Genomic DNA, 72,089 nt, shown 5'->3' with positions numbered 1-72,089 from the left:
AAAAAACCCACGGTTTATACCTAAAACCAAAAAAAACGGCGGCGGCGGGATTCCGGCGAGCGGCGGCGGCGGCATCGGCGCGGGGCAGCGGCGCGGCAAGGCGGCGGCGGGGCGAGGCGACAGCGGCGCGGCTGCTTGCGGCGGCGGCGGCGAGCGGCGCGGGCGGCGGCTGCGGCAGCGCTGGGAGGCGGTGTGGGAGAGGCGGTGGCGGGGTGGGGTATTTAAGGAGGGGGTATTCGGACGGCTTGGGGAAGGGGCTGGCGGCGGCGGCTCGACTCGGGACTCCGTCCCTAAGTCGGAGCGGGAGGCGGTGCGGGGCGATAGGCCGGCCCGGCTCGGCTGGGCCGTTGGCCCAGTCGGGCGAGTGTTTTTTTTAATAAAATTCCGCCGAAAAGGAAAAATCCTAAATAAATATAAAAAAACTCAAAAAATGCCAAAAACTATTTTCACATTCTAAATAAAATATTTAGAACGTAGTGAACAATTTCTTGGCCTAAAAATGCAATTTTGAAAAATGCATATTTTTCTAATTCAAATAAAATAGCAATAAAAATCCAAATAAAATTATTATTTGATTTTAACATTTTTCCTCCAATATTTCTTTTATTTTTGGAGAAGTCATATTATCTCCTCTCTTTTATTTTGATATTTGGAGAGAAAAAATATTAAAACCAAAATGATCCTCTTTTCAAATTTGAGAAAAAATCAAATATGAAAAAGAATGAAATCCCCAACTCTCTCTGTGGGTCCTTGAGTTGCTTAGAATTTCTAGGATCACAGCCAAAATGTAATTAAAATATGATATGCATATGATGACCTATGTATAACATTCCAAATTGAAAATTTGGGATGTTACAGGAACCATGGAGACATGACCGAGACACCTCTCCGGCCAATAACCAATAGCGGGATCAGGATACCCATATTGGGTCCCACATGTTCCATGATGATCTCATCGGATGAACCACGATGTCGGGGATTCAATCAATCTCGTATACAATTCCCTTTGTCCATCGGTATGTTACTTGCCCGAGATTCGATCGTCGGTGTCCCCATACCTCGTTCAATCTCGTTACCGGCAAGTCTCTTTACTCGTTCCGTAATGCATGATCCCGTGGATAACTCCTTAGTCACATTGTGCTCATTATGATGATATATTACCGAGTGGGCCCAGAGATACCTCTCCGTCATACGGAGTGACAAATCCCAGTCTCGATCCGTGCCAACCCAACAGACACTTTCGGAGATACCTGTAGTGCACCTTTATAGCCACCCAGTTACGTTGTGACGTTTGATACACCCAAAGCACTCCTACGGTATCCGGGAGTTGCACAATCTCATGGTCTAAGGAAATGATACTTGACATTAGAAAAGGTCTAGCAAACGAACTACACGATCTTTTTCTATGCTTAGGATTGGGTCTTGTCCATCACATCATTCTCCTAATGATGTGATCCCGTTATCAACGACATCCAATGTCCATGGTCAGGAAACCATAACCATCTATTGATCAACAAGCTAGTCAACTAGAGGCTTACTTCTACCTCTTGAGCACTACGTTGGTTTTCCCTTGAAGAGGAAAGGGTGATGCAGCAAAGTAGCATAAATATTTCCCTCAGTTTTTGAGAACCAAGGTATCAATCCGGTAGGAGACTACACGCAAGTTGCCTCGTACCTACACAAACAAATAAGAACCTTGCAACCAACGCGATAAAGGGGTTGCCAATCCCTTCACGGCCACTTGCAAAAGTGAGATCTGATAGAGATAATAAGATAAATATTTTTGGTATTTTTTATGATATAGATTGAAAGTAAAGATTGCAAAGTAAAATAGATTGGAAACTTATATGATGGAGAATAGACCCGGGGGCCATAGGTTTCACTAGTGGCTTCTCTCAAGATAGCATAAGTATTACGGTGGGTGAACAAATTATTGTAGAGCAATTGATAGAAAAGTGCATAGTTATGAGAATATCTAAGCATGATCATGTATATAGGCATCACGTCCGCGACAAGTAGACCGAAATGATTCTGCATCTACTACTATTACTCCACACATCGACCGCTATCCAGCATGCATCTAGAGTATTAAGTTCATAAGAACTGAGTAACGCATTAGGCAAGATGACATGATGTAGAGGGATAATCTCAAGCAATATGATATAAACCCCATCTTTTTATCCTCGATGGCAACAATACAATACGTGCCTTGCCGCCCCTGCAGTCACTGGGAAAGGACACCGCAAGATTGAACCCAAAGCTAAGCACTTCTCCCATTGCAAGAAAGATCAATCTAGTAGGCCAAACCAAACTGATAATTCGAAGAGACTTGCAAAGATAACAAATCATACATAAAAGAATTCAGAGGAGATTCAAATATTGTTCATAGATAATCTTGATCATAATCCCACAATTCATCGGATCTCGACAAACACACCGCAAAAAGAATTACATCGAATAGATCTCCAAGAAGATCGAGGAGAACTTTGTATTGAGATCCAAAGAGAGAGAAGAAGCCATCTAGGTAATAACTATGGACCCGAAGGTCTGTGGTAAACTACTCACACATCATCGGGGAGGCTATGGTGTTGATGTAGAAGCCTTCCGTGATCGATTCCCCCTCCGGCGAAGCGCCGGAAAAGGCCCCAAGATGGGATCTCACAGGTACAGAAGGTTGCAGCAGTGGAAATAGGATTTCGTGGTGCTCCTGGATGTTTGTGGGGTATATGGATATATATAGGAGGAAGAAGTAGGTCGGTGGAGCTGCGAGGGGCCCACGAGGGTGGGGGGCGCGCCCAGGGGGCAGGCGCGCCTCCCTGCCTCGTGGCCTCCTCGCTTCTTTCTTGACGTCCACTCCAAGTCCCCTGGATCACGTTTGTTCCAAAAATCACTCTCCCGAAGGTTTCATTCTGTTTGGATTCCGTTTGATATTCCTTTTCTACGAAACACTGAAATAGGCAAAAAAACAGCAATTTGCACTGGGCCTTCGGTTAGTAGGTTAGTCCCAAAAATAATATAAAAGTGCATAATAAAGCCCATTAAACATCCAAAACAGATAATATAATAGCAAAACTATCAAAAATTATAGATACGTTGGAGACGTATCATGCATCCCCAAGCTTAATTCCTGCTCGTCCTCGAGTAGGTAAAAGATAAAGACAGAATTTTTGATGTGGAATGCTACCTAGCATATTTTTCAATGTAATTTTCTTTATTGTGGCATGAATGTTCAGATCCGAAAGATTCAAGATAAAAGTTTAATGTTGACATAAAAATAATAATACTTCAAGCATACTAACTAAGCAATCATGTCTTCTCAAAATAACATGGACAAAGAAAGTTCATCCCTACAAAATCATATAGTTTGGTCATGCTCCATTTTCGTCACACAAGAATGCTCTCATCATGCACAACCCCGATGACAAGCCAAGCAATTGTTTCATACTTTAGTAATCTCAAACTTTTTTCAACTTTCACGAAATACATGAGCGTGAGCCATGGATATAGCACTATGAGTGGAATAGAATATAATGATGGGGGTTATGTGGAGAAGACAAAAAAAAGGAGAAAGTCTCACATTGACGCGGCTAATCAACGGGCTAGGGAGATGCCCATCAATTGATGTCAATGCAAGGAGTAGGGATTGCCATGCAACGGATGCACTAGAGCTATAAATGTATGAAAACTCAACAAAAGAAACTAATTGGGTGTGCATCCAACTTGCTTGCTCACGAAGACCTGGGGCATTTGAGGAAGCCCATTGTTGGAGTATACAAGCCAAGTTCTATAATGAAAAATTCCCACTAGTATATGAAAGTGACAAAACAAGAGACTCTCTATCATAAAGATCATGGTGCTACTTTGAAGCACAAGAGTGGAAAAAAAAGATAGTAGTATTGTCCCTTTTTATTTCTTTTCTTTTTTTGGGGCCTTTCTTTTTTTGGCCTTTCTCTTTTTTTTTTGGGACAATGCTCTATTAATGATGATCATCGCACTTCTATTTATTTACAACTCAATGATTACAACTCGATACTAGAACAAAATATGACTCTATATGAATGCCTCCGGCGGTGTACCGGGATGGGCAATGAATTAAGAGTGACATGTATGATAAATTATACATGGTGGCTTTGCCACATATACGATGTCAACTACATGATCATGCAAGGCAATATGACAATGACGAACCGTGTCATAATAAATGAAACGGTGGAAAGTTGCATGCCAATATATCTCGGAATGGCTATGGAAATGCCATAATAGGTAGGTATGGTGGCTGTTTTGAGGAAAATATAAGGAGGTTTATGTGTGATAGAGCGTATCGTATCACAGGGTTTGGATGTACCGGCTAAGTTTGCACCAACTCTCAAGTTGAGAAAGGGCAATGCACGGTACTGAAGAGGCTAACAATGATGGAAACGTGAGAGTGCGTATAATCCATGGACTCAACATTAGTCATAAAGAACTCACATACTTATTGAAAAAATCCACAAGTCATCAAAAACCAAGCACTACGCGCATGCTCCTAGGGGGATAGATTGGTAGGAAAAGACCATCGCTCGTCCCCGACCGCCACTCATAAGGATGACAATCAAAGAGCACCTCAGGTTTCAAATTTGTCACACAACGTTTACCATACGTGCATGCTACGGGACTTGTAAACTTCAACACAAGTATTTCTTCAATTCACAACTACTCAACTAGCACGACTCTAATATTACCATCTTCATATCTCAAAACAATCATCAAGTATCAAACTTCTCATAGTATTCAATGCACTTTTTATGAAAGTTTTTATTATACCGATCTTGGATGCCTATCATATTAGTTCTAATTTTATAGCCAAAGAAAACTACCATGCTGTTCTAAAGGACTCTCAAAATAATATAAGTGAAGCATGAGAGATCAATAATTTCTATAAAATAAAACTACCACCGTGCTCTAAAAGATATAAGTGAAGCACTAGAGCAAAATTATATAGCTCAAAAGATATAAGTGAAGCACATAGAGTATTCTAATAAATTCCGATTCATGTGTGTCTCTCCAAAAAGGTGTGTACAGCAAGGATGATTGTGTTAAACTAAAAAGCAAAGACTCAAATCATACAAGACGCTCCAAGCAAAACACATATCATGTGGTGAATAAAAATATAGCATCAAGTAAAGTTACCGATGAATGAAGACGAAAGAGGGGATGCCTTCCGGGGAATCCCCAAGCTTAGGCTTTTGGTTGTCCTTGAATTTTACCTTGGGGTGCCTTGGGAATCCCCAAGCTTAGGCTCTTGCCACTCCTTATTCTATAATCCATCAAATCTTTACCCAAAACTTGAAAACTTCACAACACAAAACTCAACAGAAAATCTCATGAGCTCCGTTAGTGCAAGAAAACAAACCACCACTTTAAGGTACTGTAATGAACTCATTCTTTATTTATATTGGTGTTAAACCTACTGTATTATAACTTCTCTATGGTTCATACCTCCCGATACTAGCCATAGATTCATCAAAATAAGCAAACAAAACACGAAAAACAGAATCTGTCAAAAACAGAACAGTCTGTAGTAATCTGTATCAAACGTATACTTCTGGAACTCCAAAAATTCTGAAATAAATTGCTGGACGTGAGCAATTTGTCTATTAATCATATGCAAAAAGAATCAACCTAAAAGCGCTCTCCAGTAAAAACGGCAGATAATCTCGTGAGCGCAAAAGCTTCTGTTTTTTACAGCAAGATCATAAAGACTTCACCCAAGTCTTCCCAAAGGTTCTACTTGGCACAAACACTAATTAAAACATAAAAACACATCTTAACAGAAGCTAGAGGAATTATTTATTACTAAACAGAACCAAAAAGCAAGAAACAAAAATAAAATTGGGTTGCCTCCCAACAAGCGCTATCGTTTAACGCCCCTACCTAGGCATAAAGGCAAGAATAGATCTAGGTATTATCATCTTTGGGTTTTAATTTTTTAGCGGAGTCATGCTCAAATCCTGGAGGTTCTTTACGTTTCCCTTCATATTCGGAAATGTTTAGATCTAAAGAATCCAACCACTTATTACAAAGGGTAATCAACATATTCATGCGGTGAAGATTTCCGCTAACACTCTTAAGAGGTTCAAGAGACTTTTGTAAAATTTTCGTTACTACGCAAATTTTCTCAAAAACTTGTGTCTCTTCCTGGGTATGATGTGGCCCCTTTTGTTGAGGTAGTGTTCCCACTATTCCCTCTATGATTTCATGCGCGATACTGGGATCAATTTCAATAAAATTTCCTTTGGCAACGCAATCCAAGAGTTGTCTATGGGACATATTTAGTCCAACGTAAAAATTGCGAAGTAAAATTCTAAAACTCACCTCTAAGTTGCAATTACGATAAGATTCCGTCATCCTATACCAAGCATCTTTTAAGTTTTCTCCTTGTCTTTGTTTGAAGTGAAGAATTTCAAACTCGGGAGACAAAGGAGCAGATAAAGGATTGGCCATGACAGCAAACGATCTAACACACGGATACACAAGAAGCAAGCGAAAAAGAGGCAAACAGAAAAAGAGGGCGAATAAAATGGCAAAGGTGAAGTGGGGGAGAGGAAAACGAGAGGCAAATGGCAAATAATGTAATGCGAGGGATAAGAGTTTGTGATGGGTACTTGGTATGTCTTGACTTGACTTGACTTGGCGTAGATCTCCCCGGCAACGGCGCTAGAAATCCTTCTTGCTACCTCTTAAGCACTGCGTTGGTTTTCACTTGAAGAGGAAAGGGTGATGCAGCAAAGTAGCGTAAGTATTTCCCTCAGTTTTTGAGAACCAAGGTATCAATCCAGTAGGAGACTACACGCAAGTCGCCTCGTACCTACACAAACAAATAAGAACCTTGCAACCAACGCGATAATGGGGTTGTCAACCCCTTCACGGCCACTTGCAAAAGTGAGATCTGATAGAGATAATAAGATAAATATATTTGGTATTTTTTATGATATAGATTGAAAGTAAAGATTGCAAAGTAAAATAGATTGGAAACTTATATGATGGAGAATAGACCCGGGGGCCATAGGTTTCATTAGTGGCTTCTCTCAAGATAGCATAAGTATTACGGTGGGTGAAAAAATTACTGTCGAGCAATTGATAGAAAAGTGCATAGTTATGAGAATATCTAGGCATGATCATGTATATAGGCATCACGTCTGCGACAAGTAGACCGAAACGATTCTGCATCTACTACTATTACTCCACACATCGACCGCTATCCAGCATGCATCTAGAGTATTAAGTTCATAAGAACAGAGTAATGCATTAGGCAAGATGACATGATGTAGAGGGATAAACTCAAGCAATATGATATCAACCCCATCTTTTTATCCTCGATGGCAACAATACAATACATGCCTTGCTGCCCCTGCTGTCACTGGGAAAGGACACCGCAAGATTGAACCCAAAGCTAAGCACTTCTCCCATTGCAAGAAAGATCAATCTAGTAGGCCAAACCAAACTGATAATTCGAATAGACTTGCAAAGATAACAAATCATACATAAAAGAATTCAGAGGAGATTCAAATATTGTTCATAGATAATCTTGATCATAAACCCACAATTCATCGGATCTCGACAAACACACCGCAAAAAGAATTACATCGAATAGATCTCCAAGAAGATCGAGGAGAACTTTGTATTGAGATCCAAAGAGAGAGAAGAATCCATCTAGCTAATAACTATGGACCCGAAGGTCTGTGGTAAACTACTCACACATCATCGGGGAGGCTATGGTGTTGATGTAGAAGCCCTCCGTGATCGATTCCCCCTCCGGCGGAGCGCCGAAAAAGGCCCCAAGATGGGATCTCACGGTATAGAAGGTTGCGGCGGTGGAAATAGGGTTTCGTGGTGCTCCTGGACGTTTTTGGGGTATATGGATATATATAGGAGGAAGAAGTAGGTCGGTGGAGCTGCAAGGGGCCCACGGGGGTGGGGGCGCACCCAGGGGGGCAGGCGCGCCTCCCTGCCTCGTGGCCTCCTTGCTTCTTTTTTTACGTCCACTCCAAGTCCCCTGGATCACGTTTGTTCCAAAAATCACTCTCCCGAGGGTTTCATTCCGTTTGGATTCCGTTTGATATTCCTTTTCTACGAAACACTGAAATAGGCAAAAAAACAGCAATTTGCACTGGGCCTTCGGTTAGTAGGTTAGTCCCAAAAATAATATAAAAGTGTATAATAAAGCCCATTAAACATCCAAAACAGATAATATAATAGCATGGAACAATCAAAAATTATAGATACGTTGGAGACGTATCACTTACTAGGGACATGTTATGGTCTATGTATTCACACATGTATTACGGTTTCCGGTTAATACAATTATAGCATGAACAATAGACAATTATCATGAAGAAGGAAATATAATAATAACCATTTTATTATTGCCTCTAGGGCATATTTCCAACAGTGTCCCACTTGCACTAGAGTCAATAATCTAGTTCACATCGCCATGTGATTAACACTCACGGTTCACATCGCCATGTGACTAACACCCAAAGAGTTTACTAGAGTCAATACTCTAGTTCACATCGCCATGTGATTAACACCCAATGAGTTATAGGGTTTGATCATGTTATGCTTACGAGAGAGGTTTTAGTCAACGGGTCTGCAACATTCAGATCCGTGTGTTCTTCGCAAATCTCTATTTCATATTGTAGATGTTGCTACTACGGTCCACTTGGAGCTATTCCAAATGGTTGCTCCACTATATGTATCCGGTTTGCTACTCAGAGTCATCCGGATAGGTGTTAAAGCTTGCATCGACGTAACCCTTTACGCCGAACTCTTCATCACCTCCATAATCGAGAAACATTTCCTTATTCCCAAGGACAATTTTGACCGCTGTCCAATGATCCACTCTTGGATCACTCTTATACCCCCTTGCCGGACACGTGGCAAGGCACATCATGGTACACAGCATGGCATATCGTATAGAGCCTATGGCTAAGGCATAGGGCATGACCTTCGTCCTTTCTCTTTCTTCTACCGTGGTCGAGCTTTAACTTCACACCTTACAACTCAGGCAAGAACTCCTTCTTTGACTGGTCCATCTTGAACTCCTTCAAGATCATGTCAAGGTATGTGCTCTATGAAAGTCTTATCAGGCGTCTTGATCTATCTCTATCGATCTTGATACCCAATATGTAAGCAGTTTTACCCAGGTCTTCCTTTGAAAGACTCCATTCAAACAACCCTTTATGCTTTCCATAAATTCTACATCATTTCCGATCAACAATATGTCATCCATATATACTTATCAAAAATGTTATAGTGCTCCCACTCACTTTCTTGCAAATACAAGTTTCTTGCAAACTTTGTATAAACCCAAAAGCTTTGATCACTTCATCAAAGCATATGATACAACTCTGAGATGCTTGCTCCAGTCCATAGAAGGATCGCTGGAGTTTGCGTACCTTTTAGCATCCTTAGGATTGACAAAACCTTCTGGTTGTATCACATACAGCCTTTCCTCATGGAAACCATCAAGGAAACTTTGTTTTGACATCCATCTGCCTGATTTCGTAGATCAAAATGCAGCAATTGCTAACATAATTCTAACAAACTTTAGCATCGCTACGATTGAGAGAGTCTCATCACAGTCAACTCCTTGAACTTGTCGGAAACTTCATTGAGACAAGTCGAGCTTCATAAATGGTGAAATTACCATCAGCGTCTGTCTTCTTCTTAAAGATACATTTATTCTCAATGGCTTGCCGATCATCGGGCAAGTCCACCAAAGTCCATACTTTGTTCTCATACATGGATCCTATCTCGGATTTCATGGCTTCCAGCCATTTATTGGAATCCAGGCCCACCATCGCTTCTCCATAGCTCATAGGTTCATCGTTGTCCAACAACATGACCTTTAAGACAGGGTTACCACTCAGAAGTTGTACACACCCTTGTCGACCTATGAGGTTCGATAGTAACTTGATTTGAAGCTCCATGATCATCATCATTAGCTTTCTCTTCAACTGAGGTACGTGCCACAGAAACATCTTTTTGTGCTGCGCTTACTCTCTGGTTGAAGTAAAGGTTCAACAACCTCATCAAGTTCTATCATCCTCCCACTCAATTCTTTCGAGAGAAACTCTTTCTCAAGAAAGGACCTGTTCCTAGCGACAAACACTTTGCCCTCAGATCTGAGATAGAAGGTATACCCAATCGTCTTGTTTGGGTATTCTATCAAGACACAATTTTCCGCTGTGGGTTTGAGCTTTTCTGGCCGAAGCCTATCGACATAAGCATCGTAGCCCCAAACCTTAAGAAACAACAACTTAGGTTTCTTGCCAAACCATAGTTCATACGGTGTCATCTCCACAGACTTAGATGGTGCCCTATTTAAAGTGAATGTAATTGTCTCTAATGCATAACCCCAAAATGATAGCGGTAGATCGGTAAGAGACATCATAGATCGCAAGCGATTACGACGTTCGGACACACCATTACGCTATGGTGTTCCGGGTGGCGTCAACTGTGAAACGATTCCACCTTGTCTTTAGTGATTGCCAAACTCATAACTCAGATACTCTCCCCTTGATCAGATCATAAGAACTTGATCTTCTTGTTATGATGATTCTCAACTTCACTCTGAAATTGCTTGAACTTTTCAAACGTTTCAGACTTATGCTTCATTAAGTAAATATACCCATATCTACTCAATTCATCGGTGAAGGTGAGAAAATAACGATATCCACCGCACACGTCAACACTCATCGGATCACACACATCAGCATGTATGATTTCCAACAAGTCACTTGCCCGTTCCATTGTTCCAGAAAAAGGGGTTTTAGTCATCTTGCCAATGAGGCATGGCTCGCATGTGTCAAGTGATTCAAAATCAAGTGACTCCAAAAGTCCATCGGCATGGAGGTTCTTCATGCGTTGTACACCAATATGACCTAAGCGGCAGTGCCACAAGAAAGTGGTACTATCATTATCAACTCTACATCTTTTCGCATCAATGTTATGAACATGTGTATCACTACGACCGAGATTCAATAAACCATTCACATTGGGTGCATGACCATAGAAGGTGTTACTCATGTAAACAGAATAACCATTATTCTTTGACTTAAATGAATAACTGTATTGCAATAAACATGATCTAATCATGTTCATGCTCAACGCAGACACCAATGCAAATAACATTTATCTAGGTTCAACACTAATCCCAAAGGTAGAGGGAGCATGCGATGGTGATCACATCAACCTTGGAAACACTTCCAACACGCATCATCACCTCACCCTTAGCTAGTCTCCATTTCTTCTGTAGCTTTTGTTCCGAGTTACCAATATCAGCAACTGAACCGGTATCTAATACCCATGTGCTACTAGGAGTACTAGTAAGGTACACATCAATAACACATATATCAAATATACTTTTGTTGAAGTTGTCATCCTTCTTATCTACCAAGTATTTGAGGCAGTTCCGCTACTAGTGACCGTTCCCCTAATAGAAGCACTTCGTCTCGGGTTTTGGGTTCATGGGATTCTTCACTGGAGCAGTAACTGGCTTGCCATTCATGAAGTTTCCCTTCTTGCCCTTGCCCTTCTTTGAAACCAGTGGTCTTGTTAACCATCAACAGTTGATGCTCCTTCTTGACTTCTACCTTTACGGCCGTAAGCACGACGAACAGCTCCGGGATCAACTTCCCTTGCATGTTATAGTTCATCACGAAGCTCTAGTTAGCTTGGTGATAGTGACTGGAGAACTCTGTCAATCACTTCTCTTATCTGGAAGATTAACTCCCACTTGATTCAAGCGATTGAAGTACCCAGACATTCTGAGCACATGCTCACTGGCTGAGCTATTCTCCTCCATCTTGTAGGCAAAGATCTTGTCAGAGGTCTCAAACCTCTCAACACGAGCATGAGCCTAAAATACCAATTTCAGCTCTTGGAACATCTTATATGTTCCATGGCGTTCAAAACGCTTTTGGAGCCCCGACTCTAAGCCGCAAAGCATGGTGCACTAAACTATCAGGTAGTCATCAGAACGTGTCTGCCAGATGTTCACAACATCCACGGACGACGCCAAAGGGCTTGGCACACCGAGCGGTGCATCAAGGATAGAATCCTTCTGTGTAGCAGTGAGGACAATCCTCAGACTACGGCCCTAGTCCGCACAATTGCTTACAATATCTTTCAACTTAGTCTTTCTCTCGGAACGTATTAAAACAAGGAGCTAAAGTGCGAGCTATTAATCCACAACATAATTTGTAAAGACAATTTAGACTAGGTTCATGATAATTAAGTTCATCTAATCAAATTATTTAATGAACTCCCACTTAGATAAACATCCCTCTAGTCATCTAAGTGATACATGATCCGAATCGACTAGGCCGTGTCCGATCATCACGTGAGATGGACTAGTCATCAACGGTGAACATCTCCATGTTGATCGTATCTACTATACGACTCATGTTCGACCTTTCGGTCTCTCGTGTTCCGAGGCCATGTCTGTACACGCTAGGCTCGTCAAGTCAACCTAAGTGTTTTGCATGCGTAAATCTGGCTTACACCCGTTGTATGCGAACGTTAGAATCTATCACACCCGATCATCATGTGGTGCTTCGAAACAACGAACCTTCGCAACGGTGCACAGTTAGGGGGAACACATCTCTTGAAATTTTAGTGAGGGGTCATCTTATTTATGCTACCGTCGTTCTAAGAAAATAAGATGTAAACATGACAAACATCACATGCAAATCATAAAGTGACATGATATGGCCAATATCATCTTGCGCCTTTTGATCTCCATCTTCGAGGCGCAACATGATCACCTTCGTCACCGGCATGACACCATGATCTCCATCATCATGATCTCCATCATCGTGTCTTCATGAAGTTGTCTCGCCAACTATTACTTCTACTACTATGGCTAACGGTTAGCAACAAGGTAAAGTAATTACATGGCATTTTCAATGACATGCGGGTCATACAATAAATTAAGACAACACCTATGGCTCCTGCCGGTTGTCATTCTCATCGACATGCAAGTCATGATTCCTATTACAAGAACATGATCAATCTCATACATCACATATATCATTCATCACATCCTTTTGGCCATATCACATCACATAGCATACCCTGCAAAAACAAGTTAGACGTCCTCTAATTGTTGTTATGACTGCTATGTGTTTCTAGCAAGAACGTTTCTTACCTACGCAAAAGCCACAACGGTGATATGCCAATTGCTATTTACCCTTCATAAGGAACCTCTTCATCGAATCCGATCCGACTAAAGTGGGAGAGACAGACACCCGCTAGTGTGACACCCCCGATTCAATCGTACACTAATCATACACGCAAATGTGTACGATCAAGATCAGGGACTCACGGGAAGATATCACAACACAACTCTAAAAGTAAAATAAGTCATACAAGCATCATAATACAAGCCAGGGGCCTCGAGGGCTCGAATACAAGTGCTCGATCATAGACAAGTCAGCGGAAGCAACAATATCTGAGTACAGATATCAGTAAACAAGTTTGCCTTAAGAAGGCTAGCACAAACTAGGATATAGATCGAAAGAGACGTAGGCCTCCTGCCTGGGATCCTCCTAAACTACTCCTGGTCGTCGTCAGCGGCCTGCACGTAGTAGTAGGCACCTCCGGTGTAGTAGGAGTCGTCATCGACGGTAGCGTCTGGCTCCTGGGCTCCAGCATCTGGTTGCGAAAACCAGGTAGAAGGGAAAGGGGGAAAAGAGGGAGAAAAGCAACCGTGAGTACTCATCCAAAGTACTCGCAAACAAGGAGCTACACTACATATGCATGGGTATATGTGTAAAGGGCCATATCGGTGGACTGAACTGCAGAATGCCAGAATAAGAGGGGGATAGCTAATCCTGTCGAAGACTACGCTTCAGGCCACCTCCATCTTGCAGCATGTAGAAGAGAGTAGATGGTAAGTTCACCAAGTAGCATCGCATAGCATAAACCTACCCGGCGATCCCCTCCTCGTCGCCCTGTTAGAGAGCGATCACCGGGTATATCTGGCACTTGGATGGGTGTGTTTTATTAAGTATCCGGTTCTAGTTGTCATAAGGTCAAGGTACAACTCCGGGTCGTCCTTTTACCGAGGGACACGGCTATTCGAATAGATAAACTTCCCTGCAGGGGTGCACCACATAACCCAACACGCTCGATCCCATTTGGCCGGACACACTTTCCTGGGTCATGCCCGGCCTCGGAAGATCAACACGTCGCAGCCCCACCTAGGCTCAACAGAGAGGTCAGCACGCCGGTCTAAATCCTATGCGCGCAGGGGTCTGGGCCCATCGCCCATTGCACACATGCACGTTGCGTACGCGGCCGGAAGCAGACCTAGCCCCCTTAATACAAGCGCGAGCTTACGGTCCAATGCGGCGCGCGCCACTCAGTCGCTGACGTCAAAAAGAGCTTCGGCTGATACCACGACGCCGAGTGCCCATAACTGTTCCCGCGTAGTTGGTTAGTGCGTACAGACCAAATGGCCAGACTCAGATCAAATACCAAGATCTTGTTAAGCGTGTTAAGTATCAGTGAACGCCGACCAGGGCCAGGCCCACCTCTCTCCTAGGTGGTCTCAACCTGCCCTGTCGCTCCGCCACAAAGTAACAGATGGGGGCCGTCAGGAACCCAGGCCCACCTCTACCGGGATGGAGCCACCTGTCCTTTCAGCCCCCTCATCAGAATCACTTGTGGGTACTCAACGAGCTGACCTGACTTTAGTCACCACATGTGTCATGTATATAAAGTATATAGGATATACCCATGATCACCTCCCGAAGTGATCACGGCCAAGTAGTATAGCATGGCAGACGGACAAGAGTGTAGGGCCACTGATGGAACACTAGCATCCTATACTAAGCAGTAGGTTAGCAGGTAAGGGTAACAACTGTAGCAACAATGAGAGGCTATGCAACAGAATAGGATTAACCGAAAGCAGTAACATGCTACACTACTCTAATGCAAGCAGTATAGAGAAGAATAGGCGATATCTGGTGATCAAGGGGGGGGGGCTTGCCTGGTTGCTCTCGCAAGGAGGGGTCGTCAACAATGTAGTCGATCGGGCACCAACAACGGCGTCAGTCTCGTAGTCTACCGGAGAAAAGAGGGGGAAGAAACAATAAATACGGAGCAAACAAAGCATCACAAAACATAACACCAGTCCAGTAGTATAGCATGCCAGGGGTGATCTAACGCAGGGATAGGTGATACCGGCGAAGGGGGGAAACTTCCGGGAAAGTATTCCCGGTGTTTCGCGTTTTCGGACAGATGAACCGGAGGGGGAATGTTGCGTGTTCGCTATGCTAGGGATGTATGGCGGACGAACGGGCTACGTACTTGGATTCGTCTCGTCGTTCTGAGCAACTTTCATGTACAAAGTTTTTCCATCTGAGCTACGGTTTATTTTATATGAATTTTCAAAGTTTTAATGAATTTCTGAAATTATATAAATTCGAAATAAAATGGGTAAAATGCTACGGGTACACAGAGAGTTTACCCAGAAGTTCACCTATGAGGCTGACTGGTGGGGTCCAGTTGACTGCCCAGTCAGCAGTCAACATTGACCAATTGCCTAGTCAATGAGCCTGCTAGGACCCACATGTCATACACTGAATGTCTAACAATATTTAAATTAACCTAATTAAGTGTAATTAGGAAGCGGGCCCGAGCTGTCACTGACTCAGTTAATTAAATGATTAATCTTAATCTAAACTAAACGCTACAGTGTTCGGGTCCCACGTGTCAATCAATAGGTTAGCCAAAACAGAGGGGATTAGGCCCCCCACTTATCCCCTAATTAACTAGGGGGCCACCGAGTCAACGACGGCCACCAGGGGCCTGGATCGATGGCCCTCGCAGCTGTGCGCGCGGCCATGGCCAGCCGTGGCCGGTCGGAGCAGTAGCTAGGGGCGGAAGAGCGGGCCGGCAGGGGAGAGGGGAGCAGGCGGGCGTGGCCAGGGAGCACTAGGCGGAGACGGGCGCGAGGCGCGGTTGGCGGCAGCGGCGACAACAGCAGCAGAGGCAGCGGCGCAGCAGAAAGCAACAGCGGGAGGAGGCCGAGCGGCCTGAGCGCGGGTGGGCGCACATGGGGGGAAGCGGGCGGGCGCGGCCCAGCGCACGCGGCGACGCAGTACACGCAGGGGCGAGCGTGGAGTGGTGCGGTCGGGCGCCGGCCGGGGGGCGAAGCCAGACGGTGGGCGAGCGCGGGCAGAGCGGCGATAACTAGCAGTAGCACGCAGCACCGCGCAGCCAGGACTTGCGCGGGAGCGCATGCAATGACAGGGCGACCACAAGCTCCCCAAGAGCTCGAACGTGGTGGTGAGGTGACCTACGACGAGAATCGACATGGGAAAGGAGCGGGAAAAGAAGGCGGCCTCACAGCGGGTCTCACGTAGGTCTCCGTGATGCAGGAGAAGCCGAGGTGGTGCAGATCGACGGTGGGGGCGCTTGGCGACCGTAGACGAAGTCGACGACGTGAGGTGACGCCGACGCGGCTCCTTGCCCTCGATCCAGTGGTGATGATGAAGAAGTCGAAGGCAACGGAGCCCGTGGACATGCCGGCTTGACGCGGGGAGGCTGGTGGCTACGCGGACGGCAAACCAACGACGACGGCAGGGGCGGCCATGGCGGGGAAGGAGAAGCAGCGTGAGGGAAAGGGGAAAAGGAAACTAGGGTTTCATCCACGGGGTCGAGGGGCGCCCGAGGTGGGGGTCTTATCCATCGAGGGGGGCGGTGGATGGCCAGCGCGTGGCCAGGCGCGGCCATGGCCATGGGATGCCTGCCACGAACCCCCTGCCTCCCTGTAGCAGGAAGGAGATGAGTGGGGAGGTGGGCTGGCCTTCTCCCAGGCCACATGGGCCCCTTTTTCTTTCGTATCTCTTTTTGTAGTTTCCTTGCTGTTTTATTTATTGTAATATGTTTTGCATTACATTTTAATACAAAATGAATTTTGTTAAATATGAGACTTGTCACAAAAATACTTTGTAATATCTTGGACTGTCACAAAAGTGGGGGGGCAATTTGATACCTGTAGAATTTATGGTGGAAGTTAAATGAGATAAAAGGGGTTGCTTGGGTTGCCCTTATCCATCACGGGGGCCACGGGATGGCCGACACATGAGCACCACCGGCCATGGCGCCGGGGGATGAACGCCACGATCCCCACCATGAACAGGAGGTGGGGGATAATGGTGATGGTGGGCTGGGCCGGTTTCTGTAGCTCGGAGGACCTGAGTGCACAGTGATGTTTTCTGCCTTCTCCTCTTATTTTCTATTTCTTTTCTTAGCTACTACTTTTTTTAAATGAGGCACTAAATGATATTTGTTCTACATGGTACTGCACATATAATTCAATTACAATATTTTGGGTGCTATGCACAAAGTTTCAAGTCATTTCGAAAAGCATAACTATTTGTTTATTTTTAAATGTTTAATTTAGATGTTGTTTGTTCCTGTTTTAATTATCTTAGAGGCCTATAAACATTACCAAAAATGTTGGTTGATGTTTGCTTAATAAAACCGTGAATATTTACAATCTTTTGAACATTTTTAAATCGCGTGTTTTATGTAATTATAATTTGACTTTATTTGAATTTTAATTTGAACTCAGTTTGAAACAAGTGAGGTTTAGCCAAATTTTAATTATGATGACCTGGCATCATTAGTAGGGGTTTAGTGTAGCTTAATTATCCGGGCGTCACAATTCTCCTTCACTATAAGAAATCTCGTCCCGAGATTTAAGAGGTGGAGTAAGTGGGAAAGTTCTGGTTACGAAATTCTAACGAGTCTTCTCGGTCTTGGTTGCACTTCTCGAAGAGGTCGATCCATTACATTGATGTCTTCATTTCTCTGCTTCAGGTCATCACGATGAAGTTGTCGTCCTTTCTTCAACATCTTCATCGTACTTACGAAAGGGTAAGAAGGGAAAACTCTATAAGGACGGATTCCAACAAGATCGAGCATCAGACGGTTACTCAGGGGAAGAAGCATAAGTATCTCTCGAATTGAAACTTAAGATGATATTGAGAGCCAAGTAATAAGGTACCATGAGAAGTTTCAAGTGGATAGGCAATCGTTCGATGCCTAATCAGAAGGTGAGAGGGTTTTAGGACAACGGGAATAAGTATTGCGTCTGATACCAGAATAGATCACTAGGAAGGTGGTCCGTGAATTACATACGAGGCCATGCGCTATGAACAACTTTGCGAACAGGGGGTGTACAGGAGAGTCAGGTTTCGATCCTTTGGAACTGTGGGTTATGGGCCCACCATGTGGGTTAAAAGTAGGAAGGGCGATGACGTCTTGCATGATCATGTAAGCAAGGCATGTCCGAGATTAGCCTGTCAGTTATATGTCAGTAACAATGTTGGTACCAAGGGCGAGGGACGAAGAGAACCGTTTTCCTGCTCGTTGAAACGAGGCGGGCCAATAGGCAAAGTTCTCGTCCATCAGTGGTTACCGGAATGTCATCAACAATAGTAACAGGGTCTTACTGACAGCGTTGTCCACCGAGGTGTTTACATAAGCAGGAGAATATTACTGCTCAGATCATATAGATCACAAGAAAGGTTAAACCAAATTATGGAAAGAAAAAAAATGATTATCAGAAATTTCAGGGGTATATCCTTCCCAATGATAAGCAGAGCATGATATCCGTGATAGGATATAATGTAGAAAACCCTTTAGATAAGGGGAGAGTAATTTCATGACAATACCCATACAACGGTGTTTTGGATAATTGTTAAAGAAAAGATAGCATTTTGCTTCAAATGTTCTTATTGAAGCTCGGAGTAACACAGACATGCTTTGAGATAGCTTTGACAAGGTCTTCAAGCAAAGGTAAGACCTTGGATACACAAAGGATCCATCAGGAAAAACTTATTAAACAAGTCATTCAATTTTCTCATGGAAGAATGGTTAACCTTGTTAAAAAGGAAACTATAACACTAGGTCCTCCGGCCAGGTGTGCTAGGCATGACATCACCTTACCGAGTCATAAGAGGACCAATGTTATAACTCTTGAAAGTATGTTCCAACCATCATATCTAACCGAGATTCAGATTTGATTGGTGTCAGGATACCTCAGACTCGGGATGCCTGAGAAGAAAAAGGTGCGACAAATTGACGAGAAGACATTATAAGATTCTCGGGAAATGAACTATGGAAGCGAGTTCCGAAACAAGTGTTCATGAGTAAACCAAGGAGAGGATGACGAGGGGCTGATGGACTCAGCAACAATTCATCAGAATTTCAAAGGATGGATTTCCACAATTATGTGAACAAGGAGATAACATTTGTCAGATCAATGATATAATGAGATATGCTCGAGGAAAACATACCCAATTAAACATCAGTTGAAAGGTGCACCCGAAATATGGGCTTATGTAGCATGACCGATGTTAGAATGGTGATTCGATAGCCAATGGTATAAGAATGAAATGTCGACCATTAACTTCAAAGCAATAGGGTTGCTAGAATTTTGAAGTCGCACAGCATAGTTCAATTGTCGGTTTTCCGGTTAGAAACAACACGGGGACCAAGGAATGATCGGAGATGGCAGGAAGTATCACTTGTACCAAGAATGCATAAGAGGTGGTGAAATTCTCACGACATTATTGACATAAAAGATGGTAATACTCCAAGGTAAAGAAGAACAATTGCTGGATAGCATGGTTCTCAAGGTATAACACGAAACACGAACAAGTTTGTGTTGGACGGAAGGCAATAAAGTGGTCGATGATAATACAAATCATCGAGGGCAAGGATGGTATTTCTCTTCATGCATTCAATTGATATCCTAGAAGAGCTCAAAATGTTGATGATGATCACGACACAATTGTCGAGAGATTTCACGAAGAAGCAATCGAACAGCGACGACATCAAGAAAAAACAATGGTGAAGCGTAGGGTCATTGGACCACGGATACGACACACACTCGGAATCAAGCTTGATGTTCAAGGTGAAATGATAAGACGAGGAAGATCGATTGTAAGATTAGCTCACCGTCGAAAATTTGTGCTCCGGGAAGATGGACTCGTAGCACAGTTAAAATTTAGCACGATAATGATATAGTCAATCAGGCTAGGAATGACGTGATCGAGTACAAACTCGCAAGTAAAGAAGATTACTAAGAGTTGTTTAATCGCGACGCGGACTCGATTCAGTTATCGATGTCCTTGAGTGTTTAATAACTCGAAGCCCGTGAAAATTGTAATCAGTGAGAATGTAGTACTTGATGAAGAACTCATAAGAAGTTATGCAGTTCCAAGATAATCACGAGATACCAGGGGGGTAATACTCGACGACGAATCAAGGTAGAGGTTGGACTGGGGTATTGCTCTGCAAAAGACAAGTGCTTAAACTTCCACGAGAAATGGTATTTAAAGGAGAACATGGTTGGAACCACGATTGCAAAAGGCCAGATCCCAGATATAAGATGAACTTATGCCAAGGGAATAACTAATTTTAAAGGAAGCTTCGATGAGAAGATCTACATCGTGTCCATGGGCATGAACACAAAGTTCAAGGTCGACTCCCACTTCTCCAATGCATATCCTTTCATTTATTTCTCGCGTTTGATGAAGTTGTAGTGTTGAAATTTTATATGGAAAAATACCAGAAGAGTATGACTCGTGAAAACTTTCGAGTTCACACATATTAAGGAAGGCATAGGTTCAAGCCATCGGGGCTTCTTAGAACATATACCACAAACTTCAGAAGTAAATAACACAAGCTCAAAAGTAGAGCATGGTTGACAAAGCATAAGATACAATTTACCAAAGGCATTATATACCCATGGAAAGGCTCACAAGGTTATTGAATATGAAGGACGATGTCGGATGAAATCCAACAATGGATCGGGCGATCCACAACGAAGCTGATGTGAGTATCAGTACTCAATCAAAGGAAGAAATAATGCAAGGGCGTCAGATGAACATCTGAATAATTCGATGCTTAGATAACAAAGGAATTATGATTTCCAAAACGAAGGATCAGAAGCAGACGCTCTGATCAATGATGGATAAACTAAATAGACCCGATGCACAATCGACGACAAATAGTTTGGTCGAGAACCAGCTCATGTTCAAAATGACGTCTGAGCCGGAAAGATAATTTAGAAGGGTCGATTGATGATTGTGTGCATTTGCACACATCTAGAATCAATAGGATCAAAATGATAGTGTCAAAAGATACTAATAAATATTGCTAGTGATATGGGAGCATCCATAATGTAAGCATACAAGTATTTGTAGAGCAATAGTTCGAAGAGGATGCTCAGAAGGTCGGATAGTATTTCGGAGTATCTTATGAAGCATACGAACAACTAGGGATGAATGTAAGAATGACAACTGCATGTAGTTATCCATAAGGGTTGACGGTGGAAGGGGAATTGCAAACGCGATGAACACAAGTTCTCGGGTTAACAGCGGAGAGTGTCTTCAGGATCCTCACGTGCAGCAGACGATCATCAGTAATAAGGGGCTCTCCGGTGAAAGTGATAATGAGATCCTAATGTTAGAATTAGCAAAATTCATTTAACCCGAATAGGAAAGAGATCAGAGTCCCAGAGTAAGGGTCGAGGAGTAAAAGATCCTAGTACCACCCAATGGCGACGTGGGCCCGTAAGACACACAGCCATGTTAGTAAAAGTTTTTCAATGACTAGACTCGACTTCGGCCAAGGAGTTTGGAAGGGGGATTCCTAGAGGCAGTTGGCTCCGATACCAACTTGTGACGCCCCCGATTCAATCGTACACTAATCATACACGTAAATGTGTACGATCAAGATCAGGGACTCACGGGAAGATATCACAACACAACTCTAAAAGTAAAATAAGTCATACAAGCATCATAATACAAGCCAAGGGCCTCGAGGGCTCGAATACAAGTGCTCGATCATAGACGAGTCAGCGGAAGCAAAAATATTTGAGTACAGATATTAGTAAACAAGTTTTCCTTAAGAAGGCTAGCACAAACTGGGATACAGATCGAAAGAGACGCAGGCCTCCTGCCTGGGATCCTCCTAAACTACTCCTGGTCGTCGTCAGCGGCCTGCACGTAGTAGTAGGCACCTCCGGTGTAGTAGGAGTCATCGTCGACGGTGGTGTCTTGCTCCTGGGCTCCAGCATCTGGTTGCGACAACCAAGTAGAAGGGAAAGGGGGAAAAGAGGGAGAAAAGCAACCGTGAGTACTCATCCAAAGTACTCGCAAGCAAGGAGCTACACTACATATGCATGGGTATATGTGTAAAGGGCCATATCGGTGGACTGAACTGCAGAATGCCAGAATAAGAGGGGGATAGCTAATCCTGTCGAAGACTACACTTCAGGCCACCTCCATCTTGCAGCATGTAGAAGAGAGTAGATGGTAAGTTCACCAAGTAGCATCGCATAGCATAAACCTACCCGGCGATCCCCTCCTCGTCGCCCTATTAGAGAGCGATCACCGGGTATATCTGGCACTTGGAAGGGTGTGTTTTATTAAGTATCCGGTTCTAGTTGTCATAAGGTCAAGGTCCAACTCTGGGTCGTCCTTTTACCGAGGGACATGGCTATTCGAATGGATAAACTTCCCTGCAGGGGTGCACCACATAACCCAACACGCTCGATCCCATTTGGCCGGACACACTTTCCTGGGTCATGCCCGGCCTCGGAAGATCAACACGTCGCAGCCCCACCTAGGCTCAACAGAGAGGTCAGCACGCCAGTCTAAATCCTATGCGTGCAGGGGTCTGGGCCCACTGCCCATTGCACACCTGCATGTTGCGTACGCGGCCGGAAGCAGACCTAGCCCCCTTAATACAAGCGCGAGCTTACAGTCCAATGCGGCGCGCGCCACTCAGTCGCTGACGTCAAAAAGAGCTTCGGCTGATACCACGACGCCGAGTGCCCATAACTGTTGCCGCGTAGTTGGTTAGTGCGTATAGACCAAATGGCCAGACTCAGATCAAATACCAAGATCTCATTAAGCGTGTTAAGTATCCGTGAACGCCGACCAGGGCCAGGCCCACCTCTCTCCTAGGTGGTCTCAACCTGCCCTGTCGCTCCGCCACAAAGTAACAGTCGGGGGCCGTCAGGAACCCAGGCCCACCTCTACCGGGATGGAGCCACCTGTCCTTTCAGCCCCCTCATCAGAATCACTTGCGGGTACTCAATGAGCTGACCCGACTTTAGTCACCACATGTGTCATGTATATAAAGTATATAGTATATACCCGTGATCACCTCCCGAAGTGATCACGGCCCAGTAGTATAGCATGGCAGACGGACAAGAGTGTAGGGCCACTGATGGAACACTAGCATCCTATACTAAGCAGTAGGATAGCAGGTAAGGGTAACAACTGTAGCAACAATGAGAGGCAATGCAACAGAATAGGATTAACCGAAAGCAGTAACATGCTACACTACTCTAATGCAAGCAGTATAGAGAAGAATAGGTGATATCTGGTGATCAAGGGGGGCTTGCCTGGTTGCTCTGGCAAGGAGGGGTCGTCAACAACGTAGTCGATCGGGCACCAGCAACGGCGTCAGTCTCGTAGTCTACCGGAGAGAAGAGGGGGGAAGAAACAATAAATACGGAGCAAAAAAAGCATCACAAAACATAACGAGGTAATACGCGGTGCCAGGGGTGATCTAACGCAGGGATAGGTCATACCGGCGAAGGGGGGAAACATCCGGGAAAGTATTCCCGGTGTTTCGCGTTTTTGGACAGATGAACCGGAGGGGGAAAGTTGCGTGTTCGCTATGCTAGGGATGTGTGGCGGACGAACGGGCTACGTATTTGGATTCGTCTCGTCGTTCTGAGCAACTTTCATGTACAAAGTTTTTCCATCTGAGCTACGGTTTATTTTATATGAATTTTTGAAGTTTTAATGAATGTGTGGAATTATATAAATTCGAAATAAAATGGGTAAAATGCTACGGGTACACAGAGAGTGTACCCAGAAGTTCACCTATGAGGCTGACTGGTGGGGTCCAGTTGACTGCCCAGTCAGAAGTCAACATTGACCAGTTGACTAGTCAATGAGCCTGCTGGGACCCACATGTCATACACTGAATGTCTAACAGTATTTAAATTAACCTAATTAAGTGTAATTAGGAGCGGGCCCGAGCTGTCAGTGACTCAGTTAATTAATTGATTAATCTTAATCTAAACTAAACGCTATAGTGTTCGGGTCCCACGTGTCAGTCAATGGGTTAGCCAAAACAGAGGGGTTTAGGCCCCCCACTTATCCCCTAATTAACTAGGGGGCCACCGAGTCAACGACGGCCAACAGGGGCCTGGATCGATGGCCCTTGCGGCTGTGCGCGCGGCCATGGCCAGCCGTGGCCGGTCGGAGCAGTAGCTAGGGGCGGAAGAGCGGGCCGGCAGGGGAGAGGGGAGCAGGCGGGCGTGGCCAGGGAGCACTAGGCGGAGACGGGCGCGGGGCGCGGTTGGCGGCAGCGGCGACAACAGCAGCAGAGGCAGCGGCGCAGCAGAAAGCAACAGCGGGAGGAGGCCGAGCGGCCTGAGCGCGGGTGGGCGCACATGGGGCGAAGCAGGCGGGCGCGGCCCAGCGCGCGCGGCGACGCAGTACACGCAGGGGCGAGAGTGGAGTGGTGCGGTCGGGCGCCGGCCGGGGGCGAAGCCAAACGGTGGGCGAGCGCGGGCAGAGTGGCGATAACTAGCAGTAGCACGCAGCACCGCGCATGCGGGAGGGGAAGGGGAGGCATCCAGAGGGTAGCCAGGACATATTGCGCGAGAGCCCATGCAACGACAGGGCGACCACGAGCTCCCTGAGAGTTCGAACGTGGTGGTGAGGCGACCTACGACGGGAATCGACATGGGAAAGGAGCAGGAAAAAGAAGGCGGCCTCACAGCGGGTCTCACGGAGGTCTCCGTGATGCGGGAGAGGCCGAGGTGGTGCAGATCGACGGTGGGGGCGCTTGGCGACCGTAGATGAAGACGACGACGTGAGGTGACGCCGACGCGGCTCCTCGCCGTCGATCTAGTGGTGATGATGAAGAAGTCGAAGGCGACGGAGCCCGTGGACATGCCGGCTTGACGCGGGGAGGCTGGTGGCTACGCGGACGGCAAACCAACGACGACGGCAGGGGCAGCCATGGTGGGGAAGGAGAAGCAGCGTGAGGGAAAGGGGAAAAGGAAACTAGGGTTTCATCCACGGGGTCGAGGGGCGTCCGAGGGGGGGTCTTATCCATCAAGGGGGCCGGTGGATGGCCAGCGCGTGGCCAGGCACGGCCATGGCCATGGGATGCCTGCCCCGAACCCCCTGCCTCCCTGTAGCAGGAAGGAGATGAGTGGGGAGGTGGGCTGGCCTTCTCCCAGGCCACATGGGCCCCTTTTTCTTTCGTATCTTTTTTTTGTAGTTTCCTTACTGTTTTCTTTATTGTAATATGTTTTGCATTACATTTTAATACAGAATGAATTTTGTTAAATATGAGACTTGTCACAAAAATACTTTGCAATATCTTGGACTGTCACAAAAGTGGGGGGGGTCAATTTGATACCTGTAGAATTTATGGTAGAAGTTAAATGAGATAAAAGGGGTTGCTTGGGTTGCCCTTATCCATCACGGGGGCCACGAGATGGCCGACACGTGAGCACCACCGGCCATGGCGCCAGGGGATGAACGCCACGATCCCCACCATGAACAGGAGGTGGGGGATAATGGTGATGGTGGGCTGGGCCGGTTTCTGTAGCTCGGAGGACCTGAGTGCACAGTGATGTTTTCTGCCTTCTCCTCTTATTTTCTGTTTCTTTTCTTAGCTACTACTTTGTTTTTAAATGAGGCACTAAATGATATTTGTTCTACATGGTATTGCACATAAAATTCAATTACAATATTTTGGGTGCTATGCACAAAGTTTCAAGTCATTTCGAAAAGCATAAGTATTTGTTTATTTTTAAATGTTTAATTTAGATGTTGTTTGTTCCTGTTTTAATTATCTTAGAGGCCTATAAACATTACCAAAAATGTTGGTAGATGTTTGGTTAATAAAACCGTGAATATTTACAACCTTTTGAACATTATTAAATCGCGTGTTTTATGTAATTATAATTTGACTTGTTATTTGAATTTTAATTTGAACTCAGTTTGAAACAAGTGAGGTTTAGCCAAATTTTAATTATGATGACCTGGCATCATTAGTAGGGGTTTAGTGTAGCTTAATTATCCGGGCGTCACAGCTAGCCACCTTATGCATCAAGTGCATGTCAGTCGGTGGAACCAGTCTCACGTAAGCATACGTGTAAGGTCGGTCCGGGCCGCTTTAACCCACAATGCCGCCGAATCAAGATAAGACTAGTAACGGCAAGCAAATTGACCAAATCATCGCCCACAACTACTTTGTGTTCTACTTGTGCATAGAATCTACGCATAGACCTAGCTCTGATATCACTGTTGGGGAACGTAGTAATAATTCAAAAATTTCCTACGTGTCACCAAGATCAATCTAGGAGATGCTAGCAACGAGAGAGAGGGAGTGCATCTTCATACCCTTGAAGATTGCTAAGCGGAAGCGTTACAAGAACGCGGTTGATGGAGTCGTACTCGCGGCGATTCGAATCGCAAAAGATCCGATCTAGCGCCGAACGGACGGCGCCTCCGCGTTCAACACACGTACAGCCTGGGGACGCCTCCTCCTTCTTGATCTAGCAAGGGGAGAGGAGAAGTTGAGGGAGAACTCCAGTAGCATGATGGCATGGTGGCGATGGAGCTCGTGGTTCTCCGGCGGAGATTCGCTAAGCACTACGGAGGAGGAGTTGGAGGAGGAGAGGGCTGCGCCAGGGGAAGGGGTCATCGCTGCCCTCCCACCCCCTCACTATATATAGTGGGAAGGGGAGAGGGAGAGGCGCCCTAGGGTTTCACCAAGGGGGCGGTGGCCAGGGCAGATTGGATCTCTATAGGAAAACCCTAGGGAGACTTGCCCCCCAAGCCAAGCCAGGTGGAGGCTTGCCTCCAAGTCAGGTGGAGGCGCCTCACCTCCCCAAGCAACGTGGGAAAGGGTGCGGGGGTGCACAACCCCTTAGTGGGCTGGTTTGCCCCCTCCCCTTGGCCCATGAGGCCCTGCAACACTTGCCGGGGCCCCCGAAACACCTTTCGGTCATGCTGGCCATAGCCTGGTACCCCCGGAACACTTCCGGACTCCAATACCCTTCGTCCAATATACTGATCTTTACCTCCAGACCATTCCGGAACTCCTCGTGATGTCCGGGATCTCATCCGGGACTCCGAACTACCTTCGGTAACCACATAAAATTTCCCATAACAACTCTAGCATCACCGAACCTTAAGTGTGTAGACCCTACGGGTTCGGGAACCATGCAGACATGACCGAGACACCTCTCCGGCCAATAACCAATAGCAGGATCTGGATACCCATATTGGCTCCACATGTTCCACGATGATCTCATTGGATGAACCATGATGTCGGGGATTCAATCAATCCCGTATATAATTCCCTTTGTCCATCGGTATGTTACTTGCCCGAGATTCGATCATCGGTATCCCCATACCTCGTTCAATCTCGTTACCGGCAAGTCTCTTTACTCGTTTCGTAATGCATGATCCCGTGGCTAACTCCTTAGTCACATTGAGCTCATTATGATGATGCATTACCGAGTGGGCCCAGAGATACCTCTCCGTCATACGGAGTGACAAATCCCAGTCTCGATTCGTGCCAACCCAACAGACACTTTCGGAGATACCTGTAGTGCACCTTTATAGCCACCCAGTTACGTTGTGACGTTTGATACACCCAAAGCACTCCTACGGTATCCGGGAGTTGCACAATCTCATGGTCTAAGGAAATGATACTTGACATTAGAAAAGCTCTAGCAAACGAACTACACGATCTTTTGCTATGCTTAGGATTGGGTCTTGTCCATCACATCATTCTCCTAATGATGTGATCCCATTATCAACGACATCCAATGTCCATGGTCAGGAAACCCTAACCATCTATTGATCGACGAGCTAGTCAACTAGAGGCTTACTAGGGACATGTTGTGGTCTATGTACTCACACATGTATTACGGTTTCCGGTTAATACAATTATAGCATGAACAATATACAATTATCATGAACAAGGAAATATAATAGTAACCATTTTATTATTGCCTCTAGGCATATTTCCAACAGCTGCTGCACGCGCGGCTATGCCGGTGGGGGATGCGGGGGCACCCTCGACCGTGGCAGCACAGCCCGACCAGAGCGCGGTAGCAGCAGGGGCTGCTGCTGCCTCCCTCCCTCGTCTGCAGTCTAAGACGAGGCGGGTGGCTAAAGCGGTGACCTCGCGAGGGATCCGCCTCCGCAGTCGCATTATTTAAATGCGGTTCCTCTTTTGGAACATCCGAGGCTTCGTCCATGCTGGGAGGCGGACCCAGCTTAAGGAGTACATGCCAATGAGGGCATTGATGCGGTAGGCATCCAGGAAACCATTAAGGTCGAATTCCGTCACCACGAGCTGCTTGTGATTGATCCCCTGGAACGATTTGTGTGGCATTGGTCCCGGCCCGCGGGCACTCGGGTGGCATGCTTCTGGGCCTAAACATTTCTTGATTCGAGGTGTTTGGTACCTCTTGAGCATGCGTTGGTTTTCCTTGAAGAGGAAAGGGTGGTGCAGCAAAGTAGCGTAAGTATTTCCCTCGGTTTTTGAGAACCAAGGTATCAATCCAGTAGGAGACTACACACAAATCGCCCAGTACCTGCACAAACAATCAAGAACCTTGCAACCAACGCGATAAAGGGGTTGTCAATCCCTTCACGGCCACTTGCAAAAGTGAGATCTGATAAAGATAGTAAGAAAAATATTTTTGGTATTTTTGTTGTATAGATTGAAAAGTAAAGATTGCAAAATAAATAGTAAACTAGAATTATAGATCAAAAACTTATATGATGTAAAGTAGACCCTGGGGCCATAGGTTTCACTAGTGGCTTCTCTAATGATAGCATATATTACGGTGGGTGAACAAATTACTGCCGAGCAATTGATAGAAAAGCGCATAGTTATGAGAATATCTAGGCATGATCATGAACATAGGCATCACATCCGTGTCAAGTAGACCGAAACGATTCTGCATCTACTACTATTACTCCACACATTGACCGCTATCCAGCATGCATCTAGAGTATTAAGTTCATAAGAACAGAGTAACGCATTAAGCAAGATGACATGATGTAGAGGGATAAACTGAAGCAATATGATATAAACCCCATCTTTTTATCCTCGATGGCAACAATACAATACGTGTCGGTTCCCTTTTTGTCACTGGGATCGAGCACCGCAAGATTGAGCCCAAAGCTAAGCACTTCTCCCATTGCAAGAAAGATAAATCTAGTAGGCCAAACTAAACCGATAATTCGAAGAGATTTGCAAACATATCAAATCATGCATATAAGAATTCAGAGAAGAATCAAATATTGTTCATAGATAATCTTGATCATAAACCCACAATTCATCGGATCTCGACAAACACACCGCAAAAAGTATTACATTGAATAGATCTCCAAGAACATCGAGGATAACTTTGTATTGAGAACCAAAGAGAGAGAAGAAGCCATCTAGCTAATAACTATGGACCCGAAGGTCCGTTGTAAACTACTCACACATCATCGGAGAGGCTATGGTGTTGATGTAGAAGCCCTCCATGATCGAATCCCCCTCCAGCAGATCGCCGGAAAAGGCCCAAGATGGGATCTCACGGGTAAAGAAGGTTGCGGCGGTGGAAAAGTGGTTTCGTGGCTCCCTTGGATGTTTTTAGGGTATAAGAGTATATATAGGCGAAAGAAGTAGGTCGGTGGAGCTACGAGAGGCCCACGAGGGTGGGGGCGCGCCTACCCCCCTGGGCGCGCCCTCCTGCCTCGTGGCTGCCTCGTTGCGTCTCTGACTTCCACTCCAAGTCTCCTGGATTGCGTTTGTTCCAAGAAAGATCCTCGCGAAGGTTTCGTTCCGTTTAGATTCCGTTTGATATTCCTTTTCTGCGGAACACTGAAATAGGCAAAAGACATCAACTGGCACTGGGCCTCCGGTTAATAGGTTAGTCCCAAAAATAATATAAAGGAGCATAATAAAGCCCATTAAACATCCAAAACAGATAATATAATAGCATGGAACAATCAAAAATTATAGATACGTTGGAGACGTATCAGTGTTGTCCTGGGAGACAAGCACCTTTTTTATTTCAGCCCACGTTAGGCATAGGGCGTCGTTACGGGAGTGGGTGGTGTTCGTAGTCTACGGCCCTATTGACCACTTGCGCTCGCTCGAGTTTTTGGACGAGCTCCACGCAAGGGTGGGTCTCTCGGCTGCCCTCAATCTCCCTCTCGTGATGGGGGGAGACTTTAACTTGATCCACTCGGGAGCGGACAAGAACAACGCGAACATAAACTGGAATAGAGTCTCCATGTTTAATAACGCGATTGCTGCCATGGCACTTAGGGAAGTGGCCAGAACTGGGGCGCGGTACACTTGGAACAACAAGCAGCTTTCGCTGGTGCGATCAGTGCTTGATCGGGTGTTCCTTACTGTCGAATGGGAGATGTTGTTTCCCATCTGCTCGTTGGTAGCTGAAAACCATATTGGGTCGGATCACGTGCCTCTGGTCTTGTCCACTGGGGAGGACAGGATCAAGCGAAGCCCCCGTTTCTTCTTCGAAATAGCCTTGTTCGAAATCCCGGATTTCGACCAGGTGTTTAGGCGAAAGTGGGATGCATGTATCAACAGACTTGGTCCCTAATGGGGGCCCATGGAGCTTTGGGTCGCGTCTGGGGCGGGCCTCCGCGCCTCTCAAAGGCTGGGGGGCAACCAAGGCCGCGAAGACAAACTCCAGTGGGCCCATTTGGTCCAGGAGCTCGCGGCTTTGGATGCTCAGGCCGATGCCCGCCCATTCTCTGAGCAAGAGTGGGCACACCGCTACGACCTGGAGGGGCAGGAGGAGGCGCTTCTTCGGTGTGAAGAAGAGTATTGGCGGAGGAGAGGGGGGCTCAAATGGACCCTGAAAGGTGATGCAGACACGAAATATTTCCACGCCTACGCGAATGGTCGCCGCCGCAAGTGTGCTATCCTTCGACTTCAATCGGAGCAGGGGCTTCTGTTGCGTCAAGGTGACATCATGCACCGTGTATATTAGTTCTAAATCCAACTGATGGGCACGTGCGAACCCCCACTGGCTCGCCTACGCACGGGCCTGTGGGGTCCGTCAGGTAGGGTGTCAGATGCTGAAAATGAGGTGTTAGGCCTCGCTTTCACTCCTCAGGAAATCGACGCAGCCGTCCACGGCATGAAGTCAGACACGGGCCCCGGCCTGGATGGCTGGCCGGTGGCCATGTTCAAGCACTTCTGGTCTCTCCTTCAGGGTCAGATCTTCGGGGTATGCAATGGTTTTATGCGTGGAGAAGTGGATATCTCTCACTTGAACTTCGAGATCCTCTCCCTCATCCCTAAAGTGCAGGGCGCGAATAATATTAGGCAATTTAGACCCATTGCGCTGATCAACGTGTCTTTTAAAATTTGTTCTAAAGATTGCTCTACGCGCCTGACTCCCATTGCCCATCGCATTATTAGTAGGAATCAGTCCGTGTTCATCCGAGGGCGTAACATTTTGGAGGGGCCTCTCGCCTTGCTCGAGATTGTCCACTCGCTCAAATGCACGCGACAGCCCATGATTCTTCTTAAACTCGATTTCGAAAAAGCGTACGATCATGTAAAATGGGATTTCCTTAGGCAGGTCCTCTTGGGAAGAGGCTTCTCGCTCGTATGGGTCCACCGCATGCTTCAGCTGGTCTCGGGGGGCCAAACGGCAATTGCGGTCAACGGCGAAGTGGGGCACTACTTTCGCAATAAGCGGGGGCTGCGTCAGGGAGACCCAGCTTCTCTGTTGATGTTCAACTTTGTGGCCGATGCCCTGGCTGCAATGCTGGACAGAGCTCGGACGGCTGGCCACCTAAGGGGGTTGCCAACCATTTGGTTCCGGGCGGGGTTTCCCATCTACAGTACGCAGACAGTACGCTGCTGCTGTTCGAGCCCGACAAACATAGCATAACTATGGTCGAAGCTATCTTGTTGTGCTTCGAGCTCATGTCTGGCCTAAAAATCAACTTCCACAAATGCGAAGTGATTTCCATGGGGATGGGGCCAGATGAGAGTCAGGAAGTGGCAGATCTGCTCAACTACAAAAGGGGCACTCTCCCATTTCAATACCTCGGTCTACCTATAGGGGATCGGGCCCCTACCATTCTGGGCTGGGCCCCCTCTGCAATACGGTAGCTGGCCGGGTTGGGCCATGGCGAGGGAGATTCATGTCGTCGGGAGCACGACTAATTCTAACCAACTCTAGTCTTTCCTCGCTTCCCATGTTTACCATGGGATTGTTTTTGCTTGCCGACGGTGTGCACTCCAAGCTCGACACACCGCGGTCCCGCTTCTTCTGGGAAGGAGCCAGCCCCAAACGGAAGTATCACCTTGTCAAATGGACGGCCGTGTGCCATCCCAAGTCCCAGGGGGGTTGGGGGTGATGAACTCCAAGCTGATGAACGTGGCATTGATGTGCAAATGGATCTGGAAGTTGTCCCAAGGGGAAACTGGGCTCTGGGCAGACCTCCTCAAAGCCAAGTACTTCCCGACGGGTAATTTTTTTGCGGCCACGGGGAGGGGATCTCCCTTTTGGAACTCCATCCAGGAGCTTAAACCAGTCTTCGCCATGGGGGCGAAGTTTCAGGTTAATGATGGCTGCTCAGCGCGATTCTGGACAGACCTCTGGATTGGCGACGAGCCTCTCTGGTCCAGATTTAGAGAGTTGTTTAATATAGCGCTCGAACCACGCATCTTTGTGGCTCAAGCTATGGTTGAGTCCCTGCCGGTGTTATTGTTCCGTCGTGAACTCACTGGCCCGGAGGCGACAAGTTTGGGAAACTTGTTGACTCTTCTTGAGGGGGCAGTGTTATCCCAAGGCCCGAACGTGGTGACGTGGTTCCTCAACACCTCCGGCAAGTTCTCCGTAAACTCCCTTTACCGAGCTCTCGTTAGGGGCACCCACCAGCAAGTAGCCTCCGGGCTATGGAAAGCTAGGTTACCCCTCAAAATCAAGGTCTTCTTTTGGCAAATGTGTCGGGACAAACTCCCCACTTCCGTGAACATTGCCAAACGCAATGGGCCGTCTAACGGGTCTTGTGCGGTTTGTGGGTATCCCGAAACCGCTAACCACATGTTCTTCCAGTGCCACTTGGCCCGGTTTGCGTGGAGCGCGGTCCACGAGGCCGCTGGCCGGGATTGGGATCCTAGGTCTTGTTCCGAGCTGTGCGCTCTACTGTCATCGGTCACTGGTACCGCTATACGTGTCATGTGGTGCTACGTGGGGGCGTTACTTGTTGGAAATATGAGCAATTTACCAAATGATTTTATTAACAGAAATACTAGATAAAGCACGACTAGTATAGCAGTGATAAAACAAGTCATGCGATTTGACAAAGAGAAGGTAAACAGCAACTTCATATATGAACTGTAACTAAACACATCTGGAGCAGACAGTATAGCAAGTTGCATATATGAAACAGAGTCTAACATATCTAGGGCAAACACTAGAACAAGAAACTGTAACAGGGCCTCTAATAGAAAGAGGAAGTACACGTACGGGACAGCAGCAGCAGAAGCGCTGGACTTGGGGTCGGTGTCCTCGCCAGCCATGTCGTCGAGGAGGTTGTCGACGTCGGGGAAGAAGTCGTCGTCGGGGAAGTAGTCGTCCGAGTCCAGGGCGTCTGTGACGAAGAAGTCAGTAGTCGCGCAAAGCGCTCCCCAAAAAACCTTATCACCCTTCTCCCGTACAGGACTCAAAGAGGTGCGGTTTCAGAGGCCTACTGTCCCGACCTGCGGTGCACGCCACAAGCAGGGATGGGGAAGAACTTAGCAGCAGCGCAGTGCTCAGGAACTTATGGCGAGAGGAGGAAGAGCTTCTTCTGGTGTGTCTCTCTGGAGAGGAGCGACCTCTTTATATAGGCACAGGAGAAGGAGGCGAACAGGCTGCGACGGGAGGTGAAGCGAACAGACTTCAGCCGAAGAGGCGAGCCGTTCGGATTCAGTGTCCACTACAGAAAAACGTTTCAGCTCCCGCGTGACCTTTCGTATACCCGTCGTGCGTGGCAAAAATTTAGACATCGGCTCATTCCCACAACCCGCGGCGCGGCGCGTCGAGGCGAGGCGAGGCGCGGCAGAGGAGGAGCGTGCGTGGATGTCCCTCTTGTTCTCATGCTCATACAAGTGGGGAAAGAACCTCCCTTATAAAGAGGTCCAACTCCCTCTAAACTAGCAATGTGGGACTAAACTTTAGTTCCACCTCTTGCCTTGCACGAATGGGCTGTATGGGCCTATAGGATTTATTAGGAATTTCTGAAACTGCTATTGGGCTAGGCCCAAAATAGACAAAATTCCAGCATTACTTTGGGCACTTTGCCGCATTAGGAACAAACTTACTATCGAGGGAGTCTTCCCCTCCCATCCTGCTGATGTAATCTTCAAATGTGTCATCTTTTTGCAGCAGTTGGTGCCGTTGGGAAGACGTCAAGACGCTAATCTACTGCAGCTCGCTCTTGCCCGTGTTCGTCGGGTCTAAGCTCTGGCAAGAGCTTCTGCGCCGCCTCCCTAGGGATTTGTGGCACCTTTTGGCACCTTAGCTGCGAGCCTGCGTGCTCTGTTCTAACCATCCTCGCCGTGTAACCCAAAACTTGCTTCCCTCGCCTTGCTTGATTTTTTGAGGGTTTCGGACGTGTTGTAAGACTTTATTCGCGTGTATACTATCTGTTGTGGGCTTTATTCAGTTAAATCCGGACGCTCTTAGCGTCTTTGTTTAAAAAAATAAGGCAGTCGGCTGATCGTGGAGCCGAGTTTGCATGCGAGGGGGGCGAGGGGATCACAGCCGAGCCAGGAGGGATTGCTGTGGAGGATTGGAGCACGCCGTGTCCGACTACGACTCCGAATTAATCACGGGTCGATTCGTGTACTGCCTCCGTGTCCGACTATGACAACGATCCAACCCCTCTGTATGTATATTATAAAGCGAACTCATCAGCATATGGAGGCTCGTCGAGGCATAGATCGATCTGCAATGAACCCAACCGCCGGTATGTTCCCCAGGTTTCCGCCGCCGCCGCCGATGCCTTTCTACTACACGTCCCCAATGCAGCCGCCGCCGTTCTACTTCCATGCAGCAGTTCCCGTGCCGTCGTCCGCGGTGCCGGTGCGCTCTGTGTGGGCGTGGAACTTCAGGGAGGAATCTGACAAGCTCTGCCACTTGGCCTGGAACGCCCGGTACGTCGCCGTCGACGTGCACTACCCGGGCCTCGTCCACCACGCGGACCGGAACCATAACATACTCACCGTGGAGGAGCGCTACGCCGTCCTGAAGGCCAACGTCGACGCCCTGAAGCCGCTCCAGGTGGGCATCGCGCTCCGCGACGGCCACGGCCGGCACCTCGGCGCGTGGGAGTTCAACCTCCGCGACTTCTGCGCCGTGTCGGACCCGCACGACGAGAACTCCCTCGCGTACCTCGCCGGCCGCGGCCTCGACGTGGACAGGCTCCGCGTCCGCGGCCTCAGCGCCCAGATGCTCAGGGAGAAGCTGCTGCGTTCCGGCCTGTTCGACCCTCGGTGTGCGCGATCGTGGATCACCTACGCCGGGGCGTACCACGTTGCGTACCTCCTAAAGATCGTCACCGGCGGCGCCCCGCTGCCGCAGGACATGGCCGGGTTCGTCAACGCCGTGCGGCGTTACTTCGGCGACCAGGTCTACGACGTCGCGAGGATGGCGGCCGACGCCGACTGCCCGGCCATGCCCCTGGGGCTGGAGCGCATCGCCGATCACCTCGGCTTCCGTCCGCCGTTGGGGAGCCCTCGCCTCGCGGCTGCCGCCGGCGTGCACGCGCTGCAGGTCTTCATGCGGCTCAAGTACAGAGAGTTGGGCGGCGACGTGGAGAGACACAGAGGTCTGCTTCAAGGCCTGCACTAGCACTAGCTAGGTCGTCCACAATCTAAATTCCTGCATCGGAAAGCGGTACTTCTGATCGAGTCTTTGAAACAAGGATTGGTCCCTCAAAAAAAAGGAAAAAAAAGAAAAAGAGGATTGGACTCTCTCTCTCAAAAAAAAAAGGATTGATAATTTGGTACTGCAAGTTTCATAGGTCAAAGTATTTGATTTTTTTAGTAAAATTTCATAGTAATGCTGCCCATGTAACCATATTGATAATAATAAGTTATACTCCCTCTACGTGTCAGGGTTTTAGTCATAAAACCATGACACTTATTCTTTAACAGAGGGAGTATATATAAAGGATTAGTAATTTGGTAATGCAGTTTTATAGGTCAAAGTATTTGATTATTTTACTAAAGTTTCATCGTAATGTTGCCCATGCATGTAACCATATTAATAAGAAGTTACAAAAAGATATCCAATTTTCTTGCTACAGTGCCTACCAGCGTTCTGTTAGCAACCTTTGCACCTATATTGTTGAGGAGTTATAGTAGCGTACGAACAGGCATCTCCAATGTTTTTTTAACACAGTACAAACACAAGCGCTCATATAGACGTGCATACACTCATCCCTATAAACGCATACACATACCCTATCTCTATGAGCACCTCCGAAAGACTGAGCCGGCATATCATCTTGAAATTTACGAAGTCGCCATAGGCACCTCGTCGTCGACGGGAACGTCTCCTCCCACTGAATGAGCATCGCTGAAAATGCTGAAATAAATCCAGGAATAAATGCGAGCACCAGGACTTGAACCCTGGTAGGTTGGGGATACCACCGTCCCTCTAACCATCCAACCACAGGTTGGTTCGCGGGCATCTCCAATGTTGATCGGTAAACCGGACACCGCAGCTGTCCGCGGACCAGTCCAGGGACTTTGATGTGGGATGCAACCATCTAAAGCTATGCACATACATTTCAAGCTGGGTTTCAATAAACTGAAGCACATTCATTATATTTTGGACAACATTTATTTACGGAAACACTAACGCCCACACGTGTGGGCGTTTGCATCTCGTCCACACGCGCTAATCACCGTTGATTTGCAGTGCACGAATCTTACAGGAATCAGCCGGCATCTCCCGTGCCACGTAGGCATAGTGAGGCGTGCGGGTCGTAGAGCGTTCGCCCGAACGTGTGGCACTTGACGCTTTCGCCCGGACGAGTTATCCGTTCCCCTCCCCACTGCCTTCTCTCCTCGTCACTCTCGCCACTCCCCACTGCAATCTCCCCACTCCCCACTGCAATCTCCCCACTCCCCACTTCGCCGAGGTTGGTGGGGGAGGCCGGTTCCCGTTGCCGTTTCCAGAGACGACGGCGGCAGGGAGCGCCGAGCTGGAGAGCTGGTTGGGCGCGCGCAGCGGCAGGCCGGGAGTCGACACCTCGCCGTCCGCCTCCACGTCGTCGAGGTTGGAGGGGAAGGCCGGGGACCAGCTGGCCGTCGTTGACGACGGCCATATTCTTGGTGCCCTGGCCTGCTGCCCATGTCGACCTCTCATCTGCAGCTCCGCCGATCTGCATCACGCGCCAGATCCGATGGCCATTGAACGGCAGCTCGCGCGCCTCCGCCTCTGTCTATAGGTACTCGCCGGCCTCTGCTCCCCCGCTCTGAAGCAACGCCACCATCACCCCTCCATCCTTGGATTCTTACTCACCAGTCGGCAATCCTGTGTTGAAGAACGTAGTAATTTCAAAATTTTCCCACGCACACGCAAGATCATGGTGATGCATAGCAACGAGAGGGGAGAGTGTGTCCACGTACCCTCGTAGACCGAAAGCGGAAGCGTTAGCACAACGCGGTTGATGTAGTCGTACGTCTTCACAATCCGACCGATCAAGTACCGAACGTACGACACCTCCGAGTTCAGCACACGTTCAACTCGATGACGTCCCTCGAACTCCGATCCAGCCGAGCTTTGAGGGAGAGTTCCGTCAGCACGACGGCGTGCTGACGATGATGATGTTCTACCGACACAGGGCTTCGCCTAAGCACTGCTACGATATGACCGAGGTGGATCATGGTGGAGGGGGGCACCGCACACGGCTAAAAGATCCAAGGGATCAATTGTTGTGTCTATGGGGTGCCCCCCTCCTCCGTATATAAAGGGGGAGGAGGAGAGGGCCGGCCAAGGGGAGGAGGCGCGCCCAAGGGGGGCAATCCTACTCCAAGTAGGACTCCCCCCTCTTTCCTAGTCCAAGTAGGAGAGGGGAAGGAAGGGAAGGAGAAGGAAGGAGAGGGTGGAAAAGGAGGAAAGAGGGCTGGCCCCCTAGTCCAATTCGGTTTGGGCTAGGGGGGCCGCCCGCCCTGCCTCCTCTCTTCCACCACTTGGCCAATGAGGCCCATTGCTTCTTCCTCGTATTCCCGTAACTCCGGTACCCCTGAAAATACTCGAATCACTCGGAACCTTTCCGATCTCCGAATATAGTCGTCCAATATATCGATCTTTACGTCTCGACCATTTTGAGACTCCTCGTCATGTCCCCGATCTCATCCGGGACTCCGAACTACCTTCGCTACATCAAAACACATAAACTCATAATATAACCGTCATCGAACTTTAAGCGTGCGGACCCTACGGGTTCGAGAACTATGTAGACATGACCGAGACACATCTCCGGTCAATAACCAATAGCGGAACCTGGATGCTCATATTGGCTCCCACATATTCTACGAAGATCTTTATCGGTCAAACCGCATAACAACATACGTTGTTCCCTTTGTCATCGGTATGTTACTTGCCCGAGATTCGATCGTCGGTATCTCAATACCTAGTTCAATCTCGTTACAGGCAAGTCTCTTTACTCGTTCCGTAATACATCATCCCGCAACTAACTCATTAGTTGCAATGCTTGCAAGACTTAAGTGATGTGCATTACCGAGTGGGCCCAGAGATACCTCTCCGACAATCGGAGTGACAAATCCTAATCTCGAAATGCGCCAACCCAACAAGTACCTTTGGAGACACCTCTAGAGCACCTTTATAATCACCCAGTTACTTTGTGACGTTTGGTAGCACATAAAGTGTTCCTCCGGTAAACGGGAGTTGCATAATCTCATAGTCATAGGAACATGTATAAGTCATGAAGAAAGCAATAGCAACATACTAAACGATCAAGTGCTAAGCTAACGGAATGGGTCAAGTCAATCACATCATTCTCCTAATGATGTGATCCCGTTAATCAAATGACAACTCATGTCCATGGCTAGGAAACTCAACCATCTTCAATTAACGAGCTAGTCAAGTAGAGGCATACTAGTGACACTCTGTTTGTCTATGTATTCACACATGTATTATGTTTCCAGTTAATACAATTCTAGCATGAATAATAAACATTTATCATGAAATAAGGAAATAAACAATAACTTTATTATTGCCTCTAGGGCATATTTCCTTCAGTCTCCCACTTGCACTAGAGTCAATAATCTAGATCACATCGCCATGTGATTTAACATCAATAGTTCACATCATCATGTGATTAACACCCATAGTTCACATCGTCATGTGACCAACACCCAAAGGGTTTACTAGAGTCAATAATCTAGTTCGCATCGCTATGTGATTAACACCCAAAGAGTACTAAGGTGTGATCATGTTTTGCTTGTGAGAGAAGTTTAGTCAACGGGTCTGCCACATTCAGATCTGTATGTATTTTGCAAATTTTTATGTCAACAATGCTCTGCACGGAGCTACTCTAGCTAATTGCTCCCACTTTCAATATGTATCTAGATCGAGACTTAGAGTCATCCAGATCGGTGTCAAAGCTTGCATCGACGTAACTCTTTGCGACGAACCTTTTGTCACCTCCATAATCGAGAAACATATCATTATTCCACTAAGGATAATTTTGACCGCTGTCCGGTGATCTACTTCTAGATCACTATTGTACTCCCTTGCCAAAATCAGTGTAGGGTATACAATAGATCTGGTACACAGCATGACATACTTTATAGAACCTATGGCTGAGGCATAGGGAATGACTTTCATTCTCTTTCTATCTTCTGCCGTGGTCGGGCTTTGAGTCTTACTCAATTTCACACCTTGTAACACAGGCAAGAACTCTTTCTTTGACTGTTCCATTTTGAACTACTTCAAAATCTTGTCAAGGTATGTACTCATTGAAAAAACTTATCAAGCGTCTTGATCTATCTCTATAGATCTTGATGCTCAATATGTAAGCAGCTTCACCGAGGTCTTTCTTTGAAAAACTCCTTTCAAACACTCCTTTATGCTTTGCAAAATAATTCTACATTATTTCCGATCAACAATATGTCATTCACATATACTTATCAGAAATGTTGTAGTGCTCCCACTCACTTTCTTGTAAATACAGGCTTCACCGCAAGTCTGTATAAAACTATATGCTTTGATCAACTTATCAAAGCGTATATTCCAACTCCGAGATGCTTGCACCAGTCTATAGATGGATCGCTGGAGCTTGCATATTTTGTTAGCACCTTTAGGATTGACAAAACCTTCTGGTTGCATCATATACAACTCTTCTTCCAGAAATCCATTCAGGAATATAGTCTTTACATCCATTTGCCAAATTTCATAATCATAAAATGCGGCAATTGCTAACATGATTTGGACGGACTTAAGCATCGCTACGGGTGAGAAGGTCTCATCGTAGTCAACACCTTGAACTTTGTCAAAAACCTTTTTCGACAAGTCTAGCTTTGTAGATAGTAACACTACTATCAGCGTCCGTCTTCCTCTTGAAGATCCATTTATTTTCTATGGCTTGCCGATCATCGGGCAAGTCAACCAAAGTCGATACTTTGTTCTCATACATGGATCCTATCTCAGATTTCATGGCCTCAAACCATTTCGTGGAATCTGGGCTCATCATCGCTTCCTCATAGTTCGTAGGTTCGTCATGGTCTAGTAACATGACCTCCAGAACCGGATTACCGTACAACTCTGGTGCGGATCTTACTCTGGTTGACCTACGAGGTTCGGTAGTAACTTGATCTGAAGTTTCATGATCATCATCATTAACTTCCTCACTAATTCGTGTAGGCATCACTGGAACTGATTTCAGTGTTGAGCTACTTTTCAATTCGAGAGAAGGTACAATTACCTCATCAAGTTCTACTTTCCTCCCACTCACTTCTTTCGAGAGAAACTCCTTCTCTAGAAAGGATCCATTCTTAGCAACGAATGCCTTGCCTTTGGATATGTGATAGAAGGTGTACCCAACTGTCTCATTTGGGTATCCTATGAAGACATATTTCTCCGATTTGGGTTTGAGCTTATCAGGATGAAACTTTTTCACATAAGCATCGCAACCCCAAACTTTAAGAAACGACATCTTTGGTTTCTTGCCAAACCACAGTTCATATGGTGTCGTCTCAACGGATTTAGATGGTGCCCTAATTAACGTGAATGCAGCTGTCTCTAATGCATAACCCCAAAACGATAGTGGTAAATCGGTAAGAGACATCATAGATTGCACCATACCTAATAAAGTACAGTTACAATGTTCGGACACACCATTACGCTGTGGTGTTCCAGGTGGCGTGAGTTGCGAAACTATTCCGCATTGTTTCAAATGAAGACCAAACTCGTAACTCAAATATTCTTTTCCACGATCAGATCATAGAAACTTTATTTTCTTGTTACAATGATTTTCCACTTCACTCTGAAATTATATGAACTTTTCAAATGTTTCAGACTTATGTTTCATCAAGTAGATATACCCATATCTGCTAGAATCGTCTGTTAACGTCAGAAAATAATGATACCCGCTGTGAGCCTCAATATTCATCGGACCACATACATCAGTATGTATGATTTCCAACAAATCTGTTGCTTGCTCCATTGTTCCGGAGAATGGCGTTTTAGTCATCTTGCCCAAGAGGCATGGTTCGCAAGCATCAAGTGATTCATAATCAAGTGATTCCAAAAGCCCATCAGCATGGAGTTTCTTCATGCGCTTTACACCAATATGACCTAAACGGCAGTGCCACAAATAAGTTGCACTATCATTATTAACTTTGCATCTTTTGGCTTCAATATTATGAATATGTGTATCACTACGATCGAGATCCAACAAACCATTTTCGTTGGTGTGTATGACCATAGAAGGTTCTATTCATGTAAACAGAACAACAATTATTCTCTAACTTAAATGAATAACCGTATTGCAATAAACATGATCGAATCATATTTATGCTCAACGCAAACACCAAATAACACTTATTTAGGTTCAACACTAATACCGCAAGTATAGGGAGTGTGCGATGATGATCATATCAATCTTGGAACTACTTCCAACACACATCGTCACCTCGCCCTTAACTAGTTTTTGTTCATTCTGCAACTCCCGTTTCGAGTTACTACTCTTAGCAACTGAACCAGTATCAAATACTAAGGGGTTGCTATAAACACTAGTAAAGTACACATCAATAACATGTATATCAAATATACCTTTGTTCACTTTGCCATCCTTCTTATCCGCCAAATATTTGGGGTAGTTCCGCCTCAAGTGACTAGTCCCTTTGCAGTAGAAGCACTCAGTTTCAGGTTTAGGTCTAGACTTGGGCTTCTTTACTTGAGCAGCAACTTGCTTGTCGTTCTTCTTGAAGTTCCCCTTCTTCCCTTTACCCTTTTCTTGAAACTAGTGGTCTTGTTAATCATCAACACTTGATGCTTTTCTTGATTTCTACCTTCGTCGATTTCAGCATCGCGAAGAGCTCAGGAATTACTTTCGTCATCCCTTGCATATTTATAGTTCATCACGAAGTTCTAGTAACTTGGTGATAGTGACTAGAGAACTTTGTCAATTACTATCTTATCTAGAAGATTAACTCCCACTTGATTCAAGCAATTGTAGTACTCAGACAATCTGAGCACATGCTCACTGGTTGAGCTATTCTCCTCCATCTTATAGGCAAGTACTGTCAGAGGTCTCATACCTCTCGACACGGGCATGAGTATGAAATACCAATTTCAACTCTTGGAACATCTTCTATGCTCCGTGACGTTCAAAACATTTTTGAAGTCCCGATTCTAAGCCGTTAAGCATGGTGCACTAAACTATCAAGTAGTCATCATATTGAGCTAGCCAAACGTTCATAACATCTGCATCTGCTCCTGCAATAGGTATGTCACCTAGCGGTGCATCAAGGACATAATTCTTCTGTGCAGCAATAAGGATAATCCTCAGATCACGGATCCAATCCGCATCATTGCTACTAACATCTTTCAACTTAGTTTTCTCTAGGAACATATCAAAAATAAAACAGGAGAGCTAAACGTGAGCTATTGATCTACAACATAGATATGCTAATACTACCAGGACTAAGTTCATGATAAATTATAAGTTCAATTAATCATATTACTAAAGAACTCCCACTTAGATAGACATCCCTCTAATCATCTAAGTGATCACATGATCCAAATCAAATAAACCATAACCGATCATCACGTGAATGGAGTAGTTTTCAATGGTGAACATCATTATGTTGATCATATCTACTATATGATTCACGCTCGACCTTTCGATCTCAGTGTTCCGAGGCCATATCTGCATATGCTAGGCTCGCCAAGTTTAACCTGAGTATTCTGCGTGTGCAAAACTGGCTTCCACCCGTTGTAGATGGACGTAGAGCTTATCACACCCGAGCATCACGTGGTGTCTGGGCACGACGAACTTTGGCAACGGTGCATACTCAGGGAGAACACTTTTATCTTGAAATTTAGTGAGAGATCATCTTATAATGCTACCGTCAATCAAAGCAAAAAAAGATGCATAAAAGATAAACATCACATGCAATCAATATAAGTGATATGATATGGCCATCATCATCTTGTGCTTGTGATCTCCATCTCCGAAGCACCGTCATGATCACCATCGTCACGGGCGCGACACCTTGATCTCCATCGTAGCATCGTTGTCGTCTCGCCAACTATTGCTTCTACGACTATCGCTACCGCTTAGTGATAAAGTAAAGCAATTACAGGGCGATTGCATTGCATACAATAAAGCGACAACCATATGACTCCTGCCAGTTGCCGATAACTCGGTTACAAAACATGATCATCTCATACAATAAAATATAGCATCATGCCTTGACCATATCACATCACAACATGCCCTGCAAAAACAAGTTAGACGTCCTCTACTTTGTTGTTGCAAGTTTTACGTGGCTGCTACGGGCTGAGCAAGAACCGTTCTCACCTACGCATCAAAACCACAACAATAGTTCGTCAAGTTAGTGTTGTTTTAACCTTCTCAAGGACCGGGCGTAGCAACACGCGGTTCAACTAAAGTTGGAGAAACTGACACCCGCCAGCCACCTGTGTGCAAAGCACGTCGGTAGAACCAGTCTCGCGTAAGCGTACGCGTAATGTCGGTCTGGGCCGCTTCATCCAACAATACCGCCGAACCAAAGAGTGACATGCTGGTAAGCAGTATGACTAATATCGCCCACAACTCACTTGTGTTCTACTCGTGCATATAACATCAACGCATAAAACCTGGCTCTGATGCCACTGTTGGGGAACGTAGTAATTTCAAAATTTTCCTACACACACGCAAGATCATGGTGATGCATAGCAACGAGAGGGGAGAGTGTGTCCACGTACCCTCGTAGACCAAAAGCGGAAGCGTTAGCACAACGCGGTTGATGTAGTCGTACGTCTTCACGATCCGACCGATCAAGTACCAAACGTACGGCACCTCCGAGTTCAGCACACGTTCAACTCGATGACGTCCCTCGAACTCACATCCAGCCAAGTTTTGAGGGAGAGTTCCGTCAGCACGACGGCGTGGTGATGATGATGATGTTCTACCGACGCAGGGCTTCGCCTAAGCACTGCTACGATATGACAGAGGTGGATTATGGTGGAGGGGGGCACCGCACACGGCTAAAAGATCCAAGGGATCAATTGTTGTGTCTATGGGGTGCCCCCCTCCTCCGTATATAAAGGGGGGAACGAGGAGAGGGCCGGCCAAGGGGAGGAGGCGCGCCCAAGGGGGGCAATCCTACTCCAAGTAAGATTCCCCCCTCTTTCCTAGTCCAAGTAGGAGAGGGGAAGGAAGGGAAGGAGAAGGAGAAGGAAGGAGAGGGAGGAAAAGGAGGAAAGAGGGCTGGACCCCTAGTCCAATTCGGTTTGGGCTAGGGGGGGCGCGCGCCCTGCCTCCTCTCTTCCACCACTTGGCCCATGAGGCCCATTTCTTCTTCCTCGTATTCCCGTAACTCTCCGGTACCCCCGAAAATACCCGAATCACTCGGAACCTTTTCGATGTCCGAATATAATCGTCCAATACATCGATTTTTACGTCTCGACCATTTCGAGACTCCTCGTCATGTCCCCGATCTCATCCGGGACTCCGAACTACCTTCGGTACATCAAAACATATAAACTCATAATATAACCGTCATCGAACTTTAAGCGTGCTGACCCTACGGGTTCGAGAACTATGTAGACATGATCGAGACACGTCTCCGGTCAATAACCAATAGCGGAACCTGGATGCTCATATTGGCTCCCACATATTCTCCGAAGATCTTTATCGGTCAAACCGCATAACAACATACGTAGTTCCCTTTGTCATCGGTATGTTACTTGCCCGAGATTCGATCGTCGGTATCTCAATACCTAGTTTAATCTCGTTACAGGCAAGTCTCTTTACTCGTTCCGTAATACATCATCCCGCAACTAACTCATTAGTTGCAATGCTTGCAAGACTTAAATGATGTGCATTACCGAGTGGGCCCAGAGATACCTCTCCGACAATCGGAGTGACAAATCCTAATCTCGAAATACGCCAACCCAACAAGTACCTTTGGAGACACCTGTAGAGCACCTTTATAATCACCCAGTTACGTTGTGACGTTTGGTAGCACACAAAGTGTTCCTCCGGTAAACGGGAGTTGCATAATCCCATAGTCATAGGAACATGTATAAGTCATGAAGAAAGCAATAGCAACATACTAAACGATCAAGTGCTAAGCTAACAGAATGGGTCAAGTCAATCACATCATTCTCCTAATGATGTGATCCTGTTAATCAAATGACAACTCATGTCCATGGCTAGGAAACTCAACCATCTTCAATTAACGAGCTAGTCAAGTAGAGGCATACTAGTGACACTCTGTTTGTCTATGTATTCACATATGTATTATGTTTCCAGTTAATACAATTCTAGCATGAATAATAAATATTGATCATGAAATAAGGAAATAAATAATAACTTTATTATTGCCTCTAGGGCATATTTCCTTCATCCTGTTGTTGGCTGCTCGCATCGTCGGCGTGAGGAGCGAGGATCCTGGCTCACCAGCGTTAGGCACGGGAGCCTGTCGATGGAGGCCTCCAACACGCCTGGCGCCAGCGTCGTGGTAGCGGGTCGGTGCTCCCGCCTGCGCGCTTGATGCCTTTCATGCTCCTACCAACCCAAAGACATAGATCTAGTGCAGCCCCACGGTGGCGTATCAGCGGTGGGCTGCTACGTGAGTGGGTTCCATGACTCCATCCGTCATTTGTTTCCGGCGACTGGCAGAGGCGGCGGTTCTGGCTCTGGGGAGAGCGTGGGTAGCGGACTGTTCGTGTTAGCCAATCCTTGGGTGTGTGGTAGAGCAGTAGCTTGACATTTTTCTGATAAATCACACTTTCTAGATGTCTAGGTCCTCTGACTCACAAACATGGCAAATTCTATCATATGTGTGTGGCAACTTACATCCACTGAGCCATGGTTACTTTTTATGTCATTTTTGCCCTGTTTCATCACAACTATCCTTTTGAAATTACTCCCACAACATTAAAATTGTATGAAAATGGCAACCATGATTAAGCTCAGATGTTGTTCATCAATTTCCATGGCTACAATCGTTAAGCTCAGATGATGTCTATCTCTACTGGTATTTTTTTGGCACTTCTATTTATACTGACAGTGGCAAATTATTTTTTCACCGACCATGCGAAATTCACAAATGGCCAGATGGCAATATGACCATGCCAAATTCATTTGTAGTTCTTCAGTGCCTCTTTTTTCAGTGAAAACTGAAATGCTATACATTGTGCAATATGCTTTGACATTGCAGTTTTATTGGATTTAGCATGGCAAATTACCTTACGAAACATGGCATTTTTATTACATTGACCATGGTGAACTTTATTAGCTTTTCTAATTGCCGTGTGAGTAGTACTGACCATGGCAAACTTGAATCGATTACTTAAGTTCGTCTTCAATTAGTACAAACTTCTTTTAGCTATGTTTTCTGTTATGGCAATTGGAAGTAAGTTTTCCTGTTAGCAGTAAACTATTCATGGCAATTCTTTTCTCATGTTCTTGACATGCTTGTTTTTTTAAAGTTGTCGCACTATGTGTACATAGCATGTCAATTTCTGCACTTGATCACATAGCAAGTTTACAAATTGTTCCTGTGACCCATTTTTTCAAAGTTTGCCATGGCAGAAATGTCATGTTTATCTGCCATGATAAATTTAGTTTTTTTAACATGCCCACGACAATCTTTTATGCTTTTGTTTCTTACTTAACCACGGCAAATTTGGTTTGTTGATAATGGCAAATTTAGTTTATTGATCACGGCAAAACTGATTTTATTTGATCATGACAAATTTAGTTTATTTGGTCCATGGTCAATTTAGTTTACTAGTCATGGCAATTTTTGTTTTCAAATCATGGCAAATTTTAATTTATGTGATTTTTGCCATGGCAAGTTTTGAAACAAATCTGCCATGGCACCTTTTCTTGTTCATACTTGATTTCCAACTTTTCTTTCACACACGACAAATTCATCATTCAAACACACGGAAATTCTTGATACGAATTTGCCATGGCAAGTTTTGGTACGAATTTTCCGTGGCAAATTTAGTTTACGAATTTCTTCTTCATATTTTTTTTATTTTTCAACTTTTTGTGCTTTTTACACACACGACAAAACATGGCAATTCTTGATACAAATCTGCCATGCCAAGTTTTGATGCAAATTTGGGTTATTGATCATGGCAAATTTTAGTTTACTGGTTCATGGCAAATTTAGTTCACAAATCATGGCAAATTTAGTTTATTGATCATGGCAAACTTAGTTTTCAAATCATGGCAATCTAGTTTACATATGAATCTACCATGGCAATTTTCAATATGAATCTGGCATGGCAATTTTTCTTGTACATGACAAATTTAGTGAATTTCGCCGTGGCAAGTTTTGATACGAATCTGCCACGGCATTTTTTCTTGTTCATACTTGATTTTCAACTTTATTGTGTTTTTTTCACACACAGCAAATTCATCATTCAAACACATGACAATTCTTGATACGAATTTTGCCATGGCAAGTTTTTGTACGAATCTGCCGTGGCAATTTTCTTGTTCATTTTGATTTTCAACTTTTTTATGTGTTTTTTACACACATGGCAAATTCATCACACAGGAACACAACAATTTCTTGATACAAATCTGCCATGCCAAGTTTTGATACAAATTTGGTTTATCGATCATGGAAAATTTTAGTTCATTAGTTCATGGCAAATTTAGTTTATTGATCATGGCAAATTTAGTTTTCAAATCATGGCAATTTAGTTTACATGATTTTTTCTGTCGTGGCAAGTTTCAATATAAATCTGCCATGCCAATTTTCTTGTTCATGGCCAATTTAGCTTATGTGAGTTTCTCGTGGCGAGTTTTGATATGAATCTGTCATGGCATTTTTCTTGTTCATACTTGATTTTCTACTTTTTATTTTTTTTCGCACATGGCAAATTCATCATACAAACACACGGCAATTCTTGATACAAATTTGCCATGTCAAGTTTCTTGTTTCATACTTGAATCTCCAATTTTTATGTTTTTCACACACGATAAATTCATCATACAAAACATGGCACTTCTTTGATACCAATCTGCCATGGCAAATCTCTTTTGTTCATACTTGATTTTTCAACCTTTTGTGTTTTGTCTCACGCACGGCAAAAAATCTCCTTGAAAACACTGCAATTTTAATTGCCATTGTATGTTTATCTTTTTGTTGTCCTGTCAATTTTTTGTGTTTTTTTCACATGAACTTTTCAACTATTTGTGTTCTTTTTCACATGGCAATATTGATTTTTTTTGTCATGGCAGATTTGCCATATTTCGTTTTGAGGGGATTAAATATGTGTTTATGTACCTTTTGCCATTGTTAAAAACAACATAATGGCAAATAGTTTGGTCAAACTTGAATGGCAATTTTTCTGCTTTTTTCAGTAGTTGAGCAAAATCTGGGCTTTTTTGTCACAAAAAAACCAAAATCTGGGCCTTTTCATTTAATTCATTTTCAGTGGGCTTTTTGTTCCTTTTTTTCACATGGAAAAGGGCCTGGTGTGATCGAGGCGTGTGGGGCTGTGGGTTTACCTTGACGAACGAATTCGTGCAGGGAATCGATCCCCTCGTACTGAACGAGTCATGTGGTAGGGTGCTCCTCCTGCCACACGTGTGGGCAGTTCTAATATTCGCCCACACAAGGCCGTGTGGGCTGCCTGCTGCTCCCACCACACACAATGTGTGGGCGCATGTCGAATATACCACATGTGTGGCAGTTATCGGCGTCCTTTATTTAAAGAAAGGGAGGGAAGCGGATCTAAACCTAGCTTCTCGTTGTTTCAGCTGGAAAACACGTGTCGCTCTCCCTCACACGTGTGGCCCACTGAGACTAGTCACAATGGGTAGTAGCTTAGACTAGTAACATGCATATGTTACTAGTCTATGTTACTACCTCCATAGTGGATAGTAACATATGTGTTGTGTCATGCATCACTTTATTTATTACTTTGTAGACTCATCCTTTTTTGATATGTGTGATGTTACAGTAACTAGCTATGTTACCACATGCTTCTCTTTCTTCATTAATTACATGCCACATCATCTATTTTGCCTAGATAAGTGTTATGTTACCACCTATGTTACTCTCACTGTAGGTAGTCTGAATGGCATTTCCTTTGCCGACGGGCCTCGCTGGGCAACCGATGCACGGAGTGCTCCGAGCGCATAACCCAGTCAAAATCGGGGCAGACATAAAATTGATAGACGTGATCAACCATCGGAGCTCCAAACCCAGAGAGCTTAGTGAATGTACAGATTTTTACTAGGCGACTACTAGGTGCCGGCGCGCCGGCCCAACAGTTGGGTCGGTCGCGCCCTAGCCGCCCGATGCAGCGTAGTCCAGCCGTTCGATCTGGCTTCCTCATCCTCTTCTTCCCCGTCCCACGCCTTCCTCTTCTTCGTGAGCAATACTGCGGGCCCCAGGCCGGCGCTGATTACCCCGAGCGACCCCACGCCTATTACCCAGAGCGCTTCCTACCCCGAGCAAGACGACCGGCCTCGAAGCTCGCCGTCCCCGCCGTGCTCACCCCTAGCCCATGCTGCCATCCCCCTTGCCTCCCTGCAGATTCAATGGCGACGATGTAGTGGTTCGCATCCAAAAAGACGGTTGTAGCAAAAAATGGCACTGGCTCCAGCAAATCAAAAACACGGTGGTAGCAAAATCATGCAAATTGGACGTTGTTCCAGCAAATCAAAAATGCCGGTCGTAGCAAAAAATGAAGCTCGCTCCAGCAAACTAAAACACCGGTGGTAGCAAAAATTACAAATTTGGGGGGCTGGTTGAAGCAAACCCAAAAATCGGTGGTAGCAAAAACTTGTGCTGGTTCCAGCAAAAAAATAAACGGTGGTAGCAAAAATGCAAAATCAGGCGATGGTTACAGCTTTCCTCGGGAGTGGCTGCAACTTTCAGCGACGCAGGTTCCAGCTCTATGGAGAGGTGGTTGCAGCTTTCGCCATGGAAGGTCATTGTGGCTGGCCTCGGATAACTCTACCAGCGGCGACACCAGTTGTACCAGGGTGCTACGCCGTTTGTAACATCACGCAAACTGGTTGTAGCACCGAGCGAGCAGGTGGTAGCAGGGTGTTGTGCCGCTCGGAGTAGCTCTCATGGCTAGAAAGGGTCATAGCAGCGCCCCCATGGCCTCGCCACACATGCCGGAGATGTCTTCGCAGCACCGCTCGCCTGCTTCATCCTGTAGCTAGCTCCGCCGCCCCTCCCTTTCGCCGGTTGCAGCTCATGGGTAGCCTTGGCCCGCAGCAGAAAAAGCAACAGCAAACCTTGGCTATGGTGCGGTGTGGGAGGTGGAGGAGAAAAGGAGATAGAGAAAGAAACGGAGACGAGTGGATGAGAGCAACGCTGCCTGTGAAAAGATAAGGATCAGGAGAGAAAAGTGGTGTGTGACCCCACCGCTGTGGAACTCTCGCGAAGGATGTGCAGCGAGCGAGCGATGCAACCGGCCGAACGCTCGGCCAGTCGTCCGTATACAAACATTTCCCTTTTTACTAGGCCGCGCAGAATTAGCCAAACATGTAAAAATTGGAATACTTAATTAGTCTGAATGCGAGATAATTAATCAAGTACTAACTGACACGTGCACATCAATTTGGTCATAAAGTACGGATTAATTCAAATAACACAATTAATTAACCAAGAAGGTACTTTCCTAATTAAACTGAGAAGCAGAGACAAAGCGAGAGTGAGAAAGAAACGATCCGAGGAGTCAACATGCGGCGAATCAACCGATACTACATCTGATCGTATCCGTGGGACTGGCGAAAACATATAATAGAACACCTTCACCCAGGCCCTTCCTGTCTAGCCATCCATTTTACGCATCGCGATTCGTGCAAACACATTTCTTTTTTTGTTTCTCTCGCATAAAACATGTTTTGAAGTTCAAACCTTTGCAGCGTGGCAAAGTTTTCTATATAGAATCTAGGATAAATCTTTCAGATTTTTTGGTCAAATATAAATATACAAATTATGATTTTCTAGATTAAAAAAATCATATTTTGTATATTTATGTTTGACAAAAAATTCTAAAAGATTTATCCTATATTCTAGATAGAAAGTTTTGCCACGCTGCAAAGGTTTGAACTTCAAGACATGTTCTATGTGAGAGAAGCAAAAAAGAGAAAATTTCATATAGAAAGTTAGTTGTGTTGCACAGATCTTAAAGCAATATTGGACAGCCAGGATAGCAGGGCCCGGGTGCAGATGTTCTAAAAATCCACGTCCACTGGGACTGGGAGTGGGAGGCGACGAGGTTGGGCCCGCGGCGGAGCGCGCCGATGGCGAGGGAGTTGATGTAGGTGCAGGGCCCGGTGCACGCCAACGCGTTGCGCTTGTCGATGAAGTTGTCGGCCCCGGTCGAGCGCGAACCAGTCGCCGAAGCTCATGCCACAGTTGACGACCGTCCCGGGCTTGAGTACCGGCGTGGACGCGCCGCGGTGGTGCGGCTGCGTGGGAGGGTTGGCCCCGAAGCCGACGATGTAGGACCTCCCCTCGGGTTGGCCCCCAGGAGGTAGTCCATCTGCTGCTTGGCGAACTCCCTGGCCCTGGCGCTTGATGGGCATGGCGCCGCACATGACGTCCTGGCGGGCGCTATCGAGCCAGTTGGCATAGACGAGGAAGAGGAAGACGGTTCCGGTGACATACTGCGAATTGGCACCGTCGCGGAGGTGGATCATGCTGCCGGGGGTGATGAAGACCTGGTGGAAGGGGGTGTCGGGGAGCACGGCGCAGACGAAGTTGTCGGCTTGTGTCTTGTAGCTCTGCATGCCACCGCTGGCGGTCATGTTGTGCTGGGCGAGGAGGATCTGCGCGCCGGGGTACTTGAGGTCCCAGCTGAACTCGGCTACGCTGGAGGAGATGGCCTCGTGGGTGATGAAGTCGGCGTAGACCTGGCGCTTGGTGGCCATGAAGAGCCAGGTGGCGGCCCAGAGGAGCTCGTCATTGTAGCCCGAGTAGGAGCAGTAGAAGGGGCACTAGTATGCCGGTGGCCCAACCCTTCTGCATTCCGATCTTGCATGTATGAACTCATATGAACTGCTATGAACTACTATGCTTATCTACCTCTATTCCCCATTCCCCTCCGCCGTGGATCGAATCTAGCGTGCATGTCGAAGAGAGAGAAGTGCTTACCGCCATTGATGGAGTCCGGTGGTCTTCTTCCTCTGCTCCGATCCGCCGCCGCCGGTGATGGAGTCCGGTGGTCTTCTTCCTCTGCTCCGATCCGCCGCCGCCGGTGAGAGTTGGGAAAGTGGGGAAGAGTGGGGAGAGGGAGCGGTGAGGGGCGGTGAGGCTAATAACTGCCGGCGCTTCGGGAAGCAAGGCGGCTTCTCGAGCATGGCCGCGCGCGTGCAGCCGCCGCCGCCCACGTGCACCGCTCGGGCCTGGCCCTAGAGAAACTGCCGATTCGTGTGTTTCCAGTGAGTCAGGCCCGGAGGTGCTTTAAGAAGCGTGCGATGCAAGCCCAACAGTGAAAATGGGCAACCAAACAGGCTTCTTTCTTCCCGCGCGGGCCTGGTTAGGCCCGATGCGGGCAACCAAACACGCCCTAGATGTCCTGTTCGTATCACAACAACATTTCCTTCGCTAGCGGGCCTGGGCAACCGATGCATGAAGTGCTCCCAACACACGACCCAGTCAAAATCGGGGCAGACATGAAAATCGGTAGAGAGCTCCAATCCCAGAGAGCTTAGTGAATCTAAAGATTTTTACGAGGCAACCCAGAATTAGCCAAACATGTAAAAATTGAAATACTTAATTAGTCTGAATGCGACATAATTGATTAAGTACCAACTGACACATATTACACATTAATTTGGTCATAAAGTACGGATTAACTAAAATAACACAATCAAGAAGGTACTTTCCTAATTAAACTGAGAAGCAGAGACAAAGCGCGAGTGAGAAAGAAACTATCCGAGGAGTCAACATGCATGCAACGCAAGCATGTGGTTTGTGGCATGGATCGACGGGCCGGCTCAACGTCCGAATCAACCGATACTACATCTGATCGTATCCGTGGGACTTGGAGGCGACGAGGTTGGGCCCGCGGCCGGCGAGCGCGGCGAGCGCGCCGATGGCGAGGGAGTTGATGTAGGTGCACGGCTCGGTGCACGCCGACGCGTTGCGCTTGTCGATGAAGTTGTCGGCGCCGTCGGGCCCGCCCATGATGGCCCCCGTGAGCTCGTTGGGATTGGGCCGGTCGGGCGCGAACCAGTCGCCGAAGCTCATGCCGCAGTTGACCACCGTCCCGGGCTTGAGCACGGGCGTGGACGCGCCGCGGTGGTGCGGCTGCGTCGGCGGGTTGGACCCGAAGCCGACGACGTAGGACCTCCCCCTCGGGTTGGCGCCGAGGAGGTAGTCCATCTGCTGCTTGGCGAACTCCCTAAGCCTGGCGGGCTTGATGGGCGTGGCGCCGCACATGACGTCCTGGCGGGCGGTGTCGAGCCAGTCGGCGTAGACGAGGAAGAGGAAGGCGGTGCCGGTGACGTACTGCGAGTTGGCGCCGTCGCGGAGGTGGATCATGCCGCCGGGGGTGATAAAGACCTGGTGGAAGGGGGTGTCGGGGAGCACGGCGCAGACAAAGTTGTCGGCCTGCGTCTTGTAGCTCTGCATGCCGCCGCTGGCGTTCATGTTGTGCGGGGCGAGGAGGATCTGCGCGCCGGGGTACTTGAGGTCCCAGCTGAACTCGGCGACGCTGGAGGAGATGGCCTCGTGGGTGATGAAGTCGGCGTAGACCTGGCGCTTGGTGGCCATGAAGAGCCAGGTGGCGGCCCAGAGCAGCTCGTCGTTGTAGCCGGAGTAGGAGCAGTAGAAGGGGCACTCGCCGTCGTACGTCTTGAGGTGGCTCTTGGCGAACTGGTAGAGCAGCTTGGCCTTGTTCATGAGGCGGCGGGCGTAGTTCTTGTCGTTGCGGAAGACCATGGCGGAGGCGGCGAGGGCGGCGGCGGTCTCGGCGGCGATCTCGGTGCCGGGGGTGTTGCCGTCGATCTGGTAGAGGGTGCGGGGCGTGGGCATGTTCTCGGGGCGGACCCAGCACTGATGGTCCAGGTTGGGGTCGCCCACCTGGACCCACATGTGGTTCTTCTTGGCGGCGCACTTGAGGATGTAGTCGGTGCCCCACCTGATGGCCTCCTGCACGTGCTTCAGCTCCCCCGCCGCCTGCAGCTCCGGCTTGAACGCCAGCGCCGCCCACGCCAGCGTCGTCACCGTGAACGCCAGCGGGAGGCCGTACTTCACGTTGTCGCCCGCGTCGTAGTACCCGCCCGTCAGATCAACCTGATCCATGGAATGAGAATGCTCTCGTTATGCACAATGAAAAATACAACGTGGACCTCCTTAAAATACGCTATTAGTCTCTTTTTTTTGCATATCTCATTCATATACCATAAAGAACAAAGTACGCTATTAGTCTGCTATATCGCGCTATAACATGCAATTAACGAGACATTCTAAAATGATGTATTTGACCAGATATTGCTCAGAACACTGTAGCATTTGCTATTAGTGATTTTTTACGGTGGTTATGCATGCATCAGCTGCTTGAAATGCATGCATACAAACCAGATCAATTTGCCAGAAGACGTTTCATCAATGTTTTTAGCTCGAAAATAGCTCAACGGACACGGACATGTTCCATATATATGATGCAAATTCGGATGGCCACCCGATCGACATTAATTAGCAGTTACACGTGCGTGAATCAAGCATGGCGATTTCATAACGTACGCCATGAACGCCGCACCCATCTTAACATATGCATGCATTCAACATGAATGCGCACACGACGGACATGATCGACCAAACCAAGAAACTCATGCATGCAGGCAGCACATATGGAAGCGAAGGAACGAAACTAAGCGGGAGAGGAGCGCAAGATCAACGGCGGCGAGCCTGCATACGTACATGGGCGAGCTTGCCGTCCTCCATGCCGGAGTCGCCGCGCCACTTGATGCGGTTGTCGGGCGGCAGCTTCCCGGAGCGCTGCGCCTCGAGGAACAGGATCGACTTGGTGAGCGCGTCCTTGTAGTTGAAAGAGGTGGCGCCGGCGACGTCGCCGGACAGGACGAGCGCCGCGAGGAGCAGCGCGACGACGCAGCGGACGCCGCCGCCGCCGCCGCCGCGGCAGCTCGCCGGGGTGTGCTTCTCCTTCATGGCGCCCGCGCTGGTGAGTGAGGGAGGGGGGGAAGCCGAGGCTGAGGCGTGGGCGTGCCGTCCGTGTGGGGAGTGGCAGAGGAGGGAGCGAGAGAAGGGCAGCTAAAATGGGGAGGGGCGCGAGTGCGTTCAGGAGGTTGCGAAGTGTTCGGCCCAGAATGGCTTCGGTTTCAGACGGTCAGCTGCTGGTCTCCCTCTGGTGGTTAGTTTCTCCTGCCTGTCATGCATGGCAAGAACCAAACTAGTGCAGTGAAAAAGAAAACTCAAGTGCTTTTTTTAGGGCAACAGTCAAGCATACTTGTCAGTCGTCACTGCAACGGTGACTGTTGCCCTAAAGTGAATGTCGGGATAATATTGATATTGCTTATACACATTCTGAATACTAAAGTTTTGTCAAAGGAAGTCAACACTTAAGTCACCAAGGTTGAATCGTCAAACAAATAAATGAAAAATAGAGAAAACCTATACACCGTTTCCTCATCTACCCTTGGCGGCTAAGGTAAACTCTCCCCTCCACTCTTCGCCGGCGAGCCCGTGGATTCGCCTTGCATCTGCCTGCTGCTCTAGTTGCTGGTGGCGTGGAGGGGGATCTATGTGCCTCTGCTCCGGCTAGTAGTTTAGGCTATAGGGTTTTTAATTAGTCCTTGCACGTGCGGTGGTAGGACGGATGGCGGCGCTTTCTCTTCAAGTTTTTCTTCCAGGCTCTGATCCTCCTCGAGTTCGTCTGTCTAAACGTAGTCGACGGAGCTCCGGCGTAGATTTCTGTCGTTTCCTTGGGGCAGTGAGGTTAGGGTTTCTCGTACGGGGCGAGTTTTGGTGGCAGATGCTTCAGATGTATTCAAGTGTTCACCGGTGACGATTGTGGCTCTAGGGCGCGTGTTAGTCCTTAAGGACACGTGCACGAAGACTTCCCGGCTATTATCGACAAGGTCAAGTCGGCTCTAACAGAGGGGCGGCGACAGCTTGTTCTGGCAGCGGTAATGGTCGTTCGATGGTCTAGCAATCTCAATGTAATTTTTATATGTTTGAGATGCTTTGTATTTCCGGCGAACTCTTATAATAGATGTGGATCTTTTCGCAACAAATATTGAAATGTCGAATGGAAAGCCCAAAAGAGGGGGGAAAAAGACTCGCAAGGATGTGTCATGACACCGTTTCTACCTTACCATGCCGTGTGCACCCACGGTAAGTAAAGCTATCCAACGAGCTCTAAATCAGGAATGCCATGGTGAGGAAAACGCTAAGTTCCAACAGTCAGGAAAACGCTAAAATGTTCAGCAGTGCCTACTTTCACTTGATTGCTTAACCATCGAAGCAACCGACTAGGAATGGAGAAATGGGGGTGGTTTTACTTGCACCTGGCAACTATATATATGCATGCTACTCTGTTTGAGGTAGGGTAGTACTGTATTAGCTGTTGCAACTGAACAAACAAACTGTACCGATTTACCCCGCAAAAAAAACTGTACCGATTTGCTCGCAGTTCCCCAACCAGGGAGAGCAGTGAAGCGTCTCCTTCTGATATTTCAGCACAAGATGTTCATAAATGTCTAATAGCACCAATGACAAGTTGGTCCACATAGGTCTGGAATCAATGGAATTCGTCTGAAATGCTATGTCTATTTTCATGTGCATAAGCACAAATTAAGTACTAGAACAGAAAAAGGTCACCGTGTGTTGCACCGGTGTTGCGTTCAGCACGCTACTGCACAAAAACCTACAAAGAGTGGCGTCCGGCAACTTGATCTTATCTACCAAAAATCCAGTGCACGTTACAGGTAAAATGAAAAAGAAGGCCGAAGACAATCTACCGTCGTCGCCATAGCTTTGCTTACTGTAAATGGTAGGGTTGGTTTAAAAAAACGCATCATGGATATCAGTTGAAAAAAAGCCGAAGCCATTATTTTGCTACTGATCCAGGAAACACGCGCTCTCTGCTACACTTCTAACTGGATCAGTGTACATGATACAATGGCCAGGAAACAGCAAATGCCAGCTAAGGGAGTCCTAGATTAAGGGGTCCTCGGGCGTCCGGCCTATGTGACGTGGGCCGGACTAATGGAACATGAAGATACAAGATAGAACACTTTCTCCCGTGTCCGGATGGGACTCTCCTTTGCATGGATGACAAGCTTGTCGTTCAGATATGAAGATTCCTTCCTCTGTAAACCGACTTTGTACAACCTTAGGCCCCTCCGGTGTCTATATAAACCGGAGGGTTTAGTCCGTAAAGGCAATCATAATCATACAGGCTAGACATCTAGGGTTTAGCCATTACGATCTCGTGGTAGATCAACTCTTGTAATCCTCATATTCATCAAGATCAATCAAGCAGGAAGTAGGGTATTACCTCCATCAAGAGGGCCCGAACCTGGGTAAACATGGTATCCCCCGTCTCCTGTTACCATCAACCTTAGACGCACAGTTCGGAACCCCCTACCCGAGATCCGCCGATTTTGACACCGACATTGGTGCTTTCATTGAGAGTTCGACTAGCAATTCGGCCTCCGTCTCAGCCCCGACCAAATGCCGGCGTACGTACCGCACGTACATAACTACGCACTCAAAATACCATGGGCAAAGACGGAGGCATAACCCGATTGTGGTCCATAATATGGCTCGACCTTCCCTGGGCACACATACTTTTCCTTTTCTTTTTATCCTTTTCAGGTTTCTTTTTCACAGGCCCCTCACGACGGCCTAATCATCGACCCTTTCGAAGGACGGATATACCAAGGCGGCAAGTAGCATAGACGTCTGGTGGAACATCTAGGTGGTTTTCTTGACGACCACCCTACCTGTTTTCAGGACCCACACGCAGCTCCCCCTTGGTCTCGGCATGTTAAATAGCCCTGTTGCTTATCGCACTATTTGTACAAATACGCTTTGACGTATCAATCAAATTATAATGGAAACAGTTTGCGGCCCAACTTATGTGGCACTGGCTTACTACTTCATTTTATTTCGCTATCGATTGCACCCGTACACTTTGGTACGACTTAATTCGCCAGGGGCTTCATTGCGCTCCACTCGATGGCAACAAGTCTGAACACTTTTTACAAGTATAGTTCGGCGCCCCGAATATAGCATTATATGTATCGGCTCCGAATCATGTCTTTGATCAATAGTTGGGTTGCCCGGCTCCTGTGCTTGCTACCTTACGTTTCGTCCTATCGGCTAGGGTAGTAAAGAGAGAACTACCGCGATTGTGTTTCTGGTTTATCCGGACAAACACCTCAGTAGAGAAAGCCGAAAACTGGCTGTCATGATGCGGCGAGAGCTGGTCAGCTATTCGGAGGCTAAAAAATCTCTTGCGATTTTTCCCGCCTTATGCGACGGATCGGCCTCCACCCGATCAGGTGTCTACAGCACCCTAGTCCGGATTAACAAATACTAACTAGGGGCTGCGCCTACATTCCTATTGTCAAACTTCTATTGCTAAGTGAGGGTGATAAAGCCACATAGTCCGATTGCCTGGTTCGCTGCGCTAAACACCTCCTTCAAGGACCAAACTCTTGAGTCAAGTGTGTTTAGGTTCCAACCCGAACACCCCCGTACTACCTACGTGGGGACTGAAGCCGACGACTGGCCAACTCTCAGACTTATAAAACGGCCACACAGGAGGGGATATTTTCACACAACAAACAAGCAATATATTACATATAGGCTTCGTTCCATAATACAGGACTGGATATCATGAATGTCCTCATTCAAAGATAATGTCTTTCGCACACTGGCCCTCTACAATGCGGGATCCCTCCAGGACATCATCAAAATACCGCTCGGGCGTGCGGTGCTCCTTGCCCGCGGGTGGTCCCTCGGTCGCGAGCTTGACGGCGTTCATCTTCGCCCATTGCACCTTGACACGGGCGAAGGCCATCCGCGCACCTTCGATGCAGACCGACCGCTTGATAGTATCAAGCCGAGGGCAGGCATTGACTAGCCGCTTCACGAGCCCGAAGTAGCTGCTGGGTATGGCTTCGGCAGGCCATAGACGGATTATCAAATCCTTCATGGCCAATTCGGCCACCCTATGCAGTTCGGTCAGCTGTTTCAGCTGATCACTAAAGGGCACCGGATGCTCCGGCGCAAGGTATTGCGACCAGAACAGCTTCTCCGTTGAGCTCCCCTCTTCGGCTCGGAAGAACTCCGCAGCATCAGCAACACTGCGTGGCAGATCCGCAAACGCTCCTGGAGAACTCCAAATCCGGGTCAGTAAGAGGTACCTTTTCTTCACAAATTTGCTCTGCATAATAAAGGCCTTACCCGCCGTGATCCTCTTGGCCTCCTGGATTTCCTGGAGGGCGCCCTGGGCTTCAACCCGGGCCTCTTGTGTGCTTTGGCGGGTCCTAGCAAGTTCAGACTCTTGGTCCGTAATCTTGCGCTCTAAGGACTCGCATTTCTTTACGGCGTCCTGGAGCTCCTGCTGGACCTCCCCGACCCTTGCCTCGTGCTTTTAGCGGGCGGCTTGTTCCTTCGCCGCTCTCTTTTGGGTCTCAGCCAACGCGTTCTCGAGGGACTCCACCTCGGTCGCAGCTCCTACAAAATATCATAATAACATGATCAACACGAACAATTCATATCTTTCTAGATCTGAGTAGGCCATGGCATACCATGCTTGTCCTCTAATTGTTTTTTCACACGGTCGAGCTCTTCCTCGGCCCGCTCCAGACTTTGCTTCTGAAGGAAATATGCCCTAGAGGCAATAATAAAGTTATTATTTATTTCCTTATATCATGATAAATGTTTATTATTCATGCTAGAATTGTATTAACCGGAAACATAATACTTGTGTGAATACATAGACAAACAGAGTGTCACTAGTATGCCTCTACTTGACTAGCTCATTGGTCAAAGATGGTTATGTTTCCTAGCCATAGACATGAGTTGTCATTTGATTAACGGGATCACATCATTAGGAGAATGATGTGATTGACTTGACCCATTCCGTTAGCTTAGCACACGATCGTTTAGTATGTTGCTATTGCTTTCTTCATGACTTGTACATGTTCCTATGACTATGAGATTATGCAACTCCCGTTTACCGGAGGAACACTTTGTGTGCTACCAAACGTCACAATGTAACTGGGTGATTATAAAGGTTCTCTACAGGTGTCTCCAAAGGTACTTGTTGGGTTGGCGTATTTCGAGATTAGGATTTGTCACTCCGATTGTCGGAGAGGTATCTCTGGGCCCACTCGGTAATGCACATCACTTAAGCATTGCAACTAATGAGTTAGTTGCGGGATGATGTATTACGGAACGAGTAAAGAGACCTGCCGATAACGAGATTGAACTAGGTATTGAGATACCGACGATCGAATCTCGGGCAAGTAACATATCGATGACAAAGGGAACAACGTATGTTGTTATGCAGTCTGACCGATAAAGATCTTCGTAGAATATGTGGGAGCCAATATGAGCATCCAGGTTCCGCTATTGGTTATTGACCGGAGATGTGTATCGGTCATGTCTACATAGTTCTCGAACCCGTAGGGTCCGCACGCTTAAAGTTCGATGACGGTTATATTATGAGTTTATGTGTTTTGATGTACCGAAGGTAGTTCGGAGACCCGGATGAGATCGGGGACATGACGAGGAGTCTCGAAATGATCGAGACGTAAAGATCGATATATTGGACGACTATATTCGGACATCGGAAAGGTTCTGAGTGATTCGGGCTTTTTTCAGAGTACCGGGGAGTTACGGGAATACGGGAAAGAAGTATTGGGCCTTAATGGGCCTTAGTGGGAAGGAGAGGCAGCAGCCAGGAGGTGGCACGCGCCCCTCCCAAGCCCAGTCCGAATTGGACAAGGGGTTTGGGGCGCGGCCCCCCTCTCCCTTCCTTCTCCTCTTCCCCCCTTTCCCTTTTCTCCTAGTTGGACTAGGAAAGGAGGAAACCTACTCCAACTAGGAGTAGGAATCCTACTCCCTTGGCGCGCCCCTCCTAGGGCCGGCCTCCTCCTCCCTTGCTCCATTATATACGGGGGCAGGGTGGCACCCCATAGACACAACAATTGATCTCTTGATCTCTTAGCCGTGTGCGGTGCCCCCCTCCACCATAATCCACCTCGATTATATCGTAGCGGTGCTTAGGCGAAGCCCTGCATCGGTAGAACATCATCATCGTCACGACGCCGTCATGCTGATGGAACTCTCCCTCAAAGCTCGGCTGGATCGGAGTTCGAGGGACGTCATCGAGTTGAACGTGTGCAGAACTCGGAGGTGCCGTGCGTTCGGTACTTGATCGGTCGGATCATGAAGATGTACGACTACATCAACCGCGTTGTGCTAACGCTTCCGCTTTCGGTCTACGAGGGTACATGGACAACACTCTCCCCTCTCGTTGCTATGCATCACCATGATCTTGCGTGTGCGTAGGAAATTTTTTAAATTACTACGTTCCCCAACAGTGGCATTCGAGCCAGGTTTTATGCGTTGATGTTATATGCACGAGTAGAACACAAGTGAGTTGTGGGCCATATAAGTCATACTACTTAACAGCATGTCATACTTTGGTTCGGCGGTATTGTTGGATGAAGCGGCCCGGACCGACATTACGCGTACGCTTACGTGAGACTGGTTCTTCCGACGTGCTTTGCACAGAGGTGGCTGGCGGGTGTCAGTTTCTCCAACTTTAGTTGAACCGAGTGTGGCTACGCCCGGTCCTTGCGAAGGTTAAAACAACACCAACTTGACAAACTATCGTTGTGGTTTTGATGCGTAGGTGAGAACAGTTCTTGCTAAGCCCGTAGCAGCCACGTAAAAGTTGCAACGACAAAGTAGAGGACGTCTAACTTGTTTTTACAGGGCATGTTGTGATGTGATATGGTCAAGACATGATGCTAAAGTTTATTGTATGAGATGATCATGTTTTGTAACCGAGTTATCGGCAACTGGCAGAAGCCATATGGTTGTCGCTTTATTGTATGCAATGCAATCGCCCTGTAATGCTTTACTTTATCACTAAGCAGTAGCGATAGTCGTAGAAGTATAAGATTGGCGAGACGACAACGATGCTACGATGGAGATCAAGGTGTCGCGCCGGTGACGATGGTGATCATGACGGTGCTTCGGAGATGGAGATCACAAGCACAAGATGATGATGGCCATATCATATCACTTATATTGATTGCATGTGATGTTTATCTTTTATGCATCTTATCTTGCTTTGATTGACGGTAGCATTATAAGATGATCCCTCACTAAATTATCAAAGTATAAGTGTTCTCCCTGAGTATGCACCGTTGCGAAAGTTCTTCGTGCTGAGACACCACATGATGATCGGGTGTGATAGGCTCTACGTTCAAATACAACGGGTGCAAAACAGTTGCACATGCGGAATACTCAGGTTAAGCTTGACGAGCCTAGCATATAACAGATATGGCCTCAGAAAACGGAGACCGAAAGGTCGAGCGTGAATCATATAGTGGATATGATCAACATAGTGATGTTCACCGTTGAAACTACTCCATCTCACTGTTGGAAATATGCCCTAGAGGCAATAATAAAATGGTTATTATTATATTTCCTTGTTCATGATAATTGTCTATTGTTCATGCTATAATTGTGTTATCCGGAAATCGTAATGCATGTGTGAATACATAGACCACAACATGTCCCTAGTGAGCCTCTAGTTGACTAGCTCGTTGATCAACAGATAGTCATGGTTTCCTGACTATGGACATTGGATGTCACTGATAACGGGGTCACATCATTAGGAGAATGATGTGATGGACAAGACCCAATCCTAAGCATAGCGCAAAGATCGTGTAGTTCGTTTGCTAGAGCTTTTCCAATGTCAAGTATTTTTTTTCCTTAGACCATGAGATCGTGTAACTCCCGGATGCCGTAGGAGTGCTTTGGGTGTACCAAACGTCACAACGTAACTGGGTGACTATAAAGGTACACTACAGGTATCTCTGAAAGTGTCTGTTGAGTTGACACGGATCGAGACTGGGATTTGTCACTCCGTATGACGGAGAGGTATCTCTGGGCCCACTCGATAATGCATCATCATAATGAGCTCAATGTGACTAAGGAGTTAGCCACGGGATCATGCATTACGGTACGAGTAAGGAGACTTGCCGGTAACGAGATTGAACAAGGTATTGGGATACCGACGATCGAATCTCGGGCAAGTAACATACCGATTGACAAAGGGAATTGTATACGGGATTGATTGAATCCTCGACATCGTGGTTCATCCAATGAGATCATCGTGGAACATGTGGGAGCCAACATGGGTATCCAGATCCCGCTGTTGGTTATTGACCGGAGAGTCGTCTCGGTCATGTCTGCATGTCTCCCGAACCCGTAGGGTCTACACACTTAAGGTTCGGTGACGCTAGGGTTGTAGAGATATTAGTATGCGGTAACCAGAAAGTTGTTCAGAGTCCCGGATGAGATCCCGGACGTCACGAGGAGTTCCAGAATGGTCCGGAGGTGAAGAATTATATATAGGAAGTCAAGTTTCGGCCACCGGGAAAGTTTCGGGGGTCACCGGTATTGTACCGGGACCACCGGAAGGGTCCCGGGGGTCCACCGGGTGGGGCCACCTATCCCGGAGGGCCCCATGGGCTGAAGTGGGGAGGGGAACCAGCCACTGGTGGGCTGGTGCGCCCCCCTTGGGCCTCCCCTGCGCCTAGGGTTGGAAACCCTGGGGGTGGGGGGCGCCCCACTTGGCTTGGGGGGCAAGCCACCCCCTTGGCCGCCGCCCCCCCTAGAGATGGGATCTCCCAGGGACCCTATATAAAGGGGGGAGGGAGGGCAGCAGCACCCTGGCCCCTGGCGCCTCCCTCTCCCTCCCGTGACACCTCTCCCTTCCGCTTGCGCTTGGCGAAGCCCTGCCGGGATCCCGCTACTTCCACCACCACGCCGTCGTGCTGCTGGATCTCCATCAACCTCTCCTTTCCCCTTGCTGGATTAAGAAGGAGGAGACGTCTTCCCAACCGTACGTGTGTTGAACGCGGAGGTGCCGTCCGTTCGGCGCTCGGTCATCGGTGATTTGGATCACGACGAGTACGACTCCATCAACCCCGTTCACTAGAACGCTTCCGCTCGCGATCTACAAGGGTATGTAGATGCACTCCTCTCTCTCGTTGCTAGATGACTCCATAGATTGATCTTGGTGATGCGTAGAAAATTTGAAATTTCTGCTACGATCCCCGACAGTGGCATCATGAGCTAGGTCTATGCGTAGTTTCTATGCACGAGTAGAACACAAACTTGTTGTGGGCGTAGATGTTGTCAATTTTTCTTGCCACTACTAGTCTTATCTTGTTTCGGCGGCATTGTGGGATGAAGCGGCCCGGACTGACCTTACACGTACGCTTACGTGAGACAAGTTCCACCGACTGACATGCACTAGTTGCATAAGGTGGCTAGCGGGTGTCTGTCTCTGCCACTTTAGTCGGAACGGATTCAATGAAAAGGGTCCTTATGAAGGGTAAATAGAAATTGGCATATCACGTTGTGGTTTTATGTAGGTAAGAAACATTCTTGCTAGAAACCTATAGAAGCCACGTAAAAACATGCAACAACAATTAGAGGACGTCTAACTTGTTTTTGCAGCATATGCCTTGTGATGTGATATGGCCAAAAGGATGTGATGAATGAGATATATGTGATGTATGAGATTGATCATGTTCTTGTAATAGGAATCACGACTTGCATGTCGATGAGTGTGACAACCGGCAGGAGCCATAGGAGTTGTCTTTATTTTTTGTATGACCTGCGTGTCATTGAATAACGCCATGTAAATTACTTTACTTTATTGCTAAACACGTTAGCCATAGAAGTAGAAGTAATCGTTGGCATGACAACTTCATGAAGACACGATGATGGAGATCATGATGATGGAGATCATGGTGTCATGCCGGTGAGGAAGATGATCATGGCGCCCCGAAGATGGAGATCAAAAGGAGCAAAATGATATTGGCCATATCATGTCACTATTTGATTGCATGTGATGTTTATCATGTTTTACATCTTATTTGCTTAGAACGAAGGTAGCTTAAATAAGATGATCCCTCACTAAAATTTCAAGAAAAGTGTTCCCCCTAACTGTGCACCGTTGCGAAGGTTCGTTGTTTCGAAGCACCACATGATGATCGGGTGTGATAGATTCTAACGTTCGCATACAACGGGTGTTGACGAGCCTAGCATGTACAGACATGGCCTCGGAACACACACAATACACTTAGGTTGACTTGACGAGCCTAGCATGTACAGACATGGCCTCGGAACACGGAAGACCGAAAGGTCGAGCATCAGTCGTATAGAAGATACGATCAACATGAAGATGTTCACCGATGTTGACTAGTCCGTCTCACGTGATGATCGGACACGGCCTAGTTGACTCAGATCATGTTTCACTTAGATGACTAGAGGGATGTCTATCTGAGTGGGAGTTCATTGAATAATTTGATTAGATGAACTTAATTATCATGAACTTAGTCTAAAATCTTTGCAATATGTCTTGTAGATCAAATGGCCCACGTTCCCCTCAACTTCAACGCGTTCCTAGAGAAAACCAAGCTGAAAGATGATGGCAGCAACTATACGGACTGGGTCCGGAACCTGAGGATCATCCTCATAGCTGCCAAGAAAGATTATGTCCTAGAAGCACCATAGGTGACGCACCCATCCCAGAGAACCAAGACGTTATGAACGCTTGGCAATCACGTGCTGATGATTACTCCCTCGTTCAGTGCGGCATGCTTTACAGCTTAGAACCGGGGCTCCAAAAGCGTTTTGAGAAACACGGAGCATATGAGATGTTCGAAGAGCTAAAAATGGTTTTCCAAGCTCATGCCCGGGTCGAGAGATATGAAGTCTCCGACAAGTTCTTCAGTTGTAAAATGGAGGAAAATAGTTCTGTCAGTGAGCACATACTCAAAATGTCTGGGTTACACAACCGCTTGTCTCAGCTGGGAGTTAATCTCCCGGATGACGCGGTCATTGACAGAATCCTTCAGTCGCTTCCACCGAGCTACAAGAGCTTTGTGATGAACTTCAATATGCAGGGGATGGAAAAGACCATTCCTGAGGTATATTCAATGCTGAAATCAGCGGAGGTGGAGATCAAAAAGGAACATCAAGTGTTGATGGTGAATAAAACCACTAAGTTCAAGAAAGGCAAGGATAAGAAAAACTTCAAGAAAGACGGCAAGGGAGTTGCTGCGCCCGGTAAGCCAGTTGCCGGGAAGAAGCCAAGGAATGGACCCAAGCCTGAGACTGAGTGCTTTTATTGCAAGGGAAGTGGTCACTGGAAGCGGAACTGCCCCAAATACTTAGCGGACAAGAAGGCCGGCAACACCAAAGGTATATGTGATATACATGTAATTGATGTGTACCTTACCAGTACTCGTAGTAGCTCCTGGGTATTTGATACCGGTGCGGTTGCTCATATTTGTAACTCAAAACAGGAGCTGTGGAATAAGCGGAGACTGGCGAAGGACGAGGTGACGATGCGCGTCGGGAATGGTTCCAAGGTCGATGTGATCGCCGTCGGCACGCTACCTCTACATTTACCTACGGGATTAGTTTTAAACCTCAATAATTGTTATTTAGTGCCAGCTTTGAGCATGAACATTGTATCTGGATCTCGTTTAATGTGAGATGGCTACTCATTTAAATCCAAGAATAATGGTTGTTCTATTTATATGAGAGATATGTTTTATGGTCATGCCCCACTGGTCAATGGTTTATTCTTAATGAATCTCGAACGTGATGTTGCACATATTCATAGTGTGAATACCAAAAGATGTAAAGTTGATAACGATAGTCCCACAAACTTGTGGCATTGCCGCCTTGGTCACATTGGTGTCAAGCGCATGAAGAAGCTCCATGCTGATGGACTTTTAGAGTCTCTCGATTATGAATCATTTGACACATGCGAACCATGCCTCATGGGTAAGATGACCAAGACTCCGTTCTCCGGAACAGTGGAACGAGCAACCAACTTATTGGAAATCATACATACTGATGTGTGCGGTCCAATGAGTGTTGAGGCTCGCGGTGGCTATCGTTATGTTCTCACTCTCACTGATGACTTGAGTAGATATGGGTATGTCTACCTAATGAAACACAAGTCTGAGACCTTTGAAAAGCTCAAGGAATTTCAGAATGAGGTGGAGAATCAACGTGACCGAAAGATAATGTTCTTACGATCAGATCGTGGGGGAGAATATTTAAGTCACGAATTTGCTACGCACTTAAGGAAATGTGGAATTGTTTCACAACTCACGCCGCCTGGAACACCTCAGCGAAATGGTGTGTCCGAACGTCGTAATCGCACTCTATTGGATATGGTGCGATCTATGATGTCTCTTACCGATCTACCGCTCTCATTTTGGGGCTATGCTTTAGAGACTGCCGCATTCACTTTAAATAGGGCTCCTTCGAAATCCATTGAGACGACACCGTATGAATTATGGTTTGGGAAGAAACCTAAGCTGTCGTTTCTAAAAGTTTGGGGGTGCGATGCTTATGTCAAGAAACTTCAACCTGAAAAGCTCGAACCCAAATGGGAAAACTGCGTCTTCATAGGATACTCTAAGGAAACTATTGGGTATACCTTCTACTTCAGATCCGAAGGCAAGATCTTCGTTGCCAAGAACGGGTCCTTTCTGGAGAAAGAGTTTCTCTCGAAAGAAATAAGTGGGAGGAAAGTGGAACATGATGAGGTGATAGTCACCCCTTCCGAACCGGAAAGTAGCGCAGCGCGGGAAGATGTTCCTGTGGTGCCTACACCGACTGGGGAGGAAGTTAATGATGATGATCATGAAGCTTCGGATCAAGTTACTGCTGAACTTCGTAGGTCCACAAGGACACGTTCCGCACCAGAGTGGTACGGCAACCCTGTCCTGGAAATCATGTTGTTAGACAACGGTGAACCTTCGAACTAGGAAGAAGCAATGGCGGGCCCAGATTCCGACAAATGGCTAGAAGCCATGAAATCCGAGATAGGATCCATGTATGAAAAGGAAGTATGGACTTTGACTGACTTGCCCGATGATCGGCGAGCCATAGAAAATAAATGGATCTTTAAGAAGAAGACAGACGCGGATGGTAATGTGACCATCTATAAGGCTTGACTTGTCGCTAAGGGTTATCGACAAGTTCAAGGGGTTGACTACGATGAGACTTTCTCACCCGTAGCGAAGCTGAAGTCCGTCCGAATCATGTTAGCAATTGCCGCATTCTATGATTATGAGATATGGCAAATGGACATCAAAACGGCATTCCTTAACGGCTTCCTTAAGGAAGAATTGTATATGATGCAGCCGGAAGGTTTTGTCGATCCTAAGAATGCTGACAAAGTATGCAAGCTCCAGCGCTCAATCTATGGGCTGGTGCAAGCATCTCGGAGTTGGAACATTCGCTTTGATGAGATGATCAAAGCGTTTGGGTTTACACAGACTTATGGAGAAGCCTGTGTTTACAAGAAAGTGAGTGGGAGCTCTGTAGCATTTCTCATATTATATGTGGATGACATATTATTGATGGGAAATGATATAGAATTCTTGGAAAATATAAAGGCCTATTTGAATAAGTGTTTTTCAATGAAGGACCTTGGAGAAGCTGCTTATATATTAGGCATCAAGATCTATAGAGATAGATGAAGACGCCTCATTGGTCTTTCACAGAGTACGTACCTTGACAAGATATTGAAGAAGTTCAATATGGATCAGTCCAAGAAAGGGTTCTTGCCTGTATTGCAAGGTGTGCAATTGAGCACGGCTCAATGCCCGACCACGGCGGAAGATAGAGCAAAGATGAGTGTCATCCCCTATGCCTCGGACATAGGGTCTCTTATGTATGCCATGCTGTGTACCAGACCTGATGTACACCTTGCCGTAAGTTTTGTAGGAAGGTACCAAAGTAATCCCGGCATGGAACACTGGACAGCGGTCAAGAATATCCTGTAGTACCTGAAAAGGACTAAGGATATGTTTCTCGTGTATGGAGGTGACGAAGAGCTCATCGTAAAGGGTTACGTCGATGCTAGCTTCGACACAGATCTAGATGACTCTAAGTCACAAACCGGATACATGTATATTTTGAATGGAGGGGCAGTAAGCTGGTGCAGTTGCAAGCAAAGCGTCGTGGCGGGATCTACATGTGAAGCGGAGTACATGGCGGCCTCAGAGGCAGCACAGGAAGCAATCTGGATAAAGGAGTTCATTACCGACCTAGGGGTGATTCCCAATGCGTCGGGCCCGATGACTCTCTTCTGTGACAACACTGGAGCTATTGCCCTTGCCAAGGAGCCCAGGTTTCACAGGAAGACCAGGCATATCAAGCGTCGCTTCAACTCCATTCGTGAAAGTGTTCAAAATGGAGACATAGATATTTGTAAAGTACATACGGACCTGAATGTAGCAGATCCGTTGACTAAACCTCTCCCTAGAGCAAAACATGATCAACACCAGAACTCTATGGGTGTTCGATTCATCACAATGTAACTAGATTATTGACTCTAGTGCAAGTGGGAGACTGTTGGAAATATGCCCTAGAGGCAATAATAAAATGGTTATTATTATATTTCCTTGTTCATGATAATTGTCTATTGTTCATGCTATAATTGTGTTATCCGGAAATCGTAATACATGTGTGAATACATAGACCACAACATGTCCCTAGTGAGCCTCTAGTTGACTAGCTCGTTGATCAACAGATAGTCATGGTTTCCTGACTATGGACATTGGATGTCATTGATAACGGGATCACATCATTAGGAGAATGATGTGATGGACAAGACCCAATCCTAAGCATAGCGCAAAGATCGTGTAGTTCGTTTGCTAGAGCTTTTCCAATGTCAAGTATTTTTTCCTTAGACCATGAGATCGTCTAACTCCCGGATGCCGTAGGAGTGCTTTGGGTGTACCAAACGTCACAACGTAACTGGGTGACTATAAAGGTACACTACAGGTATCTCTGAAAGTGTCTGTTGGGTTGACACGGATCGAGACTGGGATTTGTCAATCCGTATGACGAAGAGGTATCTCTGGGCCCACTCGGTAATGCATCATCATAATGAGCTCAATGTGACTAAGGAGTTAGCCACGGGATCATGCATTACGGTACGAGTAAAGAGACTTGCCGGTAACGAGATTGAACAAGGTATTGGGATACCGACGATCAAATCTCGGGCAAGTAACATACTGATTGACAAAGGGAATTGTAGACGGGATTGATTGAATCCTCGACATCGTGGTTCCTCCGATGAGATCATCGTGGAACATGTGGGAGCCAACATGGGTATCCAGATCCCGCTGTTGGTTATTGACCGGAGAGTCGTCTCGGTCATGTCTGCATGTCTCCCGAACCCGTAGGGTCTACACACTTAAGGTTCGGTGACGCTAGGGTTGTAGAGATATTAGTATGCGGTAACCCGAAAGTTGTTCGGAGTCCCGGATGTGATCCCAGACATTACGAGGAGTTCTGGAATGGTCTGGAGGTGAAGAATTATATATAGGAAGTCCAGTTTCGGCCACCGGGAAAGTTTCGGGGGTCACCGGTATTGTACCGGGACCACCGGAAGGGTCCCAGGGGTCCACCGGGTGGGGCCACCTATCCCGGAGGGCCCCATGGGCTGAAGTGGGGAGGGGAACCAGCCACTGGTGGGCTGGTGCGCCCCCCTTGGGCCTCCCCTGCGCCTAGGGTTGGAAACCCTGGGGGTGGGGGGGCGCCCCACTTGGCTTGGGGGGAAAGCCACCCCCTTGGCCGCCGCCCCCCCTAGAGATGGGATCTCCCAGGGCCGGCGCCCCCCCAGGGACCCTATATAAAGGGGGGAGGGAGGGCAGCAGCACCCTGGCCCCTGGCGACTCCCTCTCCCTCCCGTGACACCTCTCCCTTCCGCTTGCGCTTGGCGAAGCCCTGCCGGGATCCCGCTACTTCCACCACCACGCCGTCGTGCTGCTGGATCTCCATCAACCTCTCCTTTCCCCTTGCTGGATCAAGAAGGAGGAGACGTCTTCCCAACCGTACGTGTGTTGAACGCGGAGGTGCCGTCCGTTCGGTGCTCGGTCATCGGTGATTTGGAT

At 47.0% G+C, this 72,089-nt stretch overlaps 2 protein-coding genes and 1 pseudogene across 2 annotated transcripts; 1 reads left to right on the top strand and 2 right to left on the bottom strand.

Moving 5' to 3' along the window:
• The first annotated feature begins 35,185 nt into the window (after positions 1-35,185).
• On the top strand, positions 35,186-36,243 carry LOC109751346 (probable CCR4-associated factor 1 homolog 11). Its single transcript, XM_020310241.2, has one exon. The coding sequence runs from the start codon at positions 35,186-35,188 to the stop codon at positions 36,011-36,013; it is 828 nt and encodes a 275-aa protein (XP_020165830.2). The 3' UTR covers positions 36,014-36,243.
• A 15,173-nt stretch (positions 36,244-51,416) lies between these two features.
• LOC109751347 (endoglucanase 8-like) lies at positions 51,417-53,022 on the bottom strand (annotated as a pseudogene).
• Positions 53,023-53,622: 600 nt separating this feature from the next.
• LOC109751361 (endoglucanase 8-like) lies at positions 53,623-56,037 on the bottom strand. Its single transcript, XM_020310257.2, has 2 exons — positions 55,789-56,037; positions 53,623-55,161 (listed from the first exon to the last, which is right to left on the bottom strand). Exons 1-2 carry the CDS (start codon positions 56,035-56,037, stop codon positions 53,884-53,886), a joined length of 1,527 nt encoding a protein of 508 aa, XP_020165846.1. The 3' UTR covers positions 53,623-53,883.
• Between the last annotated feature and the right edge of the window lie 16,052 nt (positions 56,038-72,089).

This window comes from Aegilops tauschii, chromosome 6 (assembly GCF_002575655.3).
Source record: "Aegilops tauschii subsp. strangulata cultivar AL8/78 chromosome 6, Aet v6.0, whole genome shotgun sequence".
Taxonomy (NCBI): Eukaryota; Viridiplantae; Streptophyta; class Magnoliopsida; order Poales; family Poaceae; genus Aegilops; species Aegilops tauschii.
This window is presented reverse-complemented; position numbering and strand designations above follow the sequence as displayed.

Excerpts from the sequence above, each read along its gene's own strand:
- LOC109751346 (XM_020310241.2), top strand. The coding sequence starts at position 35,186 with ATGCAGCCGCCGCCGTTCTACTTCCATGCAGCAGTTCCCGTGCCGTCG.
- LOC109751361 (XM_020310257.2), bottom strand. The coding sequence starts at position 56,037 with ATGAAGGAGAAGCACACCCCGGCGAGCTGCCGCGGCGGCGGCGGCGGC. Across the intron at positions 55,162-55,788 it reads AGGACGGCAAGCTCGCCCAT|GTTGATCTGACGGGCGGGTA; the intron begins GTACGTATGCAG and ends TCCATGGATCAG.